At 39.5% G+C, this 57,676-nt stretch overlaps 4 protein-coding genes and 2 non-coding genes across 6 annotated transcripts; 4 read left to right on the top strand and 2 right to left on the bottom strand.

Moving 5' to 3' along the window:
• The first annotated feature begins 10,562 nt into the window (after positions 1 to 10,562).
• LOC146953748 (uncharacterized) lies at positions 10,563 to 11,249 on the top strand. Its single transcript, XM_085742559.1, has one exon. The coding sequence runs from the start codon at positions 10,563 to 10,565 to the stop codon at positions 11,247 to 11,249; it is 687 nt and encodes a 228-aa protein (XP_085598685.1).
• Positions 11,250 to 12,922: 1,673 nt separating this feature from the next.
• LOC146953747 (uncharacterized) lies at positions 12,923 to 16,854 on the top strand. The gene is made up of 4 exons (XM_085742550.1): positions 12,923 to 14,351; positions 14,446 to 14,844; positions 15,198 to 15,628; positions 16,219 to 16,854. Exons 1-4 carry the CDS (start codon positions 12,923 to 12,925, stop codon positions 16,852 to 16,854), a joined length of 2,895 nt encoding a protein of 964 aa, XP_085598676.1.
• An 828-nt stretch (positions 16,855 to 17,682) lies between these two features.
• LOC146953746 (uncharacterized) lies at positions 17,683 to 18,728 on the top strand. The gene is made up of 2 exons (XM_085742532.1): positions 17,683 to 17,995; positions 18,046 to 18,728. Exons 1-2 carry the CDS (start codon positions 17,683 to 17,685, stop codon positions 18,726 to 18,728), a joined length of 996 nt encoding a protein of 331 aa, XP_085598658.1.
• A 323-nt stretch (positions 18,729 to 19,051) lies between these two features.
• Positions 19,052 to 19,564, top strand: LOC146953745 (uncharacterized). Its single transcript, XM_085742516.1, has one exon. The coding sequence runs from the start codon at positions 19,052 to 19,054 to the stop codon at positions 19,562 to 19,564; it is 513 nt and encodes a 170-aa protein (XP_085598642.1).
• A 25,809-nt stretch (positions 19,565 to 45,373) lies between these two features.
• LOC146953744 (small nucleolar RNA R71) lies at positions 45,374 to 45,480 on the bottom strand. Its single transcript, XR_015025127.1, has one exon. It is a non-coding gene; the product is annotated as a small nucleolar RNA R71 (small nucleolar RNA).
• A 6,616-nt stretch (positions 45,481 to 52,096) lies between these two features.
• LOC146953743 (small nucleolar RNA R71) lies at positions 52,097 to 52,203 on the bottom strand. Its single transcript, XR_015025126.1, has one exon. It is a non-coding gene; the product is annotated as a small nucleolar RNA R71 (small nucleolar RNA).
• Between the last annotated feature and the right edge of the window lie 5,473 nt (positions 52,204 to 57,676).

Genomic DNA, 57,676 nt, shown 5'->3' with positions numbered 1-57,676 from the left:
CTTGTTATTGGGTGAGATCTAGAGGAGATCTATTCTGGCAATATGGAGAAATAAGGAGGTTTTGTTAACAGACCACCGTTACTGGACGGAACAAATTATGACTACTGGAAGTCACGTATGAGTGCCTATCTCAAGCCTATTGACAACAAGACTTGGAAGGTTGTGATGAAAGGTTGGGAACATCTAGTTGTTCTTAACAAAGATGGCAACAAAACCACGGTTTTGAAGCCAGAAGATGAGTGGACCTTGCCTGAAGATGAACTGTCTCTTGCAAACTCTAAAGCCCTAAATGCCCTTTTCAATGGAGTGGACAAAAATATGTTCAGACTCATAAAAAAATGTGATGTTGCCAAAAATGCTTGGGACATCCTGAAGACAGCTCATAAAGGTACCTCCAAGGTAAAGAGCTCAAGGATTCAACTCCTGATGACCAAGTTTGAAAGTCTGAGAATGCAAGAGGATGCGACTATACAGGACTACTACATGAATTTCCTTGACATTGTTAATTCATTTGATTCTCTTGGAGAAAAACTGTCAGATGAAAAATTGGTAAGGAAAATTCTCAGATCTTTGCCAAAGAGATTTGACATGAAGGTCACAACCATTGAGGAAGCCCAAGACGTATCCAACATGCAGGTGGAAGAGCTCATAGGTTCTCTTCAAAACTTTGAACTTGCTGATAACAGATCTGAGAAAAAGGGAAAAGGCATTGCTTTTACAGCAAACACAGCTGATGATGATGGATTGGAATAGGGTATAGAGGATGAGAATTTGTCAGAGGACTTTTTAATGCTAGAGAGACAGTTTAACAAAATTCTCAAACAAGTAAGCAGCAGATCCAGAGGTAATGGGCGGAACATCAGATGGAACACTAACAGGCAACAAGATAATCAAAGGTATGATAATGAAGAGAAAAACAGTCGTTACAAAGGAGTACAATGTCATGAGTCTAAAGGTTATGGTCACATCAGAACTGAATGTGCAACTTTTCTCTAGAAGCAAAAGAAAAGGATGATTGTGTCCTGGTCTGATGATGAAGGAACAGATGGAGATGTTGATAGTGATGCTGCTAAACGTGTCAGTGCTATGACTGGGAGAGTGAAATCTGGGTCTGAAAATGAAGATTCTGACTATGAGAAAGTAGTTGTGTCTTATGGTTATCAAGACATTCATGATGGAAACACTTCCAGGCATGTGATGAAGCAGGAAGAAATCATTAATCATCTTCAGGAAGAAAGGATTGGTCATCTGGCTAAAATCTCTGATTTAAACAAAGAGGTAATGTTACTCAATTCTCAACTTGATAATGTCCTTAAACAAGTTAGAATGATGACCATTGGGACTGACGTTCTAGATAGGATGTTAGAAGGTCAAGTGATTGGTAAACCAAATGGCATAGGCTTTACACATGAACACCTGAAACAGGAACAACAAAACAGTAGCTATATTCAGGCTTTAGAACACTATCATAAAGCCAAGAAGGGAAAACCAGTAAAGAAAATTAAGTTTGTAGCTTCAATTAGAACAGATAATGTCACTGGTAGAAGTCCAGCGTTGGAACATTGACTCTGTAAAAGAGAATCACTCTTGGAAGTGTCATTTTTCCCACAGACAAGGTCATAAAAAACCTTTATGTTTTGATCTGTATGGTGTACCTAGACATCAACCTAGTTCAACCTTGAGAGGGGTCAAGAAGGAGTGGAAACCTAAATGCTTAGGTCTAATAGCCCATACCTCCTTAAGAGCATCCTTCAGTGAAGATTGGTACTTTGATAGTGGGTGTTCTCGTCACATGACAGGGATGGACAACTTTCTAGGAAATGTCAGACCTTATTCCAAAAGTTATGTCACATTTGGGGATGGTGCTAAAGGAAAGATTATGGGGATTAGAGACTTAGTTAGTGAAGGATCACCAAGACTGAATGTTTTGTTGGTCAAAGGGATGGCAGCCATCCTGATTAGTATTAGTCAACTATGTGATCAGGGGCTAAGTGTAAATTTTAGTAAAATTGAGTGCCAGATCCTAGATGAGAAGGGTAAGGTGAGTATGAAGGGTACTAGGTCTAAGGACAACTGCTACTTGTGGATCTCTCAAGAACAGGCTCTCATATCCTCATGCATGCTGAGCAAAGCTGAAGAAGTAAAACCGTGGCATCAAAAACTATGTCACTTGAATATGCAAGGAATAAAGAAATCTATCTCTCTAGAAGCAATCAGAGGTATACCCAAACTGGAAATCACTGATAGAAGTATTTATGGTGAATGTCAAGTTGGTAAACAGACTCGGATGTCCCATCCTAGGTTGTTACATCAAGGAACCACAAAAACACTTGAACTTCTTCATATTGATTTAATGGGACCCATGAAAGTATCTAGCATTCTTGGAAAGAAGTATGTTCTGGTGGTTGTTGATGATTTTTCAAGATTTACCTGGGTGAACTTTATCAGAGAGAAATCTGATACCTTTGAATCACTCAAAAAACTTTGCATCCAACTACAAAGAGAGAAAAATAGAGGTATTGTCAGGATAAGAAGTGATCATGAAACAGAATTTGAAAACTCCAAATTTCATGAATTTTGTGCAGATGAAGGAATCAGGCATGAGTTCTCATCTCCTATAACACCTCAACAGAATGGAGTGGTGGAAAGGAAGAATAGGACTCTACCAGAATCAGCTAGAGTCATGTCACATGTTAAACACCTACCACTTTATTTCTGGGCTGAATCCTTGAACACAGCTTGTCATGTTCATAACAGAGTCAATCTGAGAACAGGTACTATAACTACCTTGTATGAGCTATGGAAGGAAAGAAAGCCTACTGTAAAATATTTTCATGTCTTTGGTTGCAAGTGTTACATTCTAGTAGATAGAGATTACAGAAGAAAAATGGACCCAAAGAGTGATGAAGGAGTTTTTTTGGGTTACTCCACTAACAGCAGAGCCTATATAGTATTTAACAACAGAACTCAAGTTGTTATGGAATCCATCAATGTGGTGGTAGATGATATGGTTAAAGAACCAATGCTTGAAGTTGTACCAGGTGTTGAAGCATATCCTAAAACATCTGCTCAAGAGAAAGTAAGGCCTGAAACTGATGAAGAACCTGAGACTAACTCTGAAGATACTGAACTGGAGAATGCAGAATCAAGCAAAGGACCTTCAATCAGAGTTCAGAAGAATCATCATCAAGAGCTCATTATTGGAGATCCAGATCAAGGAATCAGAACCAGGAGATCTAATGATGTTGTCTCCAACTCCTGTTTTGTGTCCAAATTTGAACCTAAAAATGTGAAAGAAGCTCTCACTGATGATTTCTGGATTGAAGCCATGAAAGAAGAACTCAACCAGTTCAAAAGAAGTGAAGTATGGGATCTGGTGCCAAGACCAAATGACATAAATGTCATTGGGACAAAATGGATCTACAAAAACAAGTCAGATGAAAATCGTACGGTTGCCAGAAACAAGGCAAAACTGGTAGCACAAGGTTATACACAAGTAGATGGATTAGACTTTGATGAAACATTTGCACCTATAGCCAGACTGGAATCTATAAGGTTACTTTTGGGAGTGGCTTGTATTCTAAAGTTCAAATTGTTTCAGATGGATATGAAGAGTGCTTTTTTAAATGGGTATCTCCATGAAGAAGTCTATGTTGAGCAACCAAAGGGATTTGTTGATCCAAATTTTCCTGATCATGTGTACAATCTGAAGAAGGCACTGTATGGGTTGAAGCAAGCTCCTAGGGCTTGGTATGAAAGACTCACAGAATTTCTGACCCATCAAGGGTACAAGAAGGGAGGAACAGACAAAACCTTGTTTGTTAAGAAGGACAAAGGAAGACTCATGATAACACAGATCTATGTTGATGACATTGTGTTTGGAGGAATGTCGAATCAGATGGTTCAACATTTTGTTCATTAGATGCAGTCTGAATTTGAGATGAGTCTTGTGGGAGAACTGACTTACTTTCTTGGTCTGCAAGTCAGGCAGATGGAAGACACAATATTCATCTCCTAGAGCAAGTATGCCAAGAATATTGTGAAGAAGTTTGGGCTAGACAATGTCAATCATAAAAGAACAGCAGTAGTTACTCATTTAAAGTTATCCAAAGATGAAAATGGTGTAGCTGTTGATCAAAGTTTGTACAGAAGCAAGATTGGAAGTCTCCTATATCTTACAGCAAGAAAACCTGACATAACTTTTGATGTAGGGGTTTGTGCAAGATATCAAGCAGAGCCCAAAATGAGTCATCTTGTTCAAGTCAAGAGGATTCTGAAGTACATAAATGGAACCACAGACTATGGAATTTTATATTCTCACAGTGGCAATTCCAGATTGATTGTCTATTGTGATGAAGATTAGGCAGGTAGTGCAGATGACAGAAAGAGTACTTCAGGAGGTTGTTTCTTCCTTGGGAAAAATCTAGTGTCCTGGTTCAGCAAGAAACAAAATTTTGTGTCTCTATCAACCGCAGAAGCAGAATATATTGCTGCAGGAAGTAGCTGCTCTCAGTTAGTATGGATGAAGCAAATGCTGGAAGAGTATGATGTTCAACAAAATGTTCTAACATTGTACTGTGATAATTTAAGTGCTATCAACATCTCTAAGAATCCTATACAACATAGCAGAACAAAGCACATTGACATTCGACATCACTTCATTAGGGATCTAGTTGAAGACAAGGTAGTAACTTTGGAGCATGTGACAACTGAAAAACAACTGGCTGACATCTTCACAAAAGCTTTAGATGTCAAACAATTTGAGAAATTCAGAAGCAAGCTGGGTATTGGCATCCATGAGGAATAGCAACCACTGTTCAGAGTGCCAGGTACCTTTAGCTATAATTTATGCTTTTATCACTTTCAATTTGGCATATTTTATGGCTAAAAAGGGGGAGTAGATATATCCATGTTGTACCATACTATATATTTCCTGACTATGTGCCTATGGATGTTGAGACATCTGTATCTGGTTTTCTGGTGATTTTGGTTTTTCCGGTATTCTTGTTTATTATGTGCCTATGGATGTTGAGACATCTGTATCTGGTTTTCTGGTGATTTTGGTTTTTCCGGTATTCTTGTCTATTTGTAAAAAAAAATAAAAAATTAGTACGCATGAATTCAGGGGGAGTATTAGATGTGTTGTTTGTGCTCCTTGCGGGGGAGTAAACTTTTGTGTCCCTGAATGTTCCTGTGGATGTTGGAACATCCTGTCTGTTTGAGCTACTGAATATTGTTTCCCTATATTTCTCTAAGTAGCGTGTTGTGACAGTTGACTGTCTATTTAGGATGTAACAGGAATTTATTTTTCCTTGTATGTCCTATGCTGCAAGACTCTGATTCTCTATGTTGATACATACTAGTTCTCTTGTCTGCATATTTCCTTGTGTTAATTGTTGTGTGAAAACAATCAAAGCAGAATCTGAGACCTGTAATATACTTCTTCTATGTCCTGAAGATTATGTGTGATGACTGAAGAATTGTATTTTGGTATCTATTGGAAATCTGAGAATGTGAACCTTTCTTCAAGGTAGATTTTTATTGTGAAGATTGAAGGAAAGGTTGCGTGTGCTATCTCTCTGATTTAACAGGTTTGGACTTAATTTGTTTTAGCCAAAAATTTGCCAAAGGGGGAGATTGTTGGATATTTTTATGTTGGCTTCACTTTTGCCTAAAACAAATATTCACTTCAAATGTGGAACACAATGTTCCAACATCCAGGCTTGGTTTGTATGTTCTGTGCCTTGTCTATATTCACGTACGCGTTCGCTTGATTAAAGGAATCCACGCCAGCTTGATTTGGTATAAACCGTGTGCAATTATGAGAAGATCAGAACATATGTGATTTCTTAAGGAATTGTTAAAATGACTTAGAAAAGTATTTTTAAGGTGATGATAATGTGACTTTTAATGAGCCTACTTTCTAGGAGTTTCCTTATCCAACCATGTTGATTGAGCAATGAGTCACAGGTTTGATCTGAATCTTGATTGAAGGGATGACACGCTTTGCTTCAGTATATAAAGGAGGCTGTAAGACCTGAAGAATTATCGAAGACATTATTTTACAAATTAGAGTTTGTTTAGGTTTTGAGTCTTTTGATTGTGAGCCTTTCATGTATCATCTTGATGCATGTTTAGGACTGTACTTTGAGTTGTAAAAGAGTACACTACTCCGAAGCTTTTAAGCAAGGAGCTAGGTAGATTTTGAACTGCATCTAAGCTTTTAAGCAGGGTTACATGTTGTTATTTTTTAGGGTAACCTCATTCTATTTGAGTCTGTAATTTGGGAATCACAGGGATTTGTGATCAGTTGTAAGGGAGTGAGATGGGATCTCAAATCTATGAGTTCCTAGGTTGAAGTCTTGTTGGGGTAGGTCCTAGGTCATAAGTGCAAACGAGGTTTGCTGATAGCTTTTGAATACGGACTACACTAGTGGATTTCCTTCCTGGCTTGGAGCCCCCAGAGTAGGTGACGTTGCACCGAACTGGGTTAACAATTTCTCTGTGCCTCTTTTACTTTCCTGTCTGTTATTTTGTTTTCCTATGTTTTTGTTTGTTAGCTTAATGTTCTAAATATCGTATACAACATCTGTTTACTGTGTTTTGTGTTGGAACATCGTTTAGAACATCTTAATTCTAATGTGCCAGAATTTCAAAATATTCGTAAGAAAGTCTCGTCTGAGTGTAGTATCGCGTATCAACTAAACCAAGATTACTCATGATTAGCCACCGTACTACGTCCTAAAAGGCCAAGAGTGGTTAAAGGTAACTAAAGGTTCTCATCTTTTAGTGGTCACTTGAAAATAACATGCCAAACACGAATACTCATGCCATCATAGTATGTTTCCAAGATCTCTGAGTTGGGTGGGGTTATCACATGTTTCACGAACCAAAATTCACTCTTGGCAAGGCACTATGATTATACCACCGTCCTATCTTAATGTTTCTCTCAAGTCTGGGTAATGGACTTATCTCACCACTAACGTTTAAGAAAGGAGAAAGAAGAAGGAAGAACAAATATACACGTAATTTCCATCTTCTATTTTTTGATTTTAAGCAAGTTATAGCACAAAATTTAAATAAAGTCAAGTTAGGCTCAACCCTCTTAGGGGGGTCCCCAGTGAAGTCTCCGTTTCTGTCGCGTCATTTTTCGGTGATCAAGACTATTTGTTTAGCTTTTGACTCACTTGATTATTTCATGACCGAACATTTTAATTTTTAAGGAAAGAGGAAAGAAAGTTCAAAATACCCCATTTGAAAGATTTTGGGTTCGGGGGTTAGTTACGTAAAGGGAAGGTGTTAGCACCCCTTATGTCCGTAGTACTCTACGGGAACCTCTTGGTTTTATCTAAATAATGTGCTGTCATAACCCAATTTTGACCTAATGCCCCACTGACACGCGTCACATGACCCTAATCGATCTGATGCTTCAGTTAACAATTCGGCAGAGAGGTATTTTAAAATACCTCATTTTTTTTGGTTCCGAGTCGGGCCCTCTTCTCCGTTTATTTTCATTTCTAATTTCCATCTTCTATTTTTTTTTAAATTAACTTTAATCTTGCTTTAAAAAAAATCATTATTTTCTATTATTTATTTTCTTTTAACGTATTTTTATTATTAGTGTTGTTAGTCTTTATCTTATTTTTGTTTCATTTTATTATTATGTATTTTTGTTTAAGTCCGAAAAATATTTTGTCCCAATCCACAAAAACAGCCTGTCAACATCCAAGTTCAAGCTCATCCGCATTTCACTTTCTCGCCTCAATCCGGTCCGATTCATTTTGCAACAATTCATTCCAATCCATACGCGTTTCCTTTCTTTCCTCCCCAAGCTACTGAATTTCTGCCCATTCTCAACAAACCCTAAGAGCCTCGGCCTCACACTATAAATACAACTTGCAAAGCAACCAGAAGGACACGCAAAGAAAGAACCTGCAGAGGATAGAATCGTACAACACACAGAGGCGGCCAGAAAAAGCACAAACAGCCGCAAATCACAACCTCACGAGGACTGACGAAGCCAACACCATAACTGACGGTTGCAAGCAACACACATCAGCCGTTCAACCACGCATCTAAACCAGAGCTGATCCATAAAAAAGAAAAGGTAGCGTTTTTATTCTGTTTTCTTGTAGATCTAGGGTCATAAACTCGTTATTTTGATTTTTTTTTTTTTTAGGCTTGGAATCATGTAGAGGAAGGTGAACCGGTTTAAAAACAACAAAAAAAATTTAAAAAAGGGATCTTTTAGCTCCGGTGCGGCGACGGCGCCGCCGCGATAACTCGTCGGCCACCGCATCGGAGATACCTCCGGCCACCCTTCTCTATCGGAGAAGAAGAAACATTAAGAGAGAAGAGAGAACCGAGAGAGAAAGAATGAAGAGAGAGAAACTCTCTGGAAAAATGAATGAATTCTGCCCACAACCCCCATATATAGACTGCTCCTTTCCTGTGTGTGGTGGTTCACCACATCGGAGTGCACCCACGCCCTCATGCCCTTGATCTTTGATCTGATGGTCCGGTGTGAGTCCCCTGCTGTTTAAATCAGGGCCGTCTGATCAATCAGGCGGTCCAGACTCATCCAGACCAATCCTGCAGACCACTATCTTTCAACCCATATCTTGACTAGGTCGACCCAGTCACTACCCTAACCTGCTGGGCCTAGCGAACCAATCCAGCATGACCCACTTTGTTTCCCCTTTAATTTTTTTTTCTTGCTTACTGCACCCCCTGATTCCTGTTAACACCCCCCTGACTGTAATTTTTATTTCTTTGCGTGCATTTCTTCATATCTTATTTTGCATACCTTTTATTAGTTTTCTGCACTTTATTATCATTCATGCATATTTATTCGTCGTTTGTTATTCATGCATCTTCTAGTTTAGTTTTATCATGCATCTTAATTTATTTTATGGGATTAGAATGTATAGTAGGCTTTAATGTAATTTATCTCTTTATTTTTGTTTCTTGCACATAATTTAGAATGTAAATATAGGCTTTATGTAATTTATTTATTTCCCGCAGACCATAGCATGTACTAATAGGTTTTTTTGTAATAGTTTAGGTGCATATGTGCATGTGTGTGTGTGTGGGTGTGTATGATTTATTCTTATGCTCCTGGTTTAGGTTAGAGGTTCTTGTAGTGATCCAACGTCACTACAAGGTACCTACGCTTTTATTTTAATGCTTCGTTAGTTTATCATTCAAAAAACAACAAAAACAACACAAAAATATTTTTTTAAAACAAACCTGATCTTGAATGAAGTGACATCCTTTTTGTTTTTATTTTCTTAATCAAACTTCAATCAATTTAACTTTATTTTGAGTCTCTTTCTTTTAAATATAAAAATTACAAACAAACTTGTTTTTGCCACTTGGCTTTTCATTTTAAAACCTTTTTCAAAACTAATAAAAAACACTCAACTAATCAAACGTCAGTTTTTACCACGAACTACGTGATTTTAATCCCTCACGGGTACGTAGGCAAGGGACTTTGTCCTTCCAAATCAATAAAATGTAGATAATTAGGTCTTTCTTTTTTTAATCATTTAAAATTCTTTTTTCAAAACAAGCAAGTTATAGCACATTATTTAGATAAAATCAAGAGGTTCCCGTAGAATACTGCGGACATAAAGGGTGCTAACACCTTCCCTTTATGTAACTAACCCCCGAATCCAAAATCTTTTCAAAATATGGGGTGTTTGAACCTTTTTCCCCTTTTCTTAAATTAAATTAAAATGTTCGGTCGTGAAATAATTAGTGAGTCAAAAGCTAATCAAATAGCCTTGACATCCGAAAAATGACGCGACAGAAATGGCGACTTCACTGGGGACTCCCCTAAGAGGGTTGAGCCTAACTTGGTCTTATTTAATTTTTGTGCTATAACTTGCTTAAAAAACCAAAAAATAAAAGATGGAAATTCGTGTATATACTTGTTCTTCCTTCTTCTTTCTCCTTTCTTAAACGTGAGTGGTGAGATAAGTCCTACACCCGGACTTGTGGGAAACATAAGATAGGATGGTGGTATAATCAAAGTCCCATACCGAGAGTAAGTTTTGGGATATGGCACATGTGATAACCCCACTCGACGGAGGTCTCTTGGAAGTAATTTATGTCGACATGAGTAGTCGTGATTGGCATTGCTATTTTCAAGTGACTGTTAATGTTGAGGACCTTTAGTTACCTTTAACCCATCTTGCCTTTTAGGGCGTAGTGCGGTGGATAATCAAGAGTAGTCTTGAGTTGGTTGATACGCGAAACTACACTCAGACGAGACTTTATTACGAACGTTGTTGGACTAGTAGTAGTTCCGCAACCTGATAATGTTCGGAAGTGGTTGACAACTCTGGGAACTTGGTAGAACCCTTGTTACAAGTGCAAATAAAACCATAGTCCTTACCAAATGGCGTTGTTACCCTTAACTCCATCATCATGGACCTTAAACCTCACCATGTTTTCACCGTTTGTGTAGCATAATCATACATGCATACATTCATTCATAATTTTTTTTTCTCATCAAACATCGAAGGACTTAAAACAAGCTTTTTGTAAATGTTGTAGATATGAATCCTATAATAAGGAGCACTAGGAAGTACACTTTCAAGAAACCCGATTTATTGAAGCTAAGGGAGCTAGTATCAAGAGTAACCAATCCGGAGGACTTTCAAGCTCATCATGGAAGACTACTTAGCATCCTCCATACAAAAGTTGAAGAAGGGGTCCTCAATACCTTGGTCCAATTCTATGACCCACTCTATCATTGCTTCTTATTCCCTGACTTTATATTGGTTCCCACTCTTGAAGAATATTTTGACTTGGTTGGCTTACCTGTGTCCGATGAAGTACCCTTCCATGGCCTTAAACCCAATCCTAAAGCCTCAAGCATTGCTAAAGCTCTTCACCTTGAAGCCTCTGAATTGAAAGCTCAACTTACCATCAAAGGAAAACCCCAACTCCAATGCTTGCCTACACATTTCCTTTTCCAAAAAGCCTTCCTTTTCGTCGAACAACCCAACAAAAAAGCCTTTCACTCCATCTTAGCCTTACTCATATATGGGCTCCTACTTTTCCCAAATATTGACAATTTTGTTGATATCAACGCCATCAAAATCTTCCTCACCAAAAACCCTGTCCCTACATTACTTGCAGACACTTACCATTCCATCCATGATCGTAATCTAGCCAGTCGTGGGGTTATCCTTTGTTGTGCACCCTTACTTTACAAATGGTTTACCTCCCATCTACCTTGAACTCAGCCCTTCATCAAAAACCCTGAAAAACTCCAGTGGTCCCAAAGAATCATGTCCCTTACCCCTGCGGACATAGTTTGCTACAACCCAGCCAGTGATACCAAAACCGTCATTATCCACTGTGGTGACTTCCCTAATGTACCTCTTATCGGTATACAGGGAGGAATTAGCTACAACCTTATCCTTGCCCAACAACAGCTCGGATACCCAGTTAAAACCAAACCTTTATACCTCAACTTGTCTGGTGTATTCTATTACAACCATGATGATTACACAAATGAGAGGGAAAATTTCATACAAGCTTGGCATGCCATCCATAGAAAAAAGAGGGACCAAATGGGAAGGAGATCAAGCTTCGTCCATAGTTCCTACACGGAATGGGTTATTGATAGAGCTACAACATACATGATGCCTTACACTTTATCCAGAGTCCCATCTTCAACTACTTCGGCACCCTCACTGCCCATACTCCCTGACAATGTGGAAGAATTCCAGTACCAGTTGGCCGAGATGACACGTGAAAGGAACAATTGGAAGAGGAAGTACGAGGTAGATATGGCCCAGATGGAGACAAAGGATGAACAGATAGAACAAAAAGATCGTGAGATCCTCAAGCTAGGCCAACTAATTGTTAAGAAGAATGATCTCCTCCGTCAGAAAGATGATATACTCAGGCGGGATTCTAAAAGGAAAAAGGAGTACATGGACATGTTCGTCGGCGCCCATCCAAATTTCGGAGAGTAGTCTATTGTAGGAGTTCAAGAGTTTCCTAGTTGTTTCACCACTTTATGTTATTTCCTAGCTTTTTGTGATGTACTTTGGAGTCTATCCCTTGGCTCAGTTTTGTTAAAAGGGAATTATCTCGTACTTTAATTATTCAATGAAATTTTCCATTATAATGTTTACAAATTTGCTTTTTATAAGTCCTTTGATAAATGAAAATGTGTCTATTTTTGCATAACATCATGCATCATTTTGCATTTCATAGTCTCAAATTCAGAGTCTCACACAAATTTTCTTTTCAGAAAAAAGTCAGCCCATTTTAAAAGGTGGCCCCACGTACCCTCTACAAGCCTACCCGCACTATCTACACTCGAGCAAACGTTAAGAAGAAGATGGATTATCTCAAACAAGAAAATCGAGTGCTCCGTGAATAGATGACAACCATGCAGACTAAGATGGATGAGATGGCTGAAGTGATGAAGACAATGGCAGAAGCACAGGTTCGAGCTTAAGCACAAGCTGAAGCACAAGCTCAAGCACTAGTTCAAGCACAAGCTCAAGCACAAGCTCAAGCACTGGCTCAGGCTCAAGCACAAGCTCAAGCACAATCTCAAGCACAAGCACCACCGCCTCCTCCTCCTGGCAGAACTCAGGTCGAAACATCCGCCTCTGCTGCCGCTTCTGATGCCCCTGAATGGACAATATGTGCCAATACTCCAACACCCTCTGCTCCGCAGCGCTCCGCACCTCGGTTCTCGCCCTTTACTGCTGGCGAAATACTCCGCCCCATTGCCTGTGAAGTTTCAAATTCTATGCCAGAAAGTCGTCCTTGGGGTGTGCCTGTTTGTCTCAGTGAAGTATTTCGCCCTGTTATTTCAGAAGTTCCGATGCCTACTCAGTAAAATGCAGCTTATGTTCCTCCGCCTCTTGTAAGAGCTCCTCCAGCCGCTATGACCTATTCAGCACCTGTGATGCATACCATTCCACAAGAAGAAGAGCTCATCTACCATTCAGGGGATATGGAAGCCTATGATAGAGTGAATGACTTGCAGCAAAAATATGATGAAATTCAGCGAGGTGTGAGAGCCCTCCATAGGAAGAAAGTATTTGGGAGGACTCCTTACGATCTCTGTTTGGTGCCGAATGTTCAGATACCCCACAAGTTCAAGGTACCAGATTTTGAGAAGTATAAGGGAAACTCCTGTCCTGAGGAACATCTAACCATGTATGTGAGAAGGATGTCTGCCTATTCCAAGGATGATCCAGTCCTTATCTATTTCTTTCATGAAAGTTTGGCTAGTCTTGCCTCAAAATGGTACATGAATCTAGACAAAACAAAGATCCAAACTTTCCAAGATCTGTGTGATGCTTTTGTGGAACAATACAGTTACAATGTGGATATGGCCCCATACCGAAGTGATCTTCAGGCTATGACTCAGGGAGACAAAGAAACATTCAAAGAGTATGCCCAGTGGTGGAGGGATACCGCTGCCCAAGTCAGCCCACGCATAGAAGAGAAGGAGATGACCAAGCTCTTCTTAAAAACTCTCAATCAGTTCTATTACGTGAATATGGTCGGAAGTACTCCCAAGGACTTCGCTGAGATGGTTGCTACGGGTGTACGGTTGGAAGAAGGAGTCCGAGAAGGACGTTTAGTAAAAGAAGGGACATTTGCAAGTGGAACCAAGAAGTCTGGGAACCACCTCCCGAAAAAGAAAGAACAAGAGGTCGGTATGGTGGCGCATGGGAGGCCTCAACAAAATTATCCAGCCTATCAACATGTTGCTGCCATCACACCTGCTGCCATTACCATCCAACCACCAAATGGCCAACCTCAATTCTCACAATATCCACAACAACCTCAATTCCCACAATATCCCCCACAACAATATCTCCAACATCAACAATACCCTCAACAATATCCACCACAAAAATATCCTCAACAACAACAATATCTTCAACAATATCCCCAACAACCATACCAACAATATCCCCAACAACCATATCAACAACAACAGCCTCGACCACAAAATACCAGATTACAAATTGACCCAATTCCCGTGACATATGCAGAGTTACTCCCAGGGTTGCTCAGTAAGAATTTGGTTCAACTTAGAGCACCTCTTCAAGTGCCAGAGAAACCGCCAGCGTGGTATAAACCTAACCAGACTTGTGCTTTTCATCAAGGGTCCCCAGGCCATGATACTGAAAATTGTTATGCCTTGAAGAATGCAGTCCAGAAGCTAATCAATTACAAGAAGATAACCTTCACAGACTCAGCACCGAATGTCCAAACCAATCCATTCCCAAATCATGGTGCTGATGCCGTCAACATGGTCGAAGATTGCCAAAAGACTCATCTTATCCTCGATGTTCAGTGTATCTGGACTCCTTTGGTCCCATTACATGCCAAATTATGCGAAGTGAATCTCTTCGAACATGATCATGATATCTGCGAAGTGTGCATTCTAAGTCCCTGGGGATGTTAGAAAGAATGATATCCAAGGACTCTTAGACCGAGGAGAACTTATTATTGAGAAAAAGTATGATGATGTATGTGTTATAACTCCTGAGGAGCCTTTGGAGATATTCTACGACAGTCAAAAGTCAGTTGCTGCGCCCTTAGTAATTTGTTTACCTGGTCCAATACCTTATGTTTTTGAGAAGGTCATTCCATATAAGTACAATGCCACTATGATGGAAGGTGGTCGTGAAGTTCAAATACCACCTTTGCCTTCTATGGGAAATATTGCTGGAGACAGTAGAGTGTTGAGAACCTGGCGTGTTGTTCCTTTAGTGTTCCCAAAGAAAGCTAGTGCTCCAACAATTGAGGATGCTCGGGCCGAAGACTCCAGTACAGCCAAAGATGCGGGTTAACCTAGTGGGGCCGGTGCAAACTCTGATATTGATGAGGTTCTCAAGCTAATAAAGAAGAGTGAGTACAAGGTGGTAGAGCAACTGATGCAGACTCTATCAAAGATATCCATAATGTCTCTAGTAATGAATTCTGATGTTCATAAGGAGGCTCTGATGAAGGTCCTGGAACAAGCTTTTGTAGACTACGATGTGACTGTTGGTCAATTTGGAGGAATAGTGGGGAACATTACTGCATCAACAATCTGAGTTTCAGTGATTAAGAGCTTTCGATAGAAGGAAGGAACCATAATCTGGCTTTGCACATATCTGTGAATTGTAAGACTGATGCTTTGTTAAATGTGCTAATAGACACCGGTTCGTCTCTAAATGTGATGGCCAAAACAACTTATGACCAGCTCTCTTACAAGGGTACACCTTTAAGACAAAGTGAAGTAATGGTGAAGGCTTTTGATGGTTCGAGGAAGGATGTTCATGGAGAGGTGGATCTGCTTATTACGGTTGGGCCGCAGGTTTTCCAGATTACATTTCAAGTGATAGACATCCGAGCATCATGCAGTTGCTTGCTGGGTCGCCCTTGGATTCATAAAGCTGGGCCAGTAACCTCTACATTGCATCAAAAGCTGAAGTTTGTGCAGAATGGAAAGCTGATAACTGTGAATGGTGAGGAAGCCCTATTAGTAAGCCATTTGTCGTCTTTCTCTTTCATCGAGGCCAACAACACTGAGGGGACATCATTCCAAGGACTTGCCGTGGAAGAAAAGAATACCAAGAAGAGTGAGGCATCTATTTCCTCTCTAAAAGATGCTTAGAACATAGTACAAGCGGGAGGATCTGCAAGCTGGGGGAAGTTGATAGAATTGCCAGAGAACAAGCGTCGAGAACGTCTGGGTTTCTCTCCGTCAGCTGACTTGCCTTAGAATGTCGTCGTGCCTGCAAGAGATACTTTCCACAGTGCGGGCTTTATTAATGCCCTGTCAGAAGCCAACGCTATCATTGAAGACAATCCTGAGGGGATACCACGAAGCTTCGTGACTCACGGAGAGACTAGCCACAATTGGGTTGTTGTAGATGTTCCTTTTGTTGCTCACTTGTCCAAGTAATGCATTTGTTTGTTTTTATGCTTTTTCAAGAAATTATCATCAATCAAATAAAAACGTCGTTTTGTTCCCGACTTTTGTTTTAATTTCCTTTTATGCTTTTTTCTGAAAGAATGGTAATACAAAAAACCAAAAATATAATCACCTTCGAAAAATCTGCATTTTACTTATTTTCTAAAATCATCAATCATTTGTGCAGATTAAACATCAATGAACCCTTTGAACAACATAACCTTATGATCTCTCCCAACTTTTAATACCCTGTGTATGAGGCGGAAGAAGAAGAGAATGAAAAGATTCCCGGCGAAATCTCTCGGCTGCTTGAACGAGAAAAAAAGACCATTCAGCCTTATGGGGAAGCGATAGAGGTGATCAATTTGGGTACTGAAGAAGACAAGAAAGAAATCAAGATTGGGGCATCACTCGAAGCAAGTGTCAAGAAGCAAGTGATAGAACTTCTCAAAGAATATGTTGATATATTTGCTTGGTCGTACAGAGATATGCCGGGTCTGGATACTGATATTGTGGTGCACCGATTGCCATTAAAGCCTGAATGCCCGCCGGTCAAGCAGAAGTTGAGAAGAGCCCGTCCTGATATGGCCCTCAAGATTAAAGAAGAAGTACAGAAACAGATTGATGTAGGTTTCCTTGTTACATCAGAATACCCTCAATGGCTTGCCAACATCGTGCCTGTTCAGAAGAAGGATGGTAAAGTCAGAATGTGTGTTGATTACCGTGACTTGAACAAAGCTAGTCCCAAAGATGATTTTCCATTGCCTCACATTGATGTATTGGTTGACAATACCGCAAAATCCAAAGTTTTCTCCTTCATGGACGGTTTCTCCGGTTACAATCAGATCAAGATGGCACCCGAAGACAGAGAGAAGACGTCTTTCATTACACCTTAGGGCACTTTCTGTTACAGAGTAATGCCGTTTGGGTTAATAAATGCAGGTGCTACTTATCAGAGAGGTATGACTACCCATTTCCATGACATGATACACAAAGAGATCGAGGTTTATGTTGATGATATGATTGTCAAGTCAGATACTGAAGAGGAGCATGTTGAGTATTTGCTGAAGATGTTCCAACGACTGAGAAAGTATCAACTCCGTCTGAATCCTAACAAATAAACCTTTGGTGTCAGATCCGGAAAGCTTCTGGGCTTCATTGTCAGCCAGAATGGTATTGAGGTAGATCCCGACAAGGTCAGAGCTATCAGAGAGATGCCCGCTCCGCAAACAGAAAAACTAGTAAGAGGGTTTCTCGGACGACTGAACTACATCACCTGTTTTATTTCTCATATGACTGCAACCTGTGGGCCAATATTCAAGCCACTCGGCAAAGAGCAAGGTATTGTGTGGACAGAAGAGTGCCAGAAAGCCTTTGACAGCATCAAAGAATATTTGTTAGAACCTCTAATTCTTATCCCTCCAGTTGAAGGAAGACCACTGATCATGTACCTGACTGTGTTAGAAGATTCTATGGGTTGTGTGCTCGGGAAACAAGATGAAACTGGAAGAAAGGAGCATGGTATTTATTACTTGAGCAAGAAGTTTACTGATTGTGAGTCTCGATATTCCATGCTTGAAAAGACTTGTTGTGCTCTGGCTTGGTCTGCCAAACGTCTTCGTCACTATATGATTAATCATACTACTTGGTTGATTTCTAAAATGGATCCGATCAAGTACATCTTTGAGAAGGCCGCAATAATAGGAAGAATCGCCTGATGGAAGATGTTGCTATCTAAATATGACATTAAGTACCATACCCAGAAAGCAATCAAAGGGAGTATCATTGTAGATCATTTAGCTCACCAACCAGTTGAGGATTATCAACCCATCAAGTTCGACTTTACTGATGAAGAGATTATGTATCTGAAGATGAAAGATTGTGACGAACCGTTGTTCGGAGAAGGTCCAGATCCCGAATTAAGATGGGGTCTCATATTCAACGGAGCTGTTAACGTATACGGTAGTGGAATTGGGGCAATCATCATCACTCCTAAGGGTGCACATATCCCCTTCACTGCCAGGCTGACATTCGACTGTACAAACAACATGGCAGAATTAAGATCCTCGACATTTATGGTGACTCAGCCCTCGTAATCAATCAGATCATAGGAGAATGGGAGACCCGTCACCCCGGCTTGGTTCCTTACAAAGACTATGCAAGACGATTACTGACCTTCTTCAACAAAGTCGAGCTACACCACATTCCTCATGATGAGAACCAGATGGCAGATGCTCTAGCTACCTTGTCTTCGATGTACCAAGTAAATCGTTGGAATGAAGTGCCTTTGATCCGTATCAGACGTCTTGAAAGACCTGCTCATGTATTCGCTGCTAAAGAAGTTGTTGATGACAAGCCATGGTTCCATGATATCAAGTGTTTCCTTCAGAGTCAAGAGTATCTGCTCGGGGCTTCCAATAAAGACAAGAAGACTCTAAGAAGACTGTCTGGCAATTTCTTCCTGAACGGGGACATTTTGTATAAAAGAAACTTTAACATGGTGTTGCTCAGATGTGTGGATAAGCACGAGGCTGATTTGTTGATGCATGAAATACATGAAGGCTCCTTCGGAACTCATTCAAGCGGGCATGCAATGGCTAAGAAGTTATTGAGAGCGGGTTATTACTGGATGACGATGGAAGCTGATTGTTACAAACACGCCAGGAAATGTCACAAGTGTCAGATTTATGCCGATAAGATTCATGTGCCGCCAACTGCACTTAATATCCTTTCATCTATGTGGCCTTTCTCTATGTGGGGCACGACATGATTGGAAGGATTGAACCAAAAGCGTCAAATGGGCACCGCTTCATTCTAGTGGCTATTGACTATTTCACCAAGTGGGTTGAGGTTGCATCCTATGCTAATGTGACCAAGCAAGTGGTGGTCAAGTTTATCAAGAATCATATTATCTGCAGCTACGGTGTCCCTAACCGGATCATTACAGACAATGGGACGAATCTAAACAACAAAATGATGAAAGAGTTGTGTGATGATTTCAAGATCGAGCATCATAATTCTTCGCCTTACAGACCTCAAATGAATGGTGCTGTCGAAGCTGCAAATAAGAACATAAAGAGGATCGTCTAGAAGATGGTGGTGACTTATAAAGATTGGCATGAGATGCTTTCCTTTGCATTACACGGATATCGTACTTTTGTACGCACATCGACAGGGGCAACCCCTTTTTCTTTGGTATATGGTATGGAGGTTGTACTTCCCGTAGAAATTGAGATTCCTTCAATGAGAGTTCTGATGGAAACTGGGTTATCGCAGGCTGAATGGGTTCAAAGTAGATATGATCAATTGAATCTGATTGAGGAAAAGCGCATGACTGCCCTATGTCATGGTCAACTATATCAAAAGAGAATGAAGCAGGCTTTTGACAAGAAAGTTCGTCCCCGTGAATTCAAAGAAGGTGATCTTGTGCTCAAAAAGATTTTTACTTTCCAACCTGACTCCAGGGGCAAATGGACGCCTAATTATGAAGGTCCATATGTTGTCAAAAGGGCCTTCTCTGGTGGTGCCATGACTCTTCAAACCATGGATGGTGAAGAACTTCCACGTACTGTAAACACGGATGCAGTCAAGAAATACTTTGTCTAAAAAATCATAAGAACAGCTCGGTAAGTCGAAAACCCAAAAGGGCGACTTAGGCAAAAATGAGTGTCTCGGTGGACTGAAAATCCGAAAGGGCGGTCCAGGCAAAAGTTAGAGACATTAAACAGAAAATCATCCTGATAGGCTGAAAACCCGAAAGGGCGGTCTATGCAAAAGTTAAGGATAGAAAGAAAAGACAAAGTAACTGCATCTAGTCTGGCACAACCCACTTGGGGCGTACCTGCTATCAAAGAATCTCCAATCTGAAGTGTCAAAAGCAGCAGAATTCAAAGTTGTTAGGGAAAATAGGGTTATGAAGTTCAATGTACCTCTCCATTTTAAATTACCATTTTTCGAACTTTGTCAAGATCTATGGAGTCTCGCCATTGGCAGGCCACCATTCAATCAATAAAATTTGAGCCTTTGCCCTTTTACTTGGAATTCACATTTATTTCGTTTTTCTGAAAATTTCTTCTATTTCTTTGATGATAATATTTTGAAGCAAAATTCTTAAAACTTTTTTCACACCTCTTAAAAGCATAAACAAGTAAGTGCATTGTAGGGCTCGAGAGTAAAAGAAGTGCGCGTCAACATTCTCCTCAAAGGTGGTTAAACCCTGTTGAACAAGCATGGCAAGACACTGTGGGAAGCCTTCAAAAAAAAAGAGCTCGCTAAGTCGAAAACCTTAAAAGATGACTTAGGCAATAGAGAGCGTCTCGGTGGATCGAAAACCCGAAAGGGCGGTCCAGGCAAAAATTAGGGGCATAAAAAAGGAATATACTCCCGATGGATTGAAAACCCGAAAGGGCGATCCAGGCAAAAGTTAGGGATTCAAAAAAAAATGGGGCACGACGACTAAAGTGTGTCAGCGGAAGAGATTTCTGCGTTGGCTTACAAATGGCGACTTTTTCCAGGTTTTTAATGGGTTCTCCCCCTAGAAGACATCAATTGTTACTTTGTCCTCAATGAGATCATCTCCAAGGAAGTTTGCCGAGTGTGTAGTACTGCAATGTCGGTCCAATTCCCACCTTACCGGTCCTGTCTAGTCTCATCGAGTTCGTCTACCACATACAGTCATACAAGTTATGCTCACACATTCATACATTCATACAGTTATACATTCATGCATTGATACTTTCACACATTAATGCATACACAACATATATCAATTCGTACATGGTTGCGTCAGTCATCTGAGGTCTCGTTCGATCGCGTCCTTTCGTTTCAGTCCCCCATTTGTTTCAAGTTGCTAGTCCTAAACAACGAACTGCTTGAGTTTATCTTGTTTCAAGCTGCTAGTCCTAAACGTTGATGTGCTATAGACTTGCTTATTTTGAAAATGAAATCTGAAATGATAAAAGAGAGGAGACCTAGTTTATCTACATTTTATTGATTTGGAAAGACAGATGTCCTTTGCCTACGTACCCATGAGGGATCAAAATCACATGGCTCGTGGTAGAAATTGACGTTTGATTGGTTGAGTGTTTTTTAATGTTTTTGAAAAGGTTTTAAAATGAAAGAAGGCCAAAGTGGCAAATGAGTATTTGTTTGTGTTTTTTAATATTAAAGAAAATGGACTCAAAATATTTTTTGTGTTTTGGTTATTTTCATTTTTTTGTTGTTTTTAAATATTGATAAAACTAAAATTGAAACTAACAGAGCTAAGAAAATAAAAGCGCAGGGACCTTATGGCGGCGTTGGACCACCACGAGGCCCTTTAACCTAAACTACGAAGCATAAAAAGTAACGCATACACACACGCACACATGCACCTAAAGCTATTACATAAAAACCTATTATACATGCTACGGTCTGCGAAAGTAAATGACGGAAAAAATAAATAAATTACATTTAAACCTATTATACATTCTAAGTTCCATGCAATAATTATAAACGAAATTAAAGTATGAAATGTGAAAACTAAACTAAAAAATGCATGAATTATTTACATTCAAACCTAATATACAATCTAAATCATATGCGATTATAAAAAAGACATAAACTAAGTATACACAATGGAATAAACAATAAATTATGCATCCTAAACTAATAAACACAAGAAATGAAAATGATAAAGTGCAGAGAAATAAAATATACACAAGGGAAATTAAAATGCATGAAGAAAAAGAAATAACATGATATGATGCGAGGCAGAGTGTGTAGGAATTAATCAGGGGGTGCAGAGAATAAAAAAACAAATTGGGTCTCAGATAGGGTGCAGGCATGTTGGGCTTAGATGGGTTAAAGAGGGACACTTGATCATGATCGTACAACTTTGATCAGATCACAGAATGAAGCAACATGGACCATTGGATTAAAATCGAACGCGCAGGAGGCGAGGCTGCATGGTAGAATATGCACCCACGCACATAGGATTACACAAGCATATAAAAAGGCAGTAGGCTTCAGAATCTTCATTTTCTCAACTTCGTTCTCTCTCCTATCTCCCACAGCTCTCTCGTCTTCCTCTCTTACTGTTCTTCTTCTCTCGGTGGTCTCTCTCTCTCACCTATGAAGTTTTGTCTCGGTTCTCTCTCTTGTCTCAGTTCTCCATCTTCTAAAACTCCGGTGGGAGGTAAGTGGCAGCGCGGCGGCCGACCGTCGCAGGTGGTGGCGCCGCTGCTTTATACTCCTTTTTTTTGTGTCCTATCTCCTTCTACTCCTTGTTTTTATTTTCGATTTATTTTTACTTTAAGATGAGAAAGGTTTAAACTTTACCCTATATCTAATGAAAAGAGAAATAAGTACTACCTTTGAAAAGGATTGAATCTTGTTACTTGCTGTTTGTGACGACGTTATGGGTTAAGTTTGATTGGCGCCGGTTTGGACTCGATCTTGTGTTTGGACTCGACTGGATTTTTGTTGTGCTGCTGTTGTTGTTGATTTGGCCACCGATGTTGTTGCGTCACGGTTTTGCTGTTGTACGGCGCGGCAGATTTGCGGTTGGATTTGCTTTGGATCGGTCACTAGGATATTTGCAATGGGGTTTAAGGGTATGACACTGACGGGTTGTTGATTGGTTTAGACTTGTAGGTACGGATTTGTGTTGAGGATTGTGGGTTTAGGTGATTGCGGTTGAGCTGGTTTGGTGTTGGATTGGTGACGGATTGTGCAGTGGTTATACGTGTGCGTGTGTGAAAATTGGTGTGAAATTTGGGGTTAAATTGTGCGTTTTTGGCTGTGTATGTTACTGGATTTTTTGCAGGTTTGAATGGTGAATTCCGGCCCTTGGGATTTTGATTTTTGTCTATTAAAGTCGGCCCCCTTTGTGTTGTGATTGCATGTTATATTTATAGTGTTAGGATTCTAGGTCAGGGTTTGTTGAAAGTCTGCTGAAAATTTGTGGCTTGGGGAGGAGAATAAGCAGTGTTATTGCTGGATCAATAAGGCCGAGAATTGGATTGGGATGGAGGAAGGAAGAAGCGCGTATATGCTATGTTATTTGGATGGAACTTTGGACTTATCATGAGACAAAAGAAATAACATAAAAGAAAAAAGAAAAAAGAAAGAAAAGATAAAGGTTAACCGTAATAAAAAAATGAGGTTAAAAAAAAATGAAGACTAATAATAATAAAATTAGAAATAGAAAAGAAAAAAAACTAGTAATAATAAAAAATATTTTTAAAGGCAAAATTAAAGTTATTTGAAAATTGGATAAAAGATGGAAGTTAGAAAAATAAAATAAAAACAAAATGAGAAGAGGGATCGACTCGGAACCAAAAAATGAGGTATTTTAAAATACCTCTCTGTCGAATTTTGCCGAAAATCAGAAACTAGTCAGGGTTAAACGACGTGTGTGAGTGGTACCTGTTTTATCTTGGTTTTCGGGTGTCAAACATTGATTACGTTTGAACCTTTCTAACCGGTGATATCTTATTTTTTCTTGGGAAGGGAAAAAGCAAGCAAAACCCTTGAGAATCGAGGTCCGGGAGTTGTTTTCGCTACGGGAAGGTATTAGGCACCCATAACGACTATAGTATCCTATAGGAACCGTCTTTAATTTCTACGCGCGCGCTTTATTTTTAAATGCTATTTTGAAAGTGTTTATTTAAACCTAAGAGTTTCTAAGTGAAGAATTGGAGGGAGAAGAATGTTTTTGGATTTTTATTTTAGTTGAATTGAAGGAATTTTGTTCCTTGCCTACGTACCCGTTTAAGGGATCAAATCCACCGTAGTTCTCTTCCAAAAAATGTTTTTTGTTTTTGTTGGTTGATTTTAAGTTTGAAAATGGAGTTTTGAAGAATAGAAAGAGGCCTCAAGGGCATGAGATTATGAAATTGTGAGGTTGAATTAGTCATTTGCAAAATATGGTCAAAGTATGATTATTTTTCATTGAAATTTGATTAAGAAAATGAAAAAGGAAAAATGCAATGGGATTTTGATCCCAAGGTTTATTATGAAAAATGTTTGAGTGAAGTTGGTCACATTTGTTTGGAAAATTGGTTTTTTTCTAAGTATAAATCCTAGGCATTCATCTAAACATACAATCCTAAACATACATCTAAACATGCATATTCTAGCTATTTATCTAAAGTGGAGTGTGTGCATGTGTCGGTGCTTGTGTCGGTGTACATCATTAGAGTCCATTGTCCTTTACATCATTGGCCTAGATACATTCTATGGCCTCTTTGCCAAGAAATTAAAATTGCATAAGAAAAAATATTACAAAATTTCCTAAGTTTTACATTCTAAATCTTTGTACAAATTAAATTGCAAGAAAGTAAGGACTAAGAATATAAGAGGGAGATGAAATGCTCATGGATGAATGAAACATGAAATGAAAGAGTTAATAGCACAAATGATATAGAAACTAGTATTGAAAAGCATAGTAAAGCTATTTGTAATTTGCAAGAAAAGTAAACTAGCAATCTTAGCAAAAAAAGTGATAAAAGGACTTGAAATTCAATATAATCCTAAAGCAAACTCAAGCCCTAGATTCTCACAATATTAAGACATTTCAAGTGATTCATTCCAAGAGAACAAATATGAGAACCAAGGGAAATTATCATGCCAAAAATTATAAGACTTTCAAGCTCTTTATGCACTTTTATTTCACAAAAGAGTTTCACATTATTTGCCAAACACAAGGTCCTCAAGAACTAAACCAAAACTGCAAGCAAACACCACATTAAGAGGCAAATTCACCCCCTAGAAATCACATGTTCAAAGCCACAATTATGTAACAAAATTTCAAGTTTAAAACCGCATCGAAACTTCACAAAAATGTTAATAAAAGTGAGCAAAAAACAAGAATATATCCTACATGTTCTTTGAAATGAATTTTCTACATGCAATTGCCTTCCAAAAGATAGTCTTCAAACACCAAAATTATTTACGAGAAGAATCCACAAAATCTTCAAAGATTTTTACAAGTTTTTTAGCAACATTTTAACAAAAAAAAAAAGAATTAACAAAATATATTTTCCCACACATTTTTAACCAAAGATTTAACGCGCAAGAATCATCAAGAAATATCAAAAAGCAACAAAAACCAATAGCAATTTTCTTGAAATTTTATCACAAAAAGAAAACATGCGGGGGGTGTAAACAGCAAGAAATAACAAGAGTACGCTGGAAAGGGGGTGTGCATATAGCAGAACTGTAATGGTTTTTTAAACACAAGAAAAAAAATAGATGGGCCTGGGTATGGGGTGGTTCGGGTAGACCCATGGGTTATTGGGTATGGTATGCTGTACAAAACCAAATCACCAGGAGAAGCAAAACGCAACTTCTCCTTCTTCCCATCGATTTTCTTTCTTTTCTAACAGCAAGGTGCGCTGTCCCTCTTCTTTGTTCTAAAGAATCCACTACCAATTAACAGAAAACAGTCCTAATCTTCATCTATTTGCGCAAAACCATACGAACAAAGACTCCGATTCATCTTCTTCGCAAAGGAAAAGAAACAGAATCCGGCGAAGCTTCGTAACTCCGGCACGGTGATGGCCGCAGGCACCGCCGCGACGGAGCTTTCGAAAACTCCCTCCGAACCTGAATCCTCCTTCATTTTCCACGAATTGTTCACGCAAAAGATGAATCGAAGTCTTGGAATTTTCAGAACGGAATCATGAATGCGCGAGTACATATATTCTGAGTCAAAATTCTAGGGAAGGAGAAGAAACGAATTACCTTCTGAAGCCTCAGATTCTCCTCTTTCGAATGTGTTCTGGTATGGCTGAAGCTTCGCACCTCTTCTCTTCTCTTGTCGTTGCTATCCCTGCTTCCTTCGCCTCTTCTTGTCCGAACCTTGAAGCTTTGGCTCTGTTGGATGCGGCGGTGAAATGATTGTCGATGATGATGATAATTCGGTTCAATTGGTGATAGTTGAATGCAGATTTTGATGTTGTTGATGCTAGATGATGAAGGTTGTTGGAGATTGTGGTGGTTTTGGTGGTGGAAGATGGAGGTTTTTGGTAGATGATGGAGGTTTAAGTTGGTTAGGAGAGGTGGTTAGGGTGGTGGAAGAGTTAGTTAGGGAGGAGGAGTGGTGGAAGAAGGTTGTTGTGGTGGTGGTGCTAAATTTGTTACGGCTGAGCAAAGAAAAGAGGGAAGAAAAAAATTATTTTGTGATTTTTTATGAATTTTGTGGAAAAAATGATTGGTGAATGAATGAATTGACCCTTTGACCAATTTATAGGCTAAGTCATTAGCCTTGGACCAATAGGATAGAGACATGTGGCACTTGACTTGTAACAAACTTTTGTGGACCAATAACATTTGGACACATGGCACTTGGACTCTAAAAAAAAAGAATTAAAATGCAAATAACCAAAGTGCGCGGACTAAAATGAAAATTAAAACTAAAATTGAATTGAAAAAGTAAATTGAAAATTAACGTAAAAATGAGACGATTAAAAACAACAAAGCAGATTAAAATGAAACAGAAATATGTGAAATGACCAAAACGCCCCTAGGGACTAAAACGACTAAAAATGACTCAGATGCAATTTAAAAATGGATTTTTAACAGGGAATTAAAGCAAGAATTCATACAAGCAAAATAAAAGACTCAGAGACAATTTTTAAAATTTAAACAGGGTTTTAACACGTGAAAAGACTAAAATGCCCCTAGGGGCAAAATTGACTCGAAATGACTTTAAATGCAATTTTTGAAATGGATTCTGACATAGAATTGAAATGAAGACTTATTCACACTATTTGAAAAGACTCGAACAAATTTTTAAAGATTGAAAGAGATTTTATCATGGGAAATGACTAAAATGCCCCTAGGGGCTAAACTGACTAAAAAATGACTCAACTGATATTTTTTTGAAACGAATTTTGACATGAGATTGAAACAAGGGCTTATACAAACCAATTTAAAAGACTCAAACAATTTTCAAGGATTAAAATGAGTTGAATGCAGGAAATGACTAAAATACCCTTTTATGTGAATTTTGCAAGTAATATTGAAATAAAATGCAGAGAAAGATGCAATTGATCAGGGACATATCAAATGACTTGTAATGCAAGAAAAGAAGAATTGAACAAGTATTTTTAGGTCCAAAATTAGGGTATAACAGCTGCCCCTATTTAAGTTTCTTTGTCCGGAGAGTCAAGAGACGAAGTCTTAGAGTTGACGGGACGAAGACACTTAAATATTAACATTTGCACTGCTTTTGGACATAAAAATACATTTTCAGACTTGAAAATATGAATGCCATGCAACATTTTGATTATGAATGCAAGACAACCGACTGGAGTCTATGGAACCTGTCATGTCACTGGGGACTCAGGTGGACATTGACTGGGTAGACAAACCAGGGGATAGAAAATAGGGTGCAAGTTGTTCTTTGGGTCGAACTAGCCACTTGACCAAGGAACACAAAACAAGAGATGGGTGCAAGCTGTTCTTGGGATTGAACTTGGCACTTGATCGGAAACATAGACATATAGGCAGATACGAGCTGTTCTTTGGATCGAACCTGACACTTGGTTGAAAATACAAACAGATAAGCAGACACAAACTGTTCTTTGGATTGAACTGGCCGTTTGGCTGGAGACATAGACAAAAGGGTTGATACAAGCTGTTTCTTTGGATCGAACTTGCTTGTTGGATTATCACCACGTCATGTGGGAAGGTGCAGACTGTTCTTTTAGATCGAACTTGTCGTTTGACCGATAACAAAGCATAAGCTGGGTACAAACTGTTCTTCAAATTGAACTTGCCGTCTGACTGATAACAAAGCATGAGCTGGGTACAAACTGTTCTTTTTAGATCGAACTTGTCGTTTGTCCGGAAGCATAGGCATATAAGCAGGTACAAGTGGTTCTTTTTGGATCGAACCTGGCACTTGACCAATAACGAGATTCAAATTGAAAGTCTGGTTTAATAAGATACCAATTGAGGGTAACTTGTCATTGACTTGATTTAAAAATAGACATGACCATTTTGGTTGGCCCAAGAGTAAATTGAGAGAAAATTGACATTGGTTTGAATTGAATTGAAAGTTGACATTGGCAGAGACATAGACATAGACATTGGATTGAGAGTTGAAATTGAAAGAGACATTGGAAATTGGAATTGAATTGAGACATAGACATTGGATTGGAGAGTTGCAATTGACATTGAGATTGGATTGAAATTGGAGATTGACATTGAAATTGACATTGACATTTGACATTGATATTGGGGATTGACATTTGACATTGACATTTGACATTGACATTTGACATTGACATTGGAGATTGACATTGACATTGGAGATTGGAAATTGCTTCGAATTGACATAGAATTGAAATTGAAATTGAGATTGCTTCGAATTTGACATTTGACATGATTTGAAATTGAGATTGGAAAGTTGAGATTGCATCGAATTTGACAGTTGAAATTGAATTGGATTTGACATTGGAATTGAAATTGAAATTGACTTTGACAGTTGACAGTTGGACGTGCAACATGTATGCATGGTACAGCAAGATTATTGGATGTATGAGCACATAAAATGCATGGTTATGCATGTATGAATGCTTGAAATGCGTGATTGGCTTGTAATTTGACAGAGAAGGTTTCACAAAGGCAGACGAAACATTGGAAGATTGGGCACGTAGTGGCTCGTGCTGCAACATATTCATAGGGGAAAACCTCTTTGGAGAGACCGTCGTTGAGACGTATCAAAACCATGGCTGAGGGCAATAAAACTTGTAAGGGAGGGACCCTTGGAAGGTTCTTGGATACAGGTCGCCGTTGCTAGGCGTGTCAGTGCTGGGTAAACATTGGATGTTCGCATCTGTGGTCAATGCTTTTATGTTCTTTTCATTTTTCATTTTCAAACCCCACTTTTGCCTGAACCGCCCTTTTGGGTTTTCAATTCACCGGGGAGTAAAGATTCTTTTCATTGCCCCATTTTTACCTGAATTGCCTTCATAGGTTGTCAATCAGCAGGGTGCTCATTTTTGCCTAAGCCGCCCTTTCGGGTTTTCAACTTAGCGAGCTTTTCATTTGCATTTTTCATTTTTCATTTTCATTCTCTTTTTTCATTCTTGCCATTGACCACAGATCATCCTGGGGAGTAACCTGCTTGTAACATGTATTGAAATAGACATTGACATTCATTCATTCATGCATGTTTCATTGAAATGTACCCTGTTGCTCAGGTTTGCTTTCAAAATAGACAGGAAAAGATTTTTCAATTTTCAAAGATGTTTGTTTCAGACATTAACATTATCAAATAGAAAAGAAATATTTTGTATAAAGCATTGAAAGTAGAAAGAAAAATAGAGTTTCAAACAGTAGAAAGGCTCGAATTGATGTAGAAGAGTGAAAGTCAGCCAAAGGCATGACTTCACGGATTTACAAAGCTTGGAAAATGGTAATTTTATTGGTTGGTGATACATTGAACACGATGACCGCTACATTTCATAGAAATTTTGAATTCACAAGTACAGAAGCCTCTGACGAAGACGACCATTGACAGTTGCAGATGCCCCAAGGGGTGATGGTGATTTGCCAGATATAGTTACTTGTCTTTTATCAACCTCATTTTTGCATGAACCGCCCTTTCGGGTTTTCGGCTCATCGAGGCGCTCATTCTTGCCTGAGTTGCGTACAATCTCAGCGAGCTTTTTCATATTCATTTTTTTTTGTCCCTAACTTTTGCCTGGATCGCCCTTTCGGGTTTTCGATCCACCGGGAAGCGCATTTTTGCCTAGGCCGCCCTTTCGGGTTTTCGACCTACCACGCTGTTCTTTTCTTTCTAGACAAAGTATTTCTTGACTATATCGGCATTAACAGGGTTTGGGAGTTCAACACCATCCATGTGTGTAAGAATCAAAGCACCACCAGAGAAAGCCTTCTTGACAACATAAGGACCTTCATAGTTAGGTGTCCACTTGCCCCTTGGGTCAGGTTGCTGACTTATCCTTCTTTTCAATACAAGTTCGCCTTCCTTGAATTCTCGAGGTCGGACTTTCTTGTCAAAAGCATTCTTCATTCGCACTTGATACAACTGTCCATGAGTCATAGCATCCATACGTTTCTCTTCAATCAGATTCAATTGGTCGTACCGACTTTGACACCATTCAGCCTCAGTTAACTTTGCTTCCATGATCACTCGAAGAGATGGAATCTCCACTTCCAGAGGGAGAACTGCTTCCATACCATATACAAGAGAGAAAGGAGTTGCCCCGGTTGAACTGCGTACTGTAGTACGGTAACCATGCAAGGCAAAAGGTAGCATCTCATGCCAGTCTTTGTAAGTAGTGACCATCTTCTGAACAATCTTCTTGATGTTCTTGTTAGCGGCCTCAACTGCACCATTCATCTGAGGTCTATAAGGAGAAGAGTTGTGATGTTCAATTTTGAATTCTTCACATAAAGCTTGCATCATGCTATTGTTCAGATTGGAACCATTGTCAGTGATGATTTTGTTGGGAACACCATATCGACAGATGATGTTATTCTTGATAAACTTGACAACCACTTGCTTGGTCACATTTGCATAGGAAGCAGCTTCAACCCACTTGGTGAAATAGTCAATTGCCACTAGGATGAAACGATGTCCATTGGAAGCCTTTGGTTCAATTCTTCCGATCATGTCAATGCCCCACATAGAGAAAAGCCATGGGGAAGATATAACATTGAGAGCGTGTGGAGGCACATGAATCTTATCAGCATAGATTTGACATTTGTGGCATCTTTTAGCATGTTTATGGCAGTCACGCTCCATAGTTATCTAGTAATAGCCGGCTCTTAACAATTTTCTTGACATGGTATGACCCGAAGCATGGGTCCCAAAGGTACCATCATGTACATCATGCATCAATTTCTCAGCTTCTTGCTTGTCAACACATCTCAACAATACCATGTCATAGTTCCTCTTGTATAGGATTTCTCCGTCCAGAAGGAATTTACTAGCCCATCTTCTCAATGTCTTTTTATCCCTGTTAGAAGCACCAGGTGGATATTCACGATTCTGCAAGAATTGCTTGATGTTGTAATACCAAGGCTTTTTATCATTCACATCTTCATTAGCTTGATCTGGCATATTTTCAATAGTAAACACATGAGCGGGTCTATCAAGACGTTGTACTTTGATTACGGGCACGTCGTTCCAGTGATTCACACGAAACATGGAAGACAGAGTAGCAAGAGCGTCAGCCATCTGGTTTTCATCCCGAGGGATGTGGTGTAGCTCAACCTTGGTAAAGTATGTCAACAGACGTCTTGCATAGTCACGGTAAGGGATCAGCTTCTCATGATGAGTTTCCCATTCACCCTTTATCTGATTAATAACAAGTGCAGAATCTCCATAGATGTCCAGGTGTTTAACTCTCAGATCAAGGGCTTCTTCAATGCCCAAGATGCACGCTTCATACTCAGCTATGTTGTTTGTGCATTCAAAAGTTATTCGAGCGGTGAAAGGAATATGGTGCCCCTGTGGAGTTACAATGATGGCCCCAATTCCTTTACCATAAGCATTAACAGCACCATCAAACACCAATCCCCACTTGCTATTGGGGTCCGGCCCTTCATTGATCAGTGGCTCTTCACAGTCTTTTGCTTTTAGATACATGATCTCTTCATCGGGAAAATCGAACTTAATTGGCTGGTAATCATCAAGAGGTTGATAAGCAAGATGCTCAGCAAGGATACTTCCTTTGATTGCTTTCTGAGCTTTGTACACAATATCATATTCAGACAACAACATTTGCCAACGTGCAATCTTCCCAGTAACAGCAGGCTTCTCAAAGATGTACTTAATTGGATCCATTCGGGATATCAACCAAGTTGTATGATTCACCATATAATGACGCAGGCGTTTGGCAGCCCAAGCTAAAGCACAACATGTCTTTTCAAGCATTGTATACCGAGTCTCACAGTCGGTGAATTTCTTGCTCAGATAATAGATAGCATGCTCTTTCTTACCAGTCTCATCTTGTTGACCAAGAACACAACCCACTGAATCATCTAACACTGACAGATACATAATCAAAGGCCTTCCTTCCACTGGCGGGACAAGGATAGGTGGTTCCAACAGGTATTCTTTGATGCTATCAAAAGCTTCCTGGCATTCATCATTCCATACAACAGGCTGATTCTTTCTGAGCAATTTGAATATTGGTCCACAGGTAGTAGTCATATGAGATATAAATCTTGAAATATAGTTCAGACGTCCGAGGAAACCTCTGACTTGCTTTTCAGTTTGAGGGGCCGGCATCTCTCTGATGGCTCGGACTTTGTCAGGATCAACTTCAATGCCTCTCTGGCTGACAATGAAGCCTAGCAACTTTCCATATCGTACACCAAATGTGCACTTGTTAGGATTCAACCGCAGCTTGTACTTTCTCAGTCTTTCAAACATCTTTTTCAAATACACAACATGCTGCTCCTCATCACTTGACTTCACAATCATATCATCAACATATACTTCAATCTCTTTGTGAATCATATCATGAAATAGAGTTGTCATACCTCTTTGATAGGTAGCACCAGCATTTATCAAGCCAAACGGCATCACCTTATAACAGAACGTTCCCCACGGAGTGATGAAAGACGTCTTTTCTCTATCTTCAGGAGACATTCGTATCTGATTATAACCAGAGAAACCATCCATGAAAGAGAACACTTTGGATTGTGCAGTACTGTCAACAAGCACATCAATATGAGGCAATGGGAAGTTATCTTTTGGACTGGCTTTGTTCAGATCTCTGTAATCAACACACATTCGAACTTTCCCATCTTTCTTTGGTACTGGTACGATGTTGGCAATCCACTCAGGATACTCAGCTGTCATGAGGAAACCCGCGTCAATTTGCTTTTGTACCTCAGCCTTGATCTTAAGAGCCATGTCTGGACGAGACCTTCTCAATTTCTGCTTGACAGGAGGACATTCAGGTCTTGTCGGTATCCGATGTTCCACAATCTTGGGATCTAGACCCGGCATATCTTCATAGGACCATGCAAAGACATCTGGATAATCATGGAGAAGCTGAATGATCTTCTTTTTCACTTCTGGCTCAAGTGCTGCACCAATCTTGATCTCTCGCTTATTTTCCTCAGTACCCAGGTTGATAAGCTCAATCTCTTCCTGGTGAGGCTGAATGGCTCTTCTTTCTTGCTCAAGCAGTCGAGTGATCTCATACGGTATCTCCTCATAATCATCATCCTCATCTTCAGCTTCATATACAGGGAATTCAAAATTTGGAGGAACCATAGGGTCACTGTGTTCAACGGGTTTATTATGGTTCAATCTGCATAATATGATTGGGATGATTTTAGAAAAATGTTTTTTATGCAGATTTTTGAAATTAATAAGAAAATACAAATGTTTTGGTTTTTTCTGGCATTACCATTATTTCCAAGAAAAAGGCACTAAAAAGTAAAAAACAAAGAGTCGTGAGAAAAACGACAATTTTTATTGAAAACGGCAATGCCGAAACAAACACGCCCTTACAAAGATATCACTTTCGCCTTGGGCAGAGCGAAAGGATTGTTATTTTGAAAACAAAAAAACATGAGCAACAAAACACATTACATGGAAGCATGCATGACTAAGGGAACATCAAGGGCTTCCCAATTTCTCACAGTGCCTCCTGGTATAATAAATGCAGGCACGTGACCACCTTCAGCAGCATCTTCAGTAATAGCATTGATGAACCCAGCACTGTAGAAAGTTCCTTTTGAAACAGCAGATGTCGGGGAGAATCCAAGGCCTTCTTTGCGCTTGTTTTCCAAAATCTGAATTACTTTGCCCCAGCCAGCAGCTTGCCCTGCTTGAACAGCCTTCTGGGCATCCTTCAGTGAAGCCATGCTAGCACCAGCCTTCCGGGGTTCTGCACCCTCAGCAGTCAAGCCAATCACACATACATCACTAGCAATCAAGTGTTTGTCATCCATCAGACTCTGGATATCATCTTGCACCACACAACAGCCCATAGGATTCTGCAGACATTCTGAACAAGCAGCGTGATCATGTTTGAATAGAGAAGCCTGGCAGAGCTTGACATGTAGCGGTACCAAGGGAGTAACAACATTGCGGACATCCAACACGAGCTCCTCTTGAGGAACAGGGATCCCTTCGAAGGCCTCAATCATGTTAACAGCAGCATGGTTTGGAAGCGGATTGTCAAGGACATGAGGAACACTGTTCTCAAAAGTCAAACGTCCTTTTTCTATCAGATCTTTCACAATATATTTCAGAGCAAAGCAACCTTCGACATCATGGCCTTGAGCACCCTGATGGAATTCACATGTTAGGTCCTGACGGAACCTGGGAGGCAATGGATTAGGCGGAGGCTTGCCTGGTCTAGTAACACAGTGTCCCTTGGCCAGTAGAGTTGGGAGCAGCTCACCATACCGCATTGGTATCGTTGGAAAAGAAGGTTTGGGTCGGGGACCCTGTTGTTGCTGCCGTTGCTGTTGAGCAGGAGGCTGTTGTTGTACTTGCTGAGGAATGGCATTGACGGGCATTGGTGGTTGACCCGGTGGCAGAGGATATTGTTGGTAGAATGGTGGGAAGAAAGGGTGTTGAGAGTATTGCATGTAGTGATAGGGCAGAGGTAGTTGCATGGCTGCTGCAGACGGGTTACCAGACACCATCCCTACATCAGATTCTTTTCTCTTGTGATGACCATTACCGTACTTCTTTGGTGCATTGGTTGATGATTCACCTTTCTCGAGGACAATAATACCATCTCGGACAGCCTCCTCTAGGCGAGTTCCCATTGTAACCATATCAGAGAAGTTGTTAGGAGCAGAGACTATCATTCTCTCCTTATATTCCTTCTTCAGAGTCTTCAGGAATGTCTGTGTCAACTCTTCCTCATCGAGTCGGGGAGAAACACGGGCAGCTGCCCCTCTCCACCTCTGAGCATATTCTCGGAAGGTTTCATCTGATTTCTGAGATAGGGCTTTGAGAGAGTCCCTGTTTGGCCTCAGACGGGTATTGAACTCATATTGACCTTCAAAAGCAGCAGCGAGTTCTTCAAAAGTATGGATGTTGTCTTTGCTCAAACTAGTGTACCAATCCGCTGCATCATCTGTCAAGCTACTCTGGAAGCAATGGATCATCAATGCGTCATTGTCTGCATAATTAGCCATCTTTCGGACATATCGGATAACATGGTTGTGTGGGCAAGAAGTCCCATTGTACTTGTCAAATTCTGGCTCTTTGAATTTCTTAGGAACCTCAAATCGGGATACCAAGCATAGATCACGAGCTTTAGCAGGAGCACCATTGTTTCCTCGACTAGCCTTGACCTCACGGAGTTCTCCAGCCAACTCCTTCAACTGTCTTTTCATAGATTCCATTGCGGGATCCGGTCCGCGCGGAGTGTCAACATCAATCACCTGTTGCACAGTGTGTACAATAGGGTCGGTAACAACAGTAGTCACCTGAGGCATAGCAGTAGATACAGGAATCTGTCCTTGACCAGCAAAATCAGAGACACCAGCAGCAGTATTAGGAGAATAGTAAGCTGAGAGGCCATAGGGACGGCCATTGGGCATAACAAAACGAGCATCAGTAGCCACAGTAGATAGTGGGATAGAGGGAATCACCTCAGCAGTAACTGGAACAGAAGTGACTGGCTGTTCTTGTGAAGCCATCATAGCGGACATAGCGTCATGAGCCTTAGCCAAGTCTTCTTTCATAGCAGCCAATTCGGCACGGAGCTGAGCATTTTCTTCTCCAAAATTAGCCATCATCCTTCTCTTGTGAAATCTTGTCTGATGAATTCTATCTGGTTGGTAGACTTTGCGAACACGAGCCACTTTTCAGACTGCGGCGGACAAAACCAGGAGGCAATGAGCACGAGAGAAGTTTTTTGTGATCGATGAATGCATATGATGCATGAAATGTGTTAATGCATATGCAAAAAAGACTCTTTTTGTGTTATCGAAGGGTTTTAGACAAATTATAAACTCGTAAACATTACTAAACAACAATTAACATAAACGGGGAACAAACAACCAACATATAGTTTTACAAGACAATTTCAACATAAACAAATGGAAATAACAACAGGAAATGGAAATCCTCAAGCATAGGAAGTGGAAGCGTCATCCTCAGACTCAGACTCATAGTCGCAGTATCGTGCATAGAAGTCATGGGCACCTCTAGCCCTCTTGGAGTTTCTCATAAGCAACCTATCTTTCTCCTCAATCTCTCTCTTAGCCTTAGCTAGCTCTTTCTTCAGTGTCAAGACCTCATGAGTCTGTTGCTCATCCTTTCCATCCAAAGTCATGATCAAGTTCTCAGCCTCATAGTATCTAGCTCTCCACTGATGCTTCTCCCGACTCTCCATGAATAGATGTTCCTGATACATCTCCTGGGTAGGTGGGAGTAGAGGCAAAGGCATGGTAGGAATAGATGCAGACACATATCTCATAGAAGGGTAAGGCATACCAATCTCCTCAGCTTGGTTTATCACCCACTGTGTATAGGCCTCATGAGCAATACCAGACCTTACACCCATATGTTTCACCTCTTTCTTCCGAAGCCTAGTCCAAGCTTGCATGAAATCTTCTCTAATGCCGGTGGGAGCACTGGAGTAGTGAAAGAAGTAAGGAGCCGTAGCAAGATTGATGGGTTTATCTCTCATCGGGAAACCAAATTGTCGCAAAGCGAGCTCCGGGTTATAGTTGATTCCACCCCGGGTACCAAGAAGAGGTACATTAAGAAACTTTCCACCACCAAAGATAATTTCCTTGACCCTAGAAGCTGGAGTGAGCCAAACCACTTCATTAGGAGTGAGAGCCATGATCCTCTGTGAAATAGACCAATTCCTCGGATTGTCGTGGAAAGACTTCGGAAGGTGCGAAATAAACCACCTATAGAGGAGAGGCACACAACAAAGAATGTATCCACGACCTTTGTTAGAACGATCGTGAATAGCATGGTATGTGTCAGCTAGCAAGGTAGGAACCGGATTCTTGGAGTGGAAGATCATAATAGCATTCATGTCCACGAAGCCATCAAGATTCGGAAAGAGAATAAGCCCATAGATGAGAAGTGCAAGAATAGCCTCAAGAGTGTCCTGACAAGTGGTATTGGCTTTCCCAAGAAGATACTCTGAAGTGAACCCTCGGATACGTGCCTTAGTGACAAGATTGTTGGAGACGTCAGAGGTCGTAAGGTGGAGATCCTTAGCAATAACCAGAGAAGTAGGAGGATGCTCAAGTCCCGCAAAGGGTACCCCCTTAGCAATAGATAGACCCATCAAGGAAGAGTAAGCCTCTAGAGTAGGCATCAACTGAAAGTCTGGGAAAGTAAAGCACCGATTCCTCGGATCATAGAATTGCACGAGAGTGTGCACAAGCTTCTCATCCACATTAGTATGAAGAATAGGAAGTAAAGCCCCATAACGGTGTCGGAAACCAGTCGGATCCTCAATCTTGAGTGCCAAATCTCTCAAACTAGCCAAATCCACTTCCTTGAACTTATAGGACTTAGTCATCTTCATTCCTACAATGTTTACAAATTCAACTTGTCTAAGCCCTTCGATAACAATGCATGATAAAAAGGTTTATGCATGAATGCATGTATGCATGAATGCATGATTATGTTCAAGTTCGGAGAAAACATGGGGGTTTGAAGTTCAAAGTCGAGGAGTCATGGGTGGACACGGTGTCCGGTGAAACTAGGGCTTTAGGATAATAGTAACCGGGTTCTAAAAAGGTTCCCAAGTTGCAACCTCTCCGACGTATCTCATGGTGCCACGAGACAACACTCGCGCCATGATTATACATAAGAAGGTCTAGCTTGAGTGTAGTATCGCGTGACGACTAAAACTCGAGAAAACACTCGGTTTAGCCTCCGCACTACATCCTAGAAAATGGCCATGGATGGGTTTGGTTATCTACGGTTCATAGCGTCATAGAACAATTAGAAGTAAAGTGCCTAAACGCGACAACACGCGCCGACAACATCACCCCCAAAATGCCTCAGCTATGTGGGATTGATCGCATAATCCAAAACACGAGGCAACCCCCGGAATGAATTGTCGATTATATCCCTCCTAAATCCTAAGTTCACTCAGCCCGGGTGTAGGACTTTTGATATTCTCACCCCACACGTTTGCAAGAAATTAAACATTTATTCACATAGGAAAGCAAGTAAAAGAAACAAGTAAAAATACAAGCGCAAGCGTGGAAATAAAGACTAGGCGTAACTCTCGAATCTCCCCAGTGAAGTCGCCAGCTGTTTTATCTTGGTTTTCGGGTGTCAAACATTGATTACGTTTGAACCTTTCTAACCGGTGATATCTTATTTTTTCTTGGGAAGGGAAAAAGCAAGCAAAACCCTTGAGAATCGAGGTCCGGGAGTTGTTTTCGCTACGGGAAGGTATTAGGCACCCATAACGACTATAGTATCCTATAGGAACCGTCTTTAATTTCTACGCGCGCGCTTTATTTTTAAATGCTATTTTGAAAGTGTTTATTTAAACCTAAGAGTTTCTAAGTGAAGAATTGGAGGGAGAAGAATGTTTTTGGATTTTTATTTTAGTTGAATTGAAGGAATTTTGTTCCTTGCCTACGTACCCGTTTAAGGGATCAAATCCACCGTAGTTCTCTTCCAAAAAATGTTTTTTGTTTTTGTTGGTTGATTTTAAGTTTGAAAATGGAGTTTTGAAGAATAGAAAGAGGCCTCAAGGGCATGAGATTATGAAATTGTGAGGTTGAATTAGTCATTTGCAAAATATGGTCAAAGTATGATTATTTTTCATTGAAATTTGATTAAGAAAATGAAAAAGGAAAAATGCAATGGGATTTTGATCCCAAGGTTTATTATGAAAAATGTTTGAGTGAAGTTGGTCACATTTGTTTGGAAAATTGGTTTTTTTCTAAGTATAAATCCTAGGCATTCATCTAAACATACAATCCTAAACATACATCTAAACATGCATATTCTAGCTATTTATCTAAAGTGGAGTGTGTGCATGTGTCGGTGCTTGTGTCGGTGTACATCATTAGAGTCCATTGTCCTTTACATCATTGGCCTAGATACATTCTATGGCCTCTTTGCCAAGAAATTAAAATTGCATAAGAAAAAATATTACAAAATTTCCTAAGTTTTACATTCTAAATCTTTGTACAAATTAAATTGCAAGAAAGTAAGGACTAAGAATATAAGAGGGAGATGAAATGCTCATGGATGAATGAAACATGAAATGAAAGAGTTAATAGCACAAATGATATAGAAACTAGTATTGAAAAGCATAGTAAAGCTATTTGTAATTTGCAAGAAAAGTAAACTAGCAATCTTAGCAAAAAAAGTGATAAAAGGACTTGAAATTCAATATAATCCTAAAGCAAACTCAAGCCCTAGATTCTCACAATATTAAGACATTTCAAGTGATTCATTCCAAGAGAACAAATATGAGAACCAAGGGAAATTATCATGCCAAAAATTATAAGACTTTCAAGCTCTTTATGCACTTTTATTTCACAAAAGAGTTTCACATTATTTGCCAAACACAAGGTCCTCAAGAACTAAACCAAAACTGCAAGCAAACACCACATTAAGAGGCAAATTCACCCCCTAGAAATCACATGTTCAAAGCCACAATTATGTAACAAAATTTCAAGTTTAAAACCGCATCGAAACTTCACAAAAATGTTAATAAAAGTGAGCAAAAAACAAGAATATATCCTACATGTTCTTTGAAATGAATTTTCTACATGCAATTGCCTTCCAAAAGATAGTCTTCAAACACCAAAATTATTTACGAGAAGAATCCACAAAATCTTCAAAGATTTTTACAAGTTTTTTAGCAACATTTTAACAAAAAAAAAAAGAATTAACAAAATATATTTTCCCACACATTTTTAACCAAAGATTTAACGCGCAAGAATCATCAAGAAATATCAAAAAGCAACAAAAACCAATAGCAATTTTCTTGAAATTTTATCACAAAAAGAAAACATGCGGGGGGTGTAAACAGCAAGAAATAACAAGAGTACGCTGGAAAGGGGGTGTGCATATAGCAGAACTGTAATGGTTTTTTAAACACAAGAAAAAAAATAGATGGGCCTGGGTATGGGGTGGTTCGGGTAGACCCATGGGTTATTGGGTATGGTATGCTGTACAAAACCAAATCACCAGGAGAAGCAAAACGCAACTTCTCCTTCTTCCCATCGATTTTCTTTCTTTTCTAACAGCAAGGTGCGCTGTCCCTCTTCTTTGTTCTAAAGAATCCACTACCAATTAACAGAAAATAGTCCTAATCTTCATCTATTTGCGCAAAACCATACGAACAAAGACTCCGATTCATCTTCTTTGCAAAGGAAAAGAAACAGAATCCGGCGAAGCTTCGTAACTCCGGCACGGTGATGGCCGCAGGCACCGCCGCGACGGAGCTTTCGAAAACTCCCTCCGAACCTGAATCCTCCTTCATTTTCCACGAATTGTTCACGCAAAAGATGAATCGAAGTCTTGGAATTTTCAGAACGGAATCATGAATGCGCGAGTACATATATTCTGAGTCAAAATTCTAGGGAAGGAGAAGAAACGAATTACCTTCTGAAGCCTCAGATTCTCCTCTTTCGAATGTGTTCTGGTATGGCTGAAGCTTCGCACCTCTTCTCTTCTCTTGTCGTTGCTATCCCTGCTTCCTTCGCCTCTTCTTGTCCGAACCTTGAAGCTTTGGCTCTGTTGGATGCGGCGGTGAAATGATTGTCGATGATGATGATAATTCGGTTCAATTGGTGATAGTTGAATGCAGATTTTGATGTTGTTGATGCTAGATGATGAAGGTTGTTGGAGATTGTGGTGGTTTTGGTGGTGGAAGATGGAGGTTTTTGGTAGATGATGGAGGTTTAAGTTGGTTAGGAGAGGTGGTTAGGGTGGTGGAAGAGTTAGTTAGGGAGGAGGAGTGGTGGAAGAAGGTTGTTGTGGTGGTGGTGCTAAATTTGTTACGGCTGAGCAAAGAAAAGAGGGAAGAAAAAAATTATTTTGTGATTTTTTATGAATTTTGTGGAAAAAATGATTGGTGAATGAATGAATTGACCCTTTGACCAATTTATAGGCTAAGTCATTAGCCTTGGACCAATAGGATAGAGACATGTGGCACTTGACTTGTAACAAACTTTTGTGGACCAATAACATTTGGACACATGGCACTTGGACTCTAAAAAAAGAGAATTAAAATGCAAATAACCAAAGTGCGCGGACTAAAATGAAAATTAAAACTAAAATTGAATTGAAAAAGTAAATCGAAAATTAACGTAAAAATGAGACGATTAAAAACAACAAAGCAGATTAAAATGAAACAGAAATATGTGAAATGACCAAAACGCCCCTAGGGACTAAAACGACTAAAAATGACTCAGATGCAATTTAAAAATGGATTTTTAACAGGGAATTAAAGCAAGAATTCATACAAGCAAAATAAAAGACTCAGAGACAATTTTTAAAATTTAAACAGGGTTTTAACACGTGAAAAGACTAAAATGCCCCTAGGGGCAAAATTGACTCGAAATGACTTTAAATGCAATTTTTGAAATGGATTCTGACATAGAATTGAAATGAAGACTTATTCACACTATTTGAAAAGACTCGAACAAATTTTTAAAGATTGAAAGAGATTTTATCATGGGAAATGACTAAAATGCCCCTAGGGGCTAAACTGACTAAAAAATGACTCAACTGATATTTTTTTGAAACGAATTTTGACATGAGATTGAAACAAGGGCTTATACAAACCAATTTAAAAGACTCAAACAATTTTCAAGGATTAAAATGAGTTGAATGCAGGAAATGACTAAAATACCCTTTTATGTGAATTTTGCAAGTAATATTGAAATAAAATGCAGAGAAAGATGCAATTGATCAGGGACATATCAAATGACTTGTAATGCAAGAAAAGAAGAATTGAACAAGTATTTTTAGGTCCAAAATTAGGGTATAACAGTACCTTAGGTCAAAAATTGGGTAAGACACATCTTGCCCGAAGCAGAAGTCCTTTCCATAGTGCTTAGCCATGTTTCTCTTTCGGAGTATAATCGTTCTCGAGACGCATGTTGACGCACGCTTCATCTACTCACGAGTTCAAAGAGAGTATATTTGTTGTTCACACTTTTCAAAAGATGTAAAAAAGTTTTGTATATTGAAAAATTTTGCTTCAAGTGTTGCCATCAGAAATAGAAGAAATTTTAAGAATAGAATAAATGAGAATTCCAAGTAAATTGGCATAGGCTCAAATTTTGTTAATGGAGTGGTGACCTTCCAATGGAATGGCTCCATGGATCTTTGAAAAATTTATAAAATGGTAAATATATGGGAAGGTACATTGAACACAATAACTGTTATACTCCCTAACAACTTTGAATGCCCCTATTTCGAGTCTTTGATTTGCAGATGCTTCAAATTAGAGGTATTTTGATAGTTGGATGTCCCAAGTGGATTGTGCCTGACTGATGCAGTTACTTTGTTGTGATCCTTAACTTTTGCATAGATCGCCCTTTTGGGTTTTCAATCTATCAGGATAATCATTTTTGTTATGTCTCTAATTTTTGCCTGGACCGCCCTTTCGGATTTTGGTCCATCGAGACGCTCATTTTTGCCTAAGCCACTTTTTAGGTTTGCGACTTACCGGGCTTTTATTTTTTTGATAGGGTATTTCTTGACTGCACCGGCATTTACGGGACGTGCGAGTATGTCACCATCCGTAGTCACCAGAGTCATTGCACATGGGCCTTCATGATTAGGCGTCCACTTGCCCCTAGAGTCTAGTTGAAAATATGGTACCTTTTTGGGTACAAAGTCTGCTTCTTGAAATTCATGGGGGACAAACCTTCTTGTTGGAAGCTTATTTCAACCTCTTTTGATATAGTTGTACAAGGTCGTCATGCATTTTAAGATCAGTCAAGCTTGGATTTCGGCATGACTCCTATTGACAGGACGTCAAACTCCATGGGAGGTACAACTTCCATGTTGTATACTAAGGGAAGGAGGGGGGATGCCCCTGTTGAAATGTGTACTGAAGCACGATACCCATATAAGGCAACGGTAACATCTCATGCAGGTCTTTGTAAGTGAATGCCATCTTCTGGACAATCTTCTTGATCTTTGTTTGCAGCTTCGATGACTAAGATGCCCTAGTATGCGAGAGATCTTTTCGGGAGTCTCTTCATTATCCTCTTCTTCATCTTCAGATAAAAGGAACTCAAAGTTGAAAGAGAGTACATGGTTAATGTGTTCAACGGGCTTATCAATGTGTAATCTACATTTATGTTTGATTTTAGAAAGTGAATGATTATATGCAGATATTTGGAAATGATTATTCTTTGAGGTTCTCTATATTACCATTTTTCTAGAAAAAAGCACGAAATAAAAAAAACAAAAGTCAGGATCAAAACGACTTTTTATTAATATTGGAAAATACACGAAGCAAAAAGCCCTACACAAGTTCACTTTCGTCTTAGGCGGGACGAAAGGATTTTTTTGAAAAAGCATAAAATAGCAAACAAACACATTTTTTGAACAATTGAGTAGCGGAGAAAACATCAACAACAACCCGATTACGGCTAGCCATTCCATGTGTCCCAAACACTAGGTATTTGATGAGTCATAGATAGTATTATTTATTGCCTTATTTAGTTTAGTTTTATTTTAGATTTGATTTTATTTTATTGCATTTTATTTTAGTTTAGAATATTTTACTTCAAATTATGTTTTATTTTATTTTAGGAATAAATATATGGTGGAAGGTGCCTTGGAGCAAAAGAAAGAGGACTGGAGCAAAATACAGCGCAAGAATACGAAGATACGGGGCAAAAATACAATTCCCCTTACCAGAAGCTTGGCACGGCCCGTGCCAACATGTGGCACGGCCGTGCCCGTCCCCAGAGTCTCTTTTGCTGCTTTTTCTTCGGGCCCAAGTTACCCTGTTGCAGCTTTACTGTTTTACCCTTTTAGTTGCTTAGTTTCTAAGTCAATTGTAAAGCTATAAATAGAGTAGCTCTCCACCATAAACAATCATCCTTTACTTTGTTTATTTCAATTGCTATTTCAATAAAGTCTTTATTTCGTTTTACTTTTTTCTTGCAATTTACTTTTATCGCATTCTCTCTTCTTCCCCCATGTCTACGATGAACATGAGTGAGTAGACTTCTTAATCTTGGGATCGTTGGATAAATCTAATGACGTAATCCGGATCAAGCCAAGTCTTAAACCCTAATTAATTGTTACCCTAATTCCTAATCTAAATTCACCGTTTTAACATGAATTAATTATTATCAAACTGTGGAAGCGAACGCGGAGGGTTTGATAATGGTTAATTCATCATCACAGATATCAATGCATAAAGCGAACGCGGAGCTTTGATATCCGAACAAGTGAATTTAGACAAGGTTTGCGAAACATGAGAATAGTCTAGCAAACCTTGGGACACATAAAGTTTCGATCTTCAAGGGTCCCAAAGGCAATCACCCATGAGAATAGGTGTGGTTGTTGGAGGGATACACTCACTGACTTCGAGAGGAGCTGTGATATGCTAAAGAGAAACTTGTCCTTAGTAATTAGGATTAACGTTTAATTATAAGTTTAAGGCTTGCTTGTGAAAAGATTCGTTATTATAATGAACCAATGATCCCAAGGCTTTTTAATATTATTGTTATTTACCTTCAAAAACTGCACTCTCCAACTTCTTATTTCTTTCCCTTCTAATCAATTTCTAAAAGCTAATTGGATTGACCAACTCCCTAGCGGAACGATAACTCTACTTACTACTATTACTTCGATAGGCCGTGCACTTGCGGTTTGGCCCTATCAAGTTTTTGGCGCCGTTGCCTGGGAGTTAACTAATTTAATTAGCTTTTTTTTAGTGATTAGAATTCTCTCTTCTTCTTACTCTTTTCTTTTTATTTTTATTTTTAACTTTTTATTTTTCTGTCATTATTAACTTCTTGGGTTCTCAATTTTTTATGCGAAAAAGTAGAAATCGAGTTGTAATAATCAACGAGATCGAAAGGTATTTGCATAGACGAAAGAGAGACGCACAAAATAACACCGTCATGGCCAATCGCACTCTCAAAGAGTATGCAACGCCGTCTACGGCTGAGCCACAAGCTGTTATTGTGTACCCAACGGTTGAGGATGACAACTTTGAAATCAAGCCTGCCCTACTTAACTTGGTGCAGCAAAACCAATTCTCGGGATCCCCCACTGAGGATCCCAATCTTCACATCTCTGTTTTCCTACGAATTAGTGGAACCATGAAGGAGAACCAAGAGGCCGTAAGACTTCATCTCTTTCCCTTTTCCTTAAGGGATAGAGCTAGCGCTTGGTTCCATTCCCTCGAAGTCGGTTCCATTACTTCATGGGATCAGATGAGGCAAGCATTCCTTGCCCGTTTCTTTCCACCATCTAAAACCGCTAAACTTAGAGACCAAATCACGCGGTTCAACCAAAAAGATGGGGAATCTCTCTATGATGCGTGGGAGCGTTTCAAAGAAATGCTAAGACTTTGTCCCCACCATGGCCTACAGAAGTGGCTTATAGTCCACACTTTTTATAATGGCTTGTCTTATACCACTAAGATGTCTGTTGATGCAGCTGCAGGTGGAGCACTTATGAACAAGAACTACACGGAGGCGTATGCCCTAATTGAAGACATGGCTCAGAATCATTACAAATGGACCGACGAGAGAGCCATCTCTAGTTCTTCACCCTCCAAAAAGGAGGCAGGTACACACGAAGTCTCTAACTATGATCACCTTGCTTCTAAAATTGATACACTAACCGAAAAGCTTGAAAAACTCAATGTTAGTGCTATCAATTCTGCTTCTACTCCTTCTTGTGAAATATGTGGTATAACCGGTCATGCTGGTGTTGATTGCCAACTAGGTAGTGCTATTAATGGTGTTGAGCAAATGAATTATGCTCAATACAACCAAGGGATGCGACAAAATCAAAATTTTTATAAAAACCAAAATCCCTATGGACAAGTAGCACCACCCGGTTATGCAAACAACCAAAGATTCACTCAGAAATCCAATTTGGAAATTTTGTTGGAAAACTCTATTGCCAACCAAAACAAACAACTTCAAGAACTCAAAAACCAAACTGGATTTCTGAATGATTCTCTTTCCAAGCTCAATACCAAGGTTGATTCTATTGCTACTCACTCTAAAATGCTTGAAACACAAATCGCCCAAATAGCCCAACAAGTGGCTACATCTTCCCAAACACCGGGAGTCTTTCCTGGTCAAACCGAAGCCAACCCCAAAGCCCAAGTTAATGTCATATCTTTTAGGGGTAGTAAGTTAGGCGAAACTTTTGCTAAGGTTAAAAACATTGGGAAATAAAATGTCAAGCCATTAGGTGATAAAGTCGTGATAGAAGAAGCTAAACCACTTGAAGAAAACAAAACTCCATCCCCCTTAAATCCTGAAAAGCTTAAACTAGAGGGTAAGTTTGAAAAATTTGTTAACATACTTAGGAAGATTTGCATTAAACTTCCCTTTGCTGAAGCTTTGTCTAGGATGCCTCTATATGCTAAGTTTTTAAAGGAAATTTTTTCAAAGAAAAGGGCTATAGAGCATAATGAGACAATAGCCTTGGCTAAGGAAACTAGTGCAATCATCCAAGAGGCACCCCCTAAGCTTATAGATCCAGGTAGCTTTGCCATACCATGCGAAATTGGGAATGAAACCATAAACAAAGCCTTATGTGACTTAGGAGCTAGTGTTAGTTTGCTGCCTTTGTCTCTTCTTAAAAGGATAGGGATAGGAGAGTTGAAACCTACCGAAATGGAACTAAAGCTAGCTGATCGTTCTACCATGAAACTTGTAGGATTTGTCGAGGACATACCTGTTAAGATAGAGGGGATATACATCCCCACTGATTTTGTAGTCGTTGACATTGAAGAGGACGATGACGTCCCCATAATCCTAGGTAGACCTTTCCTCGCAACTGCGGGAGCTCTAATTGATGTTAAACTTGGTAGGATAATCTTTCAAGTGAGTGATAAGATGGTAGGATTTGAGTTGGAAAATGTTATGAAGGGTCCCGCTCTTTACTCTTGTTGCATGCTTACCGATCATGTTGTGAAAGAACGTTCTATAGCGTCATCTACACAATATGATATCTTTGATCCATTCTAAGGACTCTTTCTAACCGTCAAGCTAATGACATTAAAAGAGCGCTTCGTGGGAGGCAACCCACGCATTTAATTGCTTTTGTTTTGTTTTTCTTTGTTTTAAGTTGTTTTGAAGGTAATTGTCCAAGTTTGATTCGAAGAAAATCAAGAAATTGAAAAAATTTTGAAGCCCTGTGACCAGAGAGGTGGCACGGCCCGTGCTAAGTATGGCACGGCCGTGCCAGGTATTTGAAGAAAAAAAAATGGCCCAAGCAACAGAATGTTGGCACGGCCCGTGCCAAGGGTGGCACGGCCGTGCCCGACCTCTTGTACCCTATATCACAAATTTTTTTCTCTTCTTCTTCCTCATTCTCAAACCACAAACCTCTCTCTACCTTCAAACTTCTCTCTAAACCTCCATAACCCTCAAACCTTCAAACCTTCATATCTCCCTCAATTCCTCACCAAACCACTCAATTCTTTCACCAATTAATCACAAACTTCATCCCAAACAAAAACCACCAATCAAAAACATCTTTCATCCATCCAAAACTATAATTCACCAAAACCCTAATCTTTCAAAACCTAACATAAACACCACAAAACCTTAACCAATCTCCATATCCAACCCAACAAACCTTCCTTATACACCAACCCCAACTCTAAACCAATCCTTTCCACCAACAATCTTCCCAAACCCTAAACCTTCCAACCAATTCCAACAAGGGTCAATGGCTTCAAGAAGAAGAAGTGGAAAGGAGCCAGCAAGTTCCTCCGGTCCTCCCCCAAAGAAGCAAGCACAAGTGAAGAATCATGGAATAAGCTTCAAAAACAACAAGCAAAGGGACAGGTATAAAATTCTAATCTCTAAACACTTGCATCCTTCTCGTTATCCTGATCCCAACACTTTAGATGTGCTAGAGCTGTTTGATGATGTTTCTAGGTTGATAGGAAAGTTAGGTTGGACTGATTTGCTGAAACCTATGCGGGGTTATGAAAACTTCACTTATGAATTTTTAAGCTCAATTGTTTTCACTAAAGATAAGTTGAATTTTGATAACCCTAACCATAGAATTGTTTTTCGGTTGATGAATATTGATTATGACATGTCACTTCAGCACTTTTGTGAGGCCTTAGGTTTTGCAAATGAAGGATATATTCATGATCATTGGGATCCTAGCCTAAAACCGGATAACTATGACCCAGCTGCCTTTTGGACACGTATCACCGGCGTTTCCAACTATGTTCCTAGAGCCAACAAAGCTAGCAACATCCACAACCCCGTACTTAGGTACCTCCAAAGGGTAATGGATTGCACTATTTGGGGTAGAACCGAGCTAGGAAACACTAGAACCGATGAATTGTTCATGCTATGGGCAATGCTCCACAACCACCCCGTCAATACTTGTTTTTATTTGATTGATTACCTAGACTTTGTCGGTACTAGACCGGCCGGTAGAGGAGACATAGTGGTGGGTGGCATCATTACATATATAGCTAGATGTTTTGGAGTGGGTGAAGATGAGGGGATCAAACCAATTGAGGGAAACAATAGGCTTAACATAGAAACCCTTATTGCTATGAATTTTATCAAACATCGTCCACCGCTCCATTATCAACTTAAGCTAAATATGCCAATCGTGTTTTTATTGCCTAACCCATCTCGGACTACCACCGAGGTGGAAGAAAATTGGTTGTATGTTAATGATGTGCAGGTTCTTGGTGAGCAAGATGATGAAGAGGGAGAAGGTGCTAACTTGCACCAAGAGGGGCACCATGGCCATGAGACCGGTGAGCTTAATGACAATCAAAGATGGACATGGATTCACAATGAAATCGAGAGGATGAGCACCGAACAACAAAGGCAAGGTGTTGAGATCTCCGGCCTTCGCAATGAAGTTCAAAGGGGCAACCGTGTCAATGATGAAAATAATGAGATGCTCCGTCGGATGATGCAACACCTCCAACTTCAAGGTCCTCCTTATGGACCTCAATAACATGTGAGCTTTCCTCTTCCCCTCTTCCCTTCATTTCTCTCTCTACTCCTCTTCTTCTACTCATTCTTTCTTCTTCCTCTACTTCTTCTTCTTCTTTTAATTTCTTTTTCTTTTGAATCATTGAGGACAATGCTTCCCCTAAGTGTGGGGGGGGGGGGGGGGGCCTAATAAAGTGTCTAGAGTCGTAGTGTCCAAACTCCCTTGAACTTTATTCTTTTGTTTTGTTTTTATAGCAAGAGGCATGACTAGTAGCTTGTTTTCAATGTAAATATGGCATGAAAATTTTTTGTTTTGTCTCTTCTTTAGGTCGCCTCTTGTACATGAAAATAGTTTCTTGTGTTTCTTATGTTCTTGCTATACCCATGTCTTGTTTTAATGTGAAAATTCTCCAATGAGAAAGGCACCCGGTTGCAATCCTTGAGCAAATGTATGAATAGGTATTTTAAGGAACACGTTCTATCTTTAGTGTTAACTTAGACCCTTTAAAGTCTTAAGAGTAAAAGTAGTATAAGTTTGTGTGGGAAAATTAATCAAATTGTTCTTAATTGTTATATTCTTATTAAATTGTTAATGTTAAATGGGGCGGGAGAATGGCACCAACATGAGGGGGAAAGGACAATCCCTAACTTCCTAATTGTGGTGGTGACTCCCTAATTTGAACCTAAAGTGAAACAAATCCATCAATGCTAGGGGGAAAGGACAATTACATCCAAAAAGACTTCCTACGCAGAGATGAAACAAACAATTTTGCAGCACTGCTTAGGGTGATTTTGAATCTAGGAGGAAAGGACAATTACATCCGAGAAGACTTCCTGTGAGGATAGATAGCCCCTAAGCATCTGCAGCCCCTTGTGCTTAATTGTTATATCTAATTTAATTTTAACTCAAATTCCCATCACTCTTATATGAAATGAAGAAAGGACTTTTCTCGGTTACTTTAGCACTAAGGATAGAACCTATTCCTCATAATATCTGTCTTATACAGGAGCAAGAAAAGGGTTGGACTGCACACACACACTCACTTGAGACTTGATGTTGGGTAGAATAGGTTCATGAGAAGTGTTTGAAATTGTAATTAGTGTACTTGAGACAAAGCCTTTCTCTTGAGACATTTGTTCTTAATATTGCCATAATCAAATCTTTTGTTGCTGCTATGTTTGCTGCCTTTTGCTTGAGGACAAGCAAAGATTCAAGTGTGGGGGAGTTTGATGAGTCATAGATAGTATTATTTATTGCCTTATTTAGTTTAGTTTTATTTTAGATTTGATTTTATTTTATTGCATTTTATTTTAGTTTAGAATATTTTACTTCAAATTATGTTTTATTTTATTTTAGGAATAAATATATGGTGGAAGGTGCCTTGGAGCAAAAGAAAGAGGACTGGAGCAAAATACAGCGCAAGAATACGAAGATACGGGGCAAAAATACAATTCCCCTTACCAGAAGCTTGGCACGGCCCGTGCCAACATGTGGCACGGCCGTGCCCGTCCCCAGAGTCTCTTTTGCTGCTTTTTCTTCGGGCCCAAGTTACCCTGTTGCAGCTTTACTGTTTTACCCTTTTAGTTGCTTAGTTTCTAAGTCAATTGTAAAGCTATAAATAGAGTAGCTCTCCACCATAAACAATCATCCTTTACTTTGTTTATTTCAATTGCTATTTCAATAAAGTCTTTATTTCGTTTTACTTTCTTCTTGCAATTTACTTTTATCGCATTATCTCTTCTTCCCCCATGTCTACGATGAACATGAGTGAGTAGACTTCTTAATCTTGGGATCGTTGGATAAATCTAATGACGTAATCCGGATCAAGCCAAGTCTTAAACCCTAATTAATTGTTACCCTAATTCCTAATCTAAATTCACCGTTTTAACATGAATTAATTATTATCAAACTGTGGAAGCGAACGCGGAGGGTTTGATAATGGTTAATTCATCATCACAGATATCAATTCATAAAGCGAACGCGGAGCTTTGATATCCGAACAAGTGAATTTAGACAAGGTTTGCGAAACATGAGAATAGTCTAGCAAACCTTGGGACACATAAAGTTTCGATCTTCAAGGGTCCCAAAGGCAATCACCCATGAGAATAGGTGTGGTTGTTGGAGGGATACACTCACTGACTTCGAGAGGAGCTGTGATATGCTAAAGAGAAACTTGTCCTTAGTAATTAGGATTAACGTTTAATTATAAGTTTAAGGCTTGCTTGTGAAAAGATTCGTTATTATAATGAACCAATGATCCCAAGGCTTTTTAATATTATTGTTATTTACCTTCAAAAACTGCACTCTCCAACTTCTTATTTCTTTCCCTTCTAATCAATTTCTAAAAGCTAATTGGATTGACCAACTCCCTAGCGGAACGATAACTCTACTTACTACTATTACTTCGATAGGCCGTGCACTTGCGGTTTGGCCCTATCAAGTTTTTGGCGCCGTTGCCTGGGAGTTAACTAATTTAATTAGCTTTTTTTTAGTGATTAGAATTCTCTCTTCTTCTTACTCTTTTCTTTTTATTTTTATTTTTAACTTTTTATTTTTCTGTCATTATTAACTTCTTGGGTTCTCAATTTTTTATGCGAAAAACTAGAAATCGAGTTGTAATAATCAACGAGATCGAAAGGTATTTGCATAGACGAAAGAGAGACGCACAAAATAACACCGTCATGGCCAATCGCACTCTCAAAGAGTATGCAACGCCGTCTACGGCTGAGCCACAAGCTGTTATTGTGTACCCAACGGTTGAGGATGACAACTTTGAAATCAAGCCTGCCCTACTTAACTTGGTGCAGCAAAACCAATTCTCGGGATCCCCCACTGAGGATCCCAATCTTCACATCTCTGTTTTCCTACGAATTAGTGGAACCATGAAGGAGAACCAAGAGGCCGTAAGACTTCATCTCTTTCCCTTTTCCTTAAGGGATAGAGCTAGCGCTTGGTTCCATTCCCTCGAAGTCGGTTCCATTACTTCATGGGATCAGATGAGGCAAGCATTCCTTGCCCGTTTCTTTCCACCATCTAAAACCGCTAAACTTAGAGACCAAATCACGCGGTTCAACCAAAAAGATGGGGAATCTCTCTATGATGCGTGGGAGCGTTTCAAAGAAATGCTAAGACTTTGTCCCCACCATGGCCTACAGAAGTGGCTTATAGTCCACACTTTTTATAATGGCTTGTCTTATACCACTAAGATGTCTGTTGATGCAGCTGCAGGTGGAGCACTTATGAACAAGAACTACACGGAGGCGTATGCCCTAATTGAAGACATGGCTCAGAATCATTACAAATGGACCGACGAGAGAGCCATCTCTAGTTCTTCACCCTCCAAAAAGGAGGCAGGTACACACGAAGTCTCTAACTATGATCACCTTGCTTCTAAAATTGATACACTAACCGAAAAGCTTGAAAAACTCAATGTTAGTGCTATCAATTCTGCTTCTACTCCTTCTTGTGAAATATGTGGTATAACCGGTCATGCTGGTGTTGATTGCCAACTAGGTAGTGCTATTAATGGTGTTGAGCAAATGAATTATGCTCAATACAACCAAGGGATGCGACAAAATCAAAATTTTTATAAAAACCAAAATCCCTATGGACAAGTAGCACCACCCGGTTATGCAAACAACCAAAGATTCACTCAGAAATCCAATTTGGAAATTTTGTTGGAAAACTCTATTGCCAACCAAAACAAACAACTTCAAGAACTCAAAAACCAAACTGGATTTCTGAATGATTCTCTTTCCAAGCTCAATACCAAGGTTGATTCTATTGCTACTCACTCTAAAATGCTTGAAACACAAATCGCCCAAATAGCCCAACAAGTGGCTACATCTTCCCAAACACCAGGAGTCTTTCCTGGTCAAACCGAAGCCAACCCCAAAGCCCAAGTTAATGTCATATCTTTTAGGGGTAGTAAGTTAGGCGAAACTTTTGCTAAGGTTAAAAACATTGGGAAAGAAAATGTCAAGCCCTTAGGTGATAAAGTCGTGATAGAAGAAGCTAAACCACTTGAAGAAAACAAAACTCCATCCCCCTTAAATCCTGAAAAGCTTAAACTAGAGGGTAAGTTTGAAAAATTTGTTAACATACTTAGGAAGATTTGCATTAAACTTCCCTTTGCTGAAGCTTTGTCTAGGATGCCTCTATATGCTAAGTTTTTAAAGGAAATTTTTTCAAAGAAAAGGGCTATAGAGCATAATGAGACAATAGCCTTGGCTAAGGAAACTAGTGCAATCATCCAAGAGGCACCCCCTAAGCTTATAGATCCAGGTAGCTTTGCCATACCATGCGAAATTGGGAATGAAACCATAAACAAAGCCTTATGTGACTTAGGAGCTAGTGTTAGTTTGCTGCCTTTGTCTCTTCTTAAAAGGATAGGGATAGGAGAGTTGAAACCTACCGAAATGGAACTAAAGCTAGCTGATCGTTCTACCATGAAACTTGTAGGATTTGTCGAGGACATACCTGTTAAGATAGAGGGGATATACATCCCCACTGATTTTGTAGTCGTTGACATTGAAGAGGACGATGACGTCCCCATAATCCTAGGTAGACCTTTCCTCGCAACTGCGGGAGCTCTAATTGATGTTAAACTTGGTAGGATAATCTTTCAAGTGAGTGATAAGATGGTAGGATTTGAGTTGGAAAATGTTATGAAGGGTCCCGCTCTTTACTCTTGTTGCATGCTTACCGATCATGTTGTGAAAGAACGTTCTATAGCGTCATCTACACAATATGATATCTTTGATCCATTCTAAGGACTCTTTCTAACCGTCAAGCTAATGACATTAAAAGAGCGCTTCGTGGGAGGCAACCCACGCATTTAATTGCTTTTGTTTTGTTTTTCTTTGTTTTAAGTTGTTTTGAAGGTAATTGTCCAAGTTTGATTCGAAGAAAATCAAGAAATTGAAAATTTTTTGAAGCCCTGTGACCAGAGAGGTGGCACGGCCCGTGCTAAGTATGGCACGGCCGTGCCAGGTATTTGAAGAAAAAAAAATGGCCCAAGCAACAGAATGTTGACACGGCCCGTGCCAAGGGTGGCACGGCCGTGCCCGACCTCTTGTACCCTATATCACAAATTTTTTTCTCTTCTTCTTCCTCATTCTCAAACCACAAACCTCTCTCTACCTTCAAACTTCTCTCTAAACCTCCATAACCCTCAAACCTTCAAACCTTCATATCTCCCTCAATTCCTCACCAAACCACTCAATTCTTTCACCAATTAATCACAAACTTCATCCCAAACAAAAACCACCAATCAAAAACATCTTTCATCCATCCAAAACTATAATTCACCAAAACCCTAATCTTTCAAAACCTAACATAAACACCACAAAACCTTAACCAATCTCCATATCCAACCCAACAAACCTTCCTTATACACCAACCCCAACTCTAAACCAATCCTTTCCACCAACAATCTTCCCAAACCCTAAACCTTCCAACCAATTCCAACAAGGGTCAATGGCTTCAAGAAGAAGAAGTGGAAAGGAGCCAGCAAGTTCCTCCGGTCCTCCCCCAAAGAAGCAAGCACAAGTGAAGAATCATGGAATAAGCTTCAAAAACAACAAGCAAAGGGACAGGTATAAAATTCTAATCTCTAAACACTTGCATCCTTCTCGTTATCCTGATCCCAACACTTTAGATGTGCTAGAGCTGTTTGATGATGTTTCTAGGTTGATAGGAAAGTTAGGTTGGACTGATTTGCTGAAACCTATGCGGGGTTATGAAAACTTCACTTATGAATTTTTAAGCTCAATTGTTTTCACTAAAGATAAGTTGAATTTTGATAACCCTAACCATAGAATTGTTTTTCGGTTGATGAATATTGATTATGACATGTCACTTCAGCACTTTTGTGAGGCCTTAGGTTTTGCAAATGAAGGATATATTCATGATCATTGGGATCCTAGCCTAAAACCGGATAACTATGACCCAGCTGCCTTTTGGACACGTATCACCGGCGTTTCCAACTATGTTCCTAGAGCCAACAAAGCTAGCAACATCCACAACCCCGTACTTAGGTACCTCCAAAGGGTAATGGATTGCACTATTTGGGGTAGAACCGAGCTAGGAAACACTAGAACCGATGAATTGTTCATGCTATGGGCAATGCTCCACAACCACCCCGTCAATACTTGTTTTTATTTGATTGATTACCTAGACTTTGTCGGTACTAGACCGGCCGGTAGAGGAGACATAGTGGTGGGTGGCATCATTACATATATAGCTAGATGTTTTGGAGTGGGTGAAGATGAGGGGATCAAACCAATTGAGGGAAACAATAGGCTTAACATAGAAACCCTTATTGCTATGAATTTTATCAAACATCGTCCACCGCTCCATTATCAACTTAAGCTAAATATGCCAATCGTGTTTTTATTGCCTAACCCATCTCGGACTACCACCGAGGTGGAAGAAAATTGATTGTATGTTAATGATGTGCAGGTTCTTGGTGAGCAAGATGATGAAGAGGGAGAAGGTGCTAACTTGCACCATGATGAAGGAGAAGGTGCTAACTTGCACCAAGAGGGGCACCATGGCCATGAGACCGGTGAGCTTAATGACAATCAAAGATGGACATGGATTCACAATGAAATCGAGAGGATGAGCACCGAACAACAAAGGCAAGGTGTTGAGATCTCCGGCCTTCGCAATGAAGTTCAAAGGGGCAACCGTGTCAATGATGAAAATAATGAGATGCTCCGTCGGATGATGCAACACCTCCAACTTCAAGGTCCTCCTTATGGACCTCAATAACATGTGAGCTTTCCTCTTCCCCTCTTCCCTTCTTTTCTCTCTCTACTCCTCTTCTTCTACTCATTCTTTCTTCTTCCTCTACTTCTTCTTCTTCTTTTAATTTCTTTTTCTTTTGAATCATTGAGGACAATGCTTCCCCTAAGTGTGGGGGGGGGGGGGGGGCCTAATAAAGTGTCTAGAGTCGTAGTGTCCAAACTCCCTTGAACTTTATTCTTTTGTTTTGTTTTTATAGCAAGAGGCATGACTAGTAGCTTGTTTTCAATGTAAATATGGCATGAAAATTTTTTGTTTTGTCTCTTCTTTAGGTCGCCTCTTGTACATGAAAATAGTTTCTTGTGTTTCTTATGTTCTTGCTATACCCATGTCTTGTTTTAATGTGAAAATTCTCCAATGAGAAAGGCACCCGGTTGCAATCCTTGAGCAAATGTATGAATAGGTATTTTAAGGAACACGTTCTATCTTTAGTGTTAACTTAGACCCTTTAAAGTCTTAAGAGTAAAAGTAGTATAAGTTTGTGTGGGAAAATTAATCAAATTGTTCTTAATTGTTATATTCTTATTAAATTGTTAATGTTAAATGGGGCGGGAGAATGGCACCAACATGAGGGGGAAAGGACAATCCCTAACTTCCTAATTGTGGTGGTGACTCCCTAATTTGAACCTAAAGTGAAACAAATCCATCAATGCTAGGGGGAAAGGACAATTACATCCAAAAAGACTTCCTTCGCAGAGATGAAACAAACAATTTTGCAGCACTGCTTAGGGTGATTTTGAATCTAGGAGGAAAGGACAATTACATCCGAGAAGACTTCCTATGAGGATAGATAGCCCCTAAGCATCTGCAGCCCCTTGTGCTTAATTGTTATATCTAATTTAATTTTAACTCAAATTCCCATCACTCTTATATGAAATGAAGAAAGGACTTTTCTCGGTTACTTTAGCACTAAGGATAGAACCTATTCCTCATAATATCTGTCTTATACAGGAGCAAGAAAAGGGTTGGACTGCACACACACACTCACTTGAGACTTGATGTTGGGTAGAATAGGTTCATGAGAAGTGTTTGAAATTGTAATTAGTGTACTTGAGACAAAGCCTTTCTCTTGAGACATTTGTTCTTAATATTGCCATAATCAAATCTTTTGTTGCTGCTATGTTTGCTGCCTTTTGCTTGAGGACAAGCAAAGATTCAAGTGTGGGGGAGTTTGATGAGTCATATATAGTATTATTTATTGCCTTATTTAGTTTAGTTTTATTTTAGATTTGATTTTATTTTATTGCATTTTATTTTAGTTTAGAATATTTTACTTCAAATTATGTTTTATTTTATTTTAGGAATAAATATATGGTGGAAGGTGCCTTGGAGTAAAAGAAAGAGGACTGGAGCAAAATACAGCGCAAGAATACGAAGATACGGGGCAAAAATACAATTCCCCTTACCAGAAGCTTGGCACGGCCCGTGCCAACATGTGGCACGGCCGTGCCCGTCCCCAGAGTCTCTTTTGCTGCTTTTTCTTCGGGCCCAAGTTACCCTGTTGCAGCTTTACTGTTTTACCCTTTTAGTTGCTTAGTTTCTAAGTCAATTGTAAAGCTATAAATAGAGTAGCTCTCCACCATAAACAATCATCCTTTACTTTGTTTATTTCAATTGCTATTTCAATAAAGTCTTTATTTCGTTTTACTTTCTTCTTGCAATTTACTTTTATCGCATTCTCTCTTCTTCCCCCATGTCTACGATGAACATGAGTGAGTAGACTTCTTTATCTTGGGATCGTTGGATAAATCTAATGACGTAATCCGGATCAAACCAAGTCTTAAACCCTAATTAATTGTTACCCTAATTCCTAATCC

Source organism: Medicago sativa, chromosome 1 (assembly GCF_051527215.1).
Source record: "Medicago sativa cultivar Bolivia chromosome 1, Bolivia_mono, whole genome shotgun sequence".
NCBI classification, from domain to species: Eukaryota; Viridiplantae; Streptophyta; class Magnoliopsida; order Fabales; family Fabaceae; genus Medicago; species Medicago sativa.
This window is presented reverse-complemented; position numbering and strand designations above follow the sequence as displayed.

Excerpts from the sequence above, each read along its gene's own strand:
- LOC146953748 (XM_085742559.1), top strand. The coding sequence starts at position 10,563 with ATGAATCCTATAATAAGGAGCACTAGGAAGTACACTTTCAAGAAACCC.
- LOC146953747 (XM_085742550.1), top strand. The coding sequence starts at position 12,923 with ATGACCTATTCAGCACCTGTGATGCATACCATTCCACAAGAAGAAGAG. Across the intron at positions 14,845-15,197 it reads CAGTACAGCCAAAGATGCGG|ACACCGGTTCGTCTCTAAAT; the intron begins GTTAACCTAGTG and ends ATGTGCTAATAG. Across the intron at positions 15,629-16,218 it reads AGAATACCAAGAAGAGTGAG|GCGGAAGAAGAAGAGAATGA; the intron begins GCATCTATTTCC and ends CCTGTGTATGAG.
- LOC146953746 (XM_085742532.1), top strand. The coding sequence starts at position 17,683 with ATGTTGCTATCTAAATATGACATTAAGTACCATACCCAGAAAGCAATC. Across the intron at positions 17,996-18,045 it reads TGCCAGGCTGACATTCGACT|CCCTCGTAATCAATCAGATC; the intron begins GTACAAACAACA and ends ATGGTGACTCAG.
- LOC146953745 (XM_085742516.1), top strand. The coding sequence starts at position 19,052 with ATGGTGGTGACTTATAAAGATTGGCATGAGATGCTTTCCTTTGCATTA.